This window comes from Lepidochelys kempii, chromosome 8, assembly GCF_965140265.1.
Source record: "Lepidochelys kempii isolate rLepKem1 chromosome 8, rLepKem1.hap2, whole genome shotgun sequence".
Classification (NCBI taxonomy): domain Eukaryota; kingdom Metazoa; phylum Chordata; order Testudines; family Cheloniidae; genus Lepidochelys; species Lepidochelys kempii.
Genome location: NC_133263.1, coordinates 1,833,296 through 1,904,037, shown reverse-complemented (window position 1 = coordinate 1,904,037; position 70,742 = coordinate 1,833,296). Strand labels below are relative to the sequence as shown.

Genomic DNA, 70,742 nt, shown 5'->3' with positions numbered 1-70,742 from the left:
TGGGGAAGGGCCATTAGAGAAAACAATAGGCCTTAGAAGAAGCTTATTTCCCACCAGACAGCCTCCCAGTAATGGCTGCTGTGACACTAGAGGGACATGTGACCAGGTCACCTGGCGCTGGACTCCATCTTGCGATATCAGTATTTTTCCACTGACTGGGCATGAGAGCCAAGCTTTGAAACAAAGGGTTCCCGCCCAGGGGTGCCAACGGTGGGTGGGGGGCAGAGGGGCAGGAGTGTCGTTCCCCCACTCCCCCGAGTTTCACACAGGAGGTGTGCGAGCTCCCAGATGGACCTCTTAACTACAGCCCAGCCTTAGTGCGAAATGTAAATGCTGCAGGGGAGGGGTGGCCCTGGGACAGGGAGTCCGGATTTTGTTTACAAACAGAGGCAGGGTGATTAAGATAAGAAAGGGCTGGTGATTAAATTAAGGATCTGGAAGTTTAGCCTTTAAAAGAGAAATCCCTCTGTGGAGGGAGGCGGGGTTGTTTTAGAGAGAACACAGAGGAATCAGAAGAAGAACAGCCAAGCCCTCTGAGCCAAGGTTACGCTCAGAAAAGGGGGAGATTTGGGGGCAAGGTGAAAAGAAGGGGCCAAAACCAAGGGAAGAGATAGCAGCGTATAGAGACGTTCCCACTCTACCTGTGGTACTTGCATGGTCCCATCACCGTAATATCTGAGCTCCTCACAAGGTCTAACTTATTTCTCCTCCCAGCCCCTTGGTGCAGTACAGCAGGGCTGAGATCTCCATTGTACAGGTGGGGCACTGAGGCACAGACTAAAGGCCAGATTTTCAATGTATTTGCCACCTAGTGGGATTTTCAGAAGTGCCTAGAAGGTTCGGTGTTTGTAAACCCCACTACATACCTAGCTGCATTTTTGGGTGCCTGAAAACCTTTGAAATTCTGTCCCTAAGGCACCGGCCTGAGGTCAGACAGCAAGTCCATGGGGAGGGAGCAGAATCCAGGTCTCTCAGGGCTACCTCCCTATCTAGCAGACCAGCCACTCTCTCTGCTGCATGCTTCAAAAAAAAGAGGATAGATGGGAGGAAAAGCAAAGCAGCCAGTTCTCTGAGACTCCAGCAAACGGTGACAGGAGGTCGGGATGGAGGTCATGGTTGACAGCATGAAAAGCAGCACAGAGATCAGGAAGGCTGGAGGATGAGACTCAGATGAGAGGCGATCACTTAACTCCCAAGCGGTGGCAGGTTCTGCCCCATGCTGGGTTGTAGAGCAATGGCTGCTGGGCAATTTTACATTTTAACTGAAAACCATTGTGTTTGGTCGTTTTTTGTTCTGAGTTTGAGAAAAGGAAGGAATGAGAAAGTGTCAAATAAGTATCCCATGTGTTTGTGTCTCAAATTTGTAGGGTTTCAGCTGTATCCAGGCCAATTCCAGAACAAAGAACAGAAACTGCATCCACAGAGTCCATAAAGTTGGCTATTATTGTCATGATTTGTATTATTCACTGGCTATCATCTGTGTGCTGAGCACTGTTCAGAATATGCCAGAAGATGTAGTCCCTGAGCCAATGTGTATAAAATGTGTAGCCCTGGATAAGATGGCTCAGACATGTAAGTATGAAGTGTAGAGTTATTCAGCACACGTTAATATCGGTGAGTGGAGGCTCTGATGGCAATCGAAGTTTTACTGGATTAAGGACTAGAAGATTTGACCCTCCAACTTTCTTTCAAGAGGAAGAGCTGCCCAGAGCTCCTGTGCCTGTTTATTTTCCTTTCCTGCCTGCAGTGGCCCTGAGATACCTCAGAAGTCTCAGCTTTTTCTCAACTTTAAAATATAGAATTTTCTTGGTGTTTGGTTTTAAATATTCTCCTGTGAGAGCTGCAACTCCAGTCGCTGTCATGTTGTGCTTAAGAGCCTTCCGGAAAGTCACGAGCCTTTCAACAGAAGGGAAAGCCGTGTTACCAACTCTCATGATTTTGTCATGAGTCTCATGATAATTATGTTCCTTAAAGCCCCAGCTCCTGGAGTCAAGTGATCTGTGATGATTTCAACCTTCATTCTTAAAGAGAAATGAAGTTTCTAGCCCTCCTGGCTGTGGAGAAAGCATCAAAATGTGACCCCAGGGCACCCAAAAGGCTCAAACAGCAGAAGGCAAATAGAAAGATCCCCAAATCTATTATTTTTACATAATCTCATGATTTTTGGTGAGCCTGACTCACTGATTTTTGAACATTTGGGGTTGGCGACCCTGTGAAAGTCACCTTCATGCCTGTTTAAGGCCAGTTTCTAATCTGTTATTTGTAGTGGGGTAACACCCCTAGAGCCCCAGGCAGGTGCAGTTTAAACTCACTGGGCCTTGTTGCCCTAGTAGGATGTTTCCAACATTAAATGATCTAGTCCAAGCTTGAGGAACTGCAAAAAAGTGATAGAAAGTTCTCTAGATTTTTCTACAGTTGTTTCAGTTGCTGTATTCCAGAGTTAGTAACAAAGAATATACATTACAATTTGAAGCCAAACCAGTGTCCCTTAAGTGACTTGACATAAGATGTGAGAACATGTTAGTATTAGAGCTGAGTGGGTCTAATATTTATTTAATCTTCTTTTTTTATATAGGAATTAGATACAGTGCCCTATCAGCTAATTTATAATTTATCTGCAAAAAAAACCTGGAGTTTTCAGGTGCCTAAGTAGCCCCTGGAATCACGGTTAAAGTTGTCCCCCTCTCGCCCCTCCCCCCAAATCTGAAATGGCGCCCCTGTTCCCGCCATATGCAAAAGCTGTATAAGGTAGGGGAGTGATATCATCTAGGTTCTGCACTGACTGCCCACCCAAGGATACTCCTGGAAACACCTGAGGAACAAAGTCTTAACTGGGGGAAGTGCTGGACCCAGGCTAAAGGGATTTTTAGCCTGTAAATGGAACACCTGGGATTCTAAGCTGTAAGCAAGTGCAGCTTTCCACTTAAGAATCTGCAGCCCGCTTGTATCATCACTTAGGGTGAGGATCTGCTATTCATATCCTATCTGTTTAGAATATTAAGCTTAGTTTGCATTTTTATTTATTTGCTAGGTAATCTGCTTGATCTGTTTGCTATCCCTTATAATCACTTAAAATCTATGTTTTGTAGTTAATAAACTTGTTTTTGCTTTGTCTAAAACCAGTGTGTGGGAGCCATAACTCAGGGCAGAAAGCGGTTGTGTATTCCTCTCCACATTGAGGGAGGGAGTGAATTTTATGAGCTTATGCTGTACAGTTCCCTGTGCCACACTAGACAGTGTAATTTTGTGTTTACACTCCAGAGGGGGTGCATGCTTGAGTAGCTGGGAAGTTCCCTAGCTGGAGCCTTCCCATGCAGGGCTGATCACAGCATCTGCATGTAACTACAGCTGGGTGTATCCCTGTCTGTATGGGTGCTGGTGAACATGCAGGCTGGAGCCTGGAGAGAGCTTGTCACAGCAATACAGTGTAAAGGGAGCCCAGGCTGGTGGGTCAGGGGGCTCAGTGGTACCCCAGTTCCAGGTGGCATCCCGGGGGGAACCCGTCACACCCATCTCAGCCCACTCCCTCCTTTTGAATAACAATTGTTATTATTTATATTACCATAGCACCTAAGGCAAGATGGTTACAGACAGGCAGAGGAATACAAGGAAACAAGACAATATTTGGTCAGCGTCATCGACTGTGCTCTCATCACACCTAGCAGCCTGAGTATTGCCAAGTTTTTTATGGGCATCATGGCAAAGGAGAGTTTTGAGGAGGGGTTTGAAGGCGGACAACTGTTTACACTGTGGAACCCATGTAATTATATAAAGCTATTTTACCTGTGCTCAGTATTTAGTGCTTCATGAAAACTGAAAGGTGATCATCTTAAATCCATTTCTGCAACCCTTATTCACAGGGATAATTCCAGAAGGCTAGCAACACTGGTCTTGTTCACATTTCAAGAGGACTAGAGCAAATATTAGCTTGGAAGCAAACTAAATAACGCAATCAGACATCAAAGCCTTAGCACCTTAGACTGGTGACACACTGTAAACCTCCCAAGCTCTTGGGAAAGACAGAATATCCAAGGTTACCTGGACTGGAGAGGTGGGTGTGATGCTGGCAGACCAGGTGCCAGCTCATGCCAATTTCCCATGTCTCAAATGAAGACTGACAAATACACAGAGGGAATCAGTCTGGCTCACCTATGTGTTAGTGTTGTTAAAATAGGTATTAGGATTGTAAGAATGTGTTTAATGTTTACACTTTACTGAATGCCTCTGAGTTTCCTTAATCTCATTTTTAACAGCTGTGCCCCATATTGTAAGGTAACATTTCAGCATTTGTGTTGTGAGCCTCTGCGACTGTGTAAATCACCGACAGGAGAAAGACAGCTGGTCTTCAATAGAAGATGTTAAGTCCTGACCAACAGGAAAGGTCCATCAACACCAGATGGACTACTGTGGGACGATAAAGAGGACAAAAGACATTTGTTGTTTTGCCCTTCCCCCTGTGAAGAGGAGTCGTGCAAGTGGATTCCTCCCAACAGCTGAATTTGCAGCTCAGAGTACCTGGCGGGAAGAGACTAAAAACCCCTAACAAAAAGGAACTGTGACTTTATGCTGCTTGAACGATGGAGGGCAAGGTTTACTAGGCATAAGCAAGAGATCCCCAGCTGTTAAACCTGGGTTAGCCCTAAAAGACATATAGAGTTTGTTTATTACAGAAGTTCATGTTACCTTTTGAAATTTAAGATTGTGACTCATTTGTGTATCTATGTTCACCTGCTTTAACCCTGTAAATAACTCTCTTGTTCCTTGTCTTATTTAATACATCTTTATATAGTTTATTATAAGGTTGGCTACAAGCATCCTTGGTGTGAGTTCTGTGGTTTGACTGACCTGGGGTAAGTGACTGATCCTTTGGGGCTAGGCTTAACCTGAATATCGCTGTCATTCTTGGTGTAAGGGACCATCTATCACAAAGACAGGCTCAGCCAGACAGCAAGACCGATCGGAGCACCCCAGGGGACAGGCCGTGACTCCATGTGAAGGCTGTAGTAGTGCCTGAGGGGTTTACACTTGATACTCAGGAGGAAAATCTAAGCGTAGAACTCACAACCAATTTGGAATCTGTGCCCTAGTTCCTAACAGTCTGCCCTAAGGTTGGTCCTCATGCTCATGAGTCTGCAGGGAGCCTGAGCGTGGGAAGAAGGCGGTTGTGACGTGCAGATCACTTGAGATGTATCAGGCAAAGGAGGTTGCACATTTCAGAAACACTGAATTACCAGAATTACATAAAATGGAGGATCAACTCAGGCACTGAATTGCACAGAGGTGCACAGAGCCCTAGAGAAATGGAACCATTTCTTGATTACTATGATGCGTAATATTTAGGAATGAACCCGCCCCATAAGCTGCAGTACCCCACCTCTTTAGCAGCCCAAGTCACCGAGGGCACATCACCCGGGTGTTCTGCTCGCTGCACAGGCTCCGCACCGTAGGGAGTCCAGCTCAAGGCTTGTTCCAGTTTTCAAAGGCTTTTGTGGGAATGGTGGGAGCTGCCTGTGAAAAACTTTCCCCTCCAAGATCCCGATCTCCATCAGCTCCATTCCAGTGGGACAATGAAACTACTGCCGAGCAATGGGGGAGAGTCGTCAGAGCAGGAGGCAGAACTTTTAGAGGAGCTGAGCATAGACTGTGTAACTCCCTGCCACAAGAAAGAAGAATGATGATTATTTTGATAGCACATTACAGAGTGGACAGACAGACAAGCACGTGCCCTAGTGAGCTTACAGTCACCTTCGGGACATGATGGATTAGATGGGGTAACACACTTTAGGGAGGGAAAGGTGAGGAAGGCTATGAGGGTTACAGCAGTAAGCTTGGTTACTCAGTTTAGTCATGTAAACATGTTAATAATTCAGTTAAAACATATGATTCCTTTCCTAGGAGCATCGCCGAGGCTGTATGGTCAGATTTGGAATGTTAGTGGTGAAAGCCAATTTTACATCACCCAGCGACATGGTCCTGAATGAGCACCACACTAGCTTCCTGTGAACAAACTTGGCTAGAAGACCTAGAAACAGAGAAGCCAAAAACAGAACCTGCTGGGGACTGTTCATATCTATGACTTTGACCTTCCTGATAGCATACGCACAGGTTACAGAACCGACGCACGCAGATTACTGAAAGCCCTGTGCGCTTTCCCGCTCAGTGTTTGCTTTGGAAAAGTCCTTTCTCTTAATGTCTTGACTATTGTTTTCCAACTATATTCAGTTCCATTGAACTCTGTGCAAGGACCTTCAGGTCCATGAACATTCATATTGCTATCTAGGGCAAACAAATCAATGGAAGCCAGAGCTTTGATTGTTTGGGGTGAAATGCAAAGATGAAGAGGGGCTTTAGCTTCCATAGGCTGGTGGATACTGGGCCGTCTCTTTTGTTTTACAGACGGCCATGCAGAACCAGGGGCCCCAACTCCTGCTGCCACGTGAGCGTAAAAAGCTCAGCTTTCATTTTTTTTAAAGTAAGTTTCTAGCCTTGCTGGTTGCAGAGAAAAACTTGAAAATGTGAACCCCAAAGGCTCCAGGCCCAGCCATCTCCTGATTTCTAAGCCACTCACGTGATATTTTGGGGCCTTGCTGGTTGCAGAGAAAAACTTGAAAATGTGAACCCCAAAGGGTCCAGGCCCAGCCATCTCCTGATTTCTAAGCCACTCACGTGATATTTTGGGGCCTGACTCATGTGTTTTGAACCTTTTAGTTTTACAACAGTGGGGAGGACAGAAGGATCCGGCAAGGTGCAGGTGTTAACACCCCCAGTGCTAGGAAACACACAATTACATCTTTAACAATCAGAAACAAGCCAACATCTGAATGCCGCTTTCCGTCATGCGAAACCCTTTCAGTGTTCGCCCTAGCACTGGGCGAACCACTCCTGGTGAACAAGTTATGAGATGAATTTCACCCTTCGCCCCCGTACACTCTTGGATCTTAACAAATTGGTTTGTTATTTGCAATTATTTCAATTTCAAGGGAATTTTTCAAGTCAACCGATGTTGGCCCCCAGGCCTGGTGGGTTACGCTCCAGCAGGAAGTTTAGATTTGCCCCACGTTGGGCAGGACACTGCACTTCCTGCTGACTCTCACAGTCTATTTAACCCTTGGAGACAAGAACCACTTGCAGAGACTGAGAATGCAGCCAAGCCAGATACAGCAGCCTCAGGTCTGTGCTAAATTATTATCTTCTTGCAAGTTCTCTAAATAAGTTCCCCTCTAACCTGCCTTGATCTTTCCTGAGCTATCACAGGCCTGCTCCTCACCTGGGAGTGCTGTTCCCTGGCCGGGCAAGAGGCTGTTTGCAAGGAAAACGCCCCTCTCTGCTCACAACACTACAAAGAGCTGCACAAAACAAACCAGGAATCTTCCAGAGGCGACCTACGTCTCCAAGTATGGCGGGTGTCTGCTGAGCTGCTGGTGTCATCTGCTCTCTCACAGACACTTGGAGGAAGGTGGGCTCCCAGCAATCCACCTCTACCCAGAAGACACCTTGCCTGCTTCTTGCTTTGGGTCTGATCATTGGACCCTTCTAAACAAATAACGTGAATCTCTGGTTCTGAACATAACCCTTCCGGCCGCACCCTGCCCGTCTTTCTTCGAACGGCATGGAAGTGACGCTTGGGGAACTCCACACAGCATGCGAGTTCCATTCCAGAACCCATTATTCGGGTTGTGTATTTTGATTTACATTTATTTACTTTGTCTGTGTGAGGATGGGAGGTGAAGAGGCTCTTTGAATATTTTCTAGCTTCTTAGCGGGAGGCTGAGCTGCTCTCTGTGGCACTAGATGCATTATGAGGCCGGCACTCAAAGGCTTAGAGGAGAGACATGTCTGACTCAGCAGCCCCGAGTCAAATATACAGAAGCTTCGATCCCAGTCTGCATCTCAGCTTTGCAAGTGGCCCCGTCTTCAGAATGGGCTGCACCAGAAACCTGCCAACCTTCCCATCAGGATTCGGACCCAAACTGCCGCTCAGAAGTGGAAGCCTGTGGCCCCAGAGGCTGCACTGGAGACTTCAGCCCGTCCTCCTCTGGGGCAAAGGCTGGAGAACTGCCATTGGGTCGCCCTGGTCACCGAACAATTATTTCTAAAACTCTATTCTCCCATTTCAAGCCCCCTTCTCCAAGCATGTCTTGCATTGGCCCAGGGCCACGTCTCCAGTGCTGGGTTGGGTGGGCCTTTCTTTCCATGGGTTGGTAATTCCCAGAATGCCAGGGGGCAGGGCAGAGGGGACCTAGCAGCAGTGGCAAACAGTTGCTTAAAGTTTTGTTTTCATTGCATCCCTGTACTGCCCCTCCAACCAGGCCTGTTCCCAGCCCAGAACACCCTGGGGAGAGGGAAATCTGCTCCCTGTGCTCTCATCAGTCGGATCCAGCAAATGCGACTCTGCAGCTGGACTCTCGACAATCTCCCAAAGCCTCATTAATCCCCAGTTTCCCCTTCTCAAACGCAAACAGGAAATAGCAGTAACAAAGGGCCTGGGATGGGGGGAGGGGAGAACACCAGCTGCAGCCCAGTTACCTCCGTTCCCGAGCTCTTCGTGGTGTTTGCCATCGCCAGCCCTGCGCTGGCTGAGCAGGCCCGCCGGGTGTATCCTGCCTCGCGGAAAGCTCCAGCCTCGCTGTAGCCCAAGGAAGGGGAATGACAGTACAGCGCGAGCTCATTAAATTAGCAATCTCCTTGTTGGTTCTGCACCTCTCAGCGGACCTCTCTGCTGGGCATGGGGGTCTCTCTCATGGGGGGTCTCTCTCCCCCCCCCTCATGGGGGGTCCTGGACTGGAAGACCCCAGTTCTGAGCCGGGCCTCTCAAAGGGCTGGTGGGACAGCTGGCTTTATGCCAGCTTTGCACTTCCAGGATTCTGGGCCTGCCAGGGTCAATCTGGCTCCTGGTATTGACTCTCCCCCACAGGTTCCTCTTACTTGTGGCTGGGTCACCACGGGCCATACAGCAGCCCAGAATTAGTTACCACCTGGCCGGGATTTGACCAGCCTGGCTGGGTTTTTTATGCATTTGCCAGTTGCCAGAAAAATAATTTAATCTGCCGTTTTTGTTTTTTTTTTTGTCATGGGTCTAAATATTTGCGTTCTGATCCCAATACACTGGGCTAGCGATTGGTAAAAGTTTCTGTGTCCAGCTAAAGATGCAGCAGCGTTCCCGCTTCAGCAGGGTTAGTGATAACCAATCGAACCTGTCGACAGCGCAGCAGCTGGCTGCCCGCCAACAGGTACGTTCACCGCACCGCGTGAGTCACACAAGAGTGAGGAGACGCACACAAGAACATAACAGCAGCCAGGCTGGGTCAGGCCAAAGGTCCGTCCAGCCCAATGTCCTGTCTGCCGACAGTGGCCAACACCAGGTGCCCCAGAGAGAATGAACCTAACAGGTAATGATCGAGTGATCTCTCTCCTGCCATCCATCTCCACCCTCTGACATACAGAGGCTAGGGACACCATTCCTTACCCATCCTGGCTAATAGCCATTAATGGACTTAACCTCCGTGAATTTATGCAGTTCCCTTTTAAACCCTGTTATAGTCGTAGCCTTCACAACCTCCTCAGGCAAGAAGTTATAGACCTCTATCATATCCCCTTTTAGTTTCCTCTTTTCCAAGCTGCAAAGTCCTAGCCTCTTTAATCTCTCCTCATATGGGACCCATTCCAAACCCCTAATCATTTTAGTTGCCCTTTTCTGAACCTTTTCTAATGCCAGTATATCTATTTTGAGATGAGGGGACCACATTTGTATGTGCGATGGTACCAGTCTGATCTATCTGTGTTCTCTCTTTAGACACTCTATGTGACTGTTGGGGAGTTGCCTTGTGGTTGGGGTTGCAATGGGCTTTCTTGGAGTGGGGGTGCCGGTTCTTTTGCGTTTCAAAGGTGGTAATAACCCTGCCCAGAACAGCAGGGGTGCAGTGCACTCTGGCCCCAACCTCTGCCTCCCTGGCTATTCCCCTTCTGCCCCAGGGACCATCACACCACGGATGGGGCGGGGGGAGAGTGCAGGGCTGTTCTGCCAGCCCCGCCATCAAGGGGATTTGTGGGTGGGGAGATCTGGCTGGTTTTCAGTGACAGGAGCAGCCCAGAGGGCTGGAAGGCAGCCCACAGTAGGGACCAGACTGTTGATGAAATATCCTAAAATGTGAAGAAACCTTCCACGCATGCTCACCCACTTCCTGTGGCTGATTCTCACACCATGCAATACTTCCCTCTGGAGGAAGGCAGACAGGACAGGACCTGCTCTGCCTCCAGGGTCAGGTCCACGTCTTCTGCCTCCAGGCTGGGACTCCGGCGTGGAGTGTGCTGGCACACGCCTTCCTCCACCGCCTCCGAGGCAACTGGCAGCTCTTTTACCTCCATCCCAGGGGTCTTCCGCGAGACCTCTCCGAGCTGCCAGTCTTCCACCAGGACCTTCTCCAGACCCGGAAGCTGGGCTCAGCAACCAGCTCCATAGCAGCCACCAGGGGGGAGGACCTCCTCCTGGAGCCCCTGCTACACTACCCCAGCTCCATGTGCAGGTGGTGGAGTCCCACTCCGTGTGCCGGAGGTTGGTCCTGGCATGTAACACCAGGATTGGAGACCTCCTGGACTGGGTGGATCCCCTGGTGCTCCGCCAGTGCATGGGGCTCTCCACCCCTTGTGTCCCTGGTACATAGCCCAGGAGGTAAGGGCAGCCTTACTGCCCACCTCTTGGGCCTTCCTCAAGCAGATCCTGTAGGACCTCACCCTCGGGCCCCTTCCCTGTGAGCCCCTTCCCCCCACCAGCCACCCCCTCCGCACTACCCAAGCCAGCTGTGCATCCTGCAGCTGATCCATCTCTGAACCGTGGCAAGGAAACAGCTGTACGCGCTCGTTCTCCATATTCATCACTTCCTCACCCTCGTGTCCCGCCCTGACACCAAGTGGCGGGTGAGGAGCACCAGTGAGCCAGTTTGTATTAGTTGCCAGCTCCTTCCAGCACCTATACCAGGAATAGGAAGCGACAGGGAGATGCCGTGTGACTGTGGGGACCTATTTCCAATCCTCCCTTTGGTTGCCTCTCTGGGCAGAGTTCCTCTGGGCCATGTCCACTGGCTCCCTGGACACCTTCCAGGAGCAGTGAGCACTGTCCAGGGTTCTCTGCTCGGTGTCCCCCTCTGGCTCCCTTCTTATGACCCTGTGATCGTCACTCCCATCCCTGTTTTATCATTTGTTTCCCCCTAAACTCTTCTGATGCCCGAGTCTAGTGACTCCTCCCCTTCAGCTGGCGGGGGAGGGGGGCTTTAGCCATGAGCAGGCTTGTACCCATCCCTGGCAATCAATGTTCCCTCTAATTTTTGACAGGCCGCGTGCACAAAAAATGTCTTCTGTGCAAATTGTTGTGTGCGCGGTGTTTCGCTGTGTGCCCAGGGTTTAGGATCACGGGCACAGCTTAGAGGGAAGAGTGCTGGCAATCCAATGGGTGCAGAGCAATACTCCCCAGTGATTGCTACCGTAAGGCAAGGAAGGGTTTGGGCCATACGCAGTCAGCACTGTCATAGCACCAGCCTACATGACCACAGCAAGGATTGGAACGGGGGGCGGGGGCAGGTGTCAAAGAGATTTCCCTCTTTGGGGTATCATATGCTTCCTGTGAAGCAGTGGGCTTGGGCTGCTGTCCGAGGGCTACGTAAGGTGGGCTGTTGGGCTGTTCCATCATGGCATTGCTTGAGCAGAGCTTACTGCATTTGCATGGCTCCAAACCCTCCATGCCTTCACCGGCACCTGCTGATAATTATTGTCATCAAACATTCAGGCTCCTTCAAAATCTATTGAGCAAAGGGTAAGTCGCCGCTGTGGCTGGGACCAGACCCTGGTCATGTGGGGGACTGAACCGAGAAGAAACCTTTGTCATTTAGGAGCAGAACTGAGAAGTAACCCAGTGTGTGGAAAGCATATGCAGAGACCTTGCAGATTCAGGCGAGTAACTGTTGTGTCCTGGGTGACAGAGGCAATCTAACTGGCCAGCCAATAGCAACAGGGGATGCCAAACATGCCCTAAAGCACTTGGCAAACTCCGAACATCTTTCGCCAGCTCAGGGCAATGTCTAGTACCCCTGCAGGGGAATGGTTGCAGTAATTACTAGCTGTGACATTAACCCTTCTACAACCGGCTCTAACTACCAACATCTGCTTGCAGGAGAGGCCGCCCTGAAGGCACCAACCTGCACACTAGCGTTGCTGATTAGATATACATGAAAATCTGTTACTGAGCCACAGGAAACAGATCAACTTTCTCATGAGGGGCAGCCAACAGAAGCCACATCTAGCAATGAAACGCTGCGGCCCGCAGAATGCATTCATCTGATTTTTAGCAGCACTGAGCATCCCCAGCTCCCACCAGAGATAACCAGACCTGGGCCTGCTCAGCACCCTTGATTATTGTGACTCTCCCCATGGGTGTAGCTGCAGCCCCTATAAAAGAGAGCACAGAGGGGGGGCCCTCTGCCCAGCAGAAGGTCCCAGCAAACTCACTACAGGGCACAGACTTTTAGAGTTGCTCTTTGCTTGTAGGTGGGGTGACTTTTAATTTGGCCTGGGATTTTGCAGGCAAATGCATCTGTACTAATTGCAGCTCGGTTTAAAGGGCTTTCAGGGGAGAGGAAGAGAAAGAAAAGTCGGGTGGACAGGAAGAGGATCAGAGAGAGGCAGCTCTGCTAACCCAACCCAGGAAGGAAATCACATGTTCACACACACACCAGTACGCTTGCAGCTCGCAACAATATTTCTAGAAGCCTTGTTTCATTTTCAGGTCCCCACAGTGCTGTGCAGCCTTTTCGCTCCTTTGTGGTCTAACCATTTGGGTTCACAGCCCACGCAGTGACTTCCCATCCCATGAACTGAGCCAACTCTAGTTTGGGGGGAGGCTACACCCCTCGGCCTCCCTCATGTAACCCTTCTGCCCGTCAGAGTTGGCAGCAACAAGGGCGGGGTTCAGTATCTAGGGGTTTCATTCCAATAACACAATGCAAAACCGGCTCGAGCCCCCACCCAGTGACCTGGGACAAATATATACCACCCCCGCTGGGCACCTCCAATTGGCAATACTTCCCCTCTCCCAAGCACAGAGTCTGAACGTAGCAAAAAGCCTTTTAATAACAGAGAGAAACAATGTGGCATTATGTTGGGGAAACACCACCACCAAGATTCATAACACAACCCATAAGCAAAAAAAACCCACCCCAAGCAAATTGGGGCATGCCCTTTCCCTTTGGTTCTTGAGTCCAGCAACCCAAAGTCCCAAAAGTCCAACCACCCAAAAGTCTCTGTCCCTGGTCAGGGCAGCCCCAGAGTTCAAAAGTGTATCTGCAGAGTTTAACCTCCCAACCTGGGCAGAGATGAGAAGGGGGTTATGGGGCACCTTATGTGGTCCAAAGCTGATTACCCCACTTCTCCATGGGGTTCTGCTCTGCCAGCCGCCCCCATGAGCTGCTCCAGGCATCTGACAAACAGCTCCGTTCCACCAGCCGCTCTGCTCTGCCAGCCGTCGCGCAAACTGCTCCACAATAGATCTTCAGGCTCCCCCACTACTGAACACAACGCTCAGTGATTTCAGCTCTTAGTAAGTTTAGCTTTTTTGTGATTTCAGCTTGTAGTTGGGGAGCCTCAGTGCTGGCGCACCATTAACCCAAAGTGAATTTGGCTCAGCAGCCTGTCACTAGACTCCTAATGGAATCAAAATTAGCTCTGATATTCCACAATGGAGACAAGAGGAAGTGCAATTAGCATACAAAGCCCTCACCAGTGGGCCCAATCCACCAACCATTAATATCTGTCTCCAGCCTCTCTCTATTCACTAGGAGTTGGAACCCATGACCCTTGCCTAGCGAGTGCTGTTTAGTTGATGGTGAGTCCCTCCATCATAACAAAAGGCCAAGTACAGTTCCACTGTCCTTGATTCACAAAATCAGGATAATAACAGTTTATTCCTGCCCCAATAATAGAGAAACTGGGGCTCCTACAGAAGCCAAAGTGACCATCTAGGCAGGGTGGGTGTGCCTATGCAAATGAGATCAGCCCCTGAAGTTCTTTTCCGCAACCCACCATGACTCACCACCAGATGTCAGGGTAGAGCTCATCTTGACTCTGCTTACACTCACAAACAGGCTGTGCAAGCCAGGGGGGCAGATACAGCAGCTGTGACGGGGAAAATCAAGCCCCACCCTCCAGTTCAGACTCACTCCCTTTCCTTGGGGCACAAAACAGATTTCAAAACAGGAGCGAGGTAACCGGGACACTTGCTAACAAGCCCCAGAGTCCTTTCTGGCTTCCAGCAGGCTGGGAGAGGACGCAAACCAGGGGACGGCTATGTGCCATGGTCCTGCAAGTGCCAACAAGCAACATAGCAAAACCCTCCCGCCCAGTTCTGCTGCGCTGTGACTCGGTACCCGACTCGGGGCTGAAATAGAATTCAAGGCCTATGCACGGGCCCTCAGCCCAGCTCCCAGGTGACCCCCGCCCTGTGGGGTCACAGGGGAGAGCCCATCCCGTTAAGGAAGCACTTCCGGAGCACACGCTGTCAGGAATCCTGCCTCCGCAGACAGCGGAAGAACCAGCCATCGCTCCTTTCCGTGCACTGAGGCTGTTCATTGGTCAGGGAGGTTCTGATTACAGGCTAAAGCACTGACTTAGAAACCAGTAGGATTCCATGCCCCCAGATGGCATTCCGTGAATGAGAGCCGGTCTAGAAACAGGTAGCGACAGCAAGAAGCTGGTTGCTTAAGCCTGCGTGGCATGCAGAAGTCAGACTGAACAAATGAACAGACCAGTCCTGGCATACGGTGTCGTACAATCTTCAGGGTAGCTCTCGGGGTGAGGTCAAGAAGGGTAAGAATACTTGGGTACACTGCATCCATGTGGCATCCTTTTGAAAGCTTTTGAAGGATTGGGGTTTAGAGCTTAGACTGGGGGACTGAAACCAGAACTCCTGGGTTCTAGTCTTACTTCCGTTACTGACTTGGTGTGTGTGACCTTGGGCAAGTCATGTCAGTGCTCTCTGCCTCAGTTTCCCCACCTGCACAATGGGAGATAACGATACTTGATGCAAGGGTGTTGTGAAGCTTAATTCATGTCTATCAGGAGATCCTGAGCTCGCCAGCTCTGTGCAAATGCTGCAATATTGCCTGAGTGTTCTGCAGCCATTCACTCTTACTGACTTCTGAGACATGCTTAGTTTTACAGTCTCCATTGGGTTTTTCCAGCTGCCAGCTCAGCTCAGGGCCTGAAAAACCCAGTGGTTCTTCTCTCTGTTTCTTATCTCACCACCAACACTCAAATCCTGGACTCAGAGCTTGATTGGTGACTCATGTATCAGCCAATCCATTCCGCAGCTGCGGTTCTGGCTCTGCAGGGCTAAGGTCAGTAACCACATCTCTGAGCCTAGTTCTGCAGACCTTACTCCTACTGAGCAGAGCTTACTCAGGCTAAGAACTTCACACATTGTTGGCTACTCTGTGTGTTATCTTCCGAATGACAACAAAACTTACCTTAGTAGCAGTATAATTCTTCCTCCTGAAGGGATCCTACAGCACTTGGATTGAAAAAACTGTGTTCAATAATCACTTCACCCACCTCTGAAATGCAGCCACCTCTGGGGATGAGCATGGCAGCTGTGTTTAAAGTTAAAATGCAACAAAAAGAAGTTAATTGCATCGTGACTGTTGCTTTCAGTGGTGATCTCTGGGAACTCTGGAAGTTGGGAGAGCCCTGCCCACTGAGTCCAATGGGGCCATGAGTTGGTCTCCAGATCTCTGGGTCTTTTGCAAAGCTTCTGAGCCTCCCAGTCAGCTCCTTCTCTTCCATCCTAGGCTGAGGGAAGTGGACAATGATTATGTCACAGATCAGCGGAACAGGCTTTTCTGCCACTTTATGTCAGTGAATGGCCTGAAAGTCTCCAGAGCACCAGAACTGGGAAGGCTGGGAGGTAAACCGACAGCTGAGCAGCGCATCAGATTGGCCAAGTCTATAAGAACAGCCACACCGGAATAGACCAGTACTCTGGGGTCTTGTTTACAGGAGCCAGTTCCATGCTCTGAGGGAAGATATAATGGCGAAGAGCTACACTCCACCAATTCCTTCTGCTCCCAGGGGCTGGTGACCAACTTCTGCCATGAAGCAGGAGGGTTTGATAACCTTTGTCATTTCCTAGTGTGCATTAACTGCAGCTGTTCGTGTTCAAAGGACCAAATTCTGATCGCAGTCATGCCGGCATCACAGACTTAAAATGTCAGATCTCCCGCAGAGCTCTAAATAACACCATGCAGACTGGTAGCAGTGGGAAGGAATGTCTTTTATAACAAATCTGTTACTTATAGTTTGGCTCCTACCACTATTTAACCTTATAAATATCTCTTTGCAGAAAGGAGAGACTCTTTTAGCTGCTTATAGCTGAGGGCTTGTATGGGTTAGAGCAGGGGTCGGCAACCCACGGCAAAGGTGGCATGCGAGCCAATTTTTACTGGACGCTGCTGCCGGCCGGGGTCCCGGCCGCTGGCCCCGCTCAGCCCGCTGCCGGCCTGGGTGAATGAAAACCTGGGCTGAGCAGGGCCAGCGGCCGGGACTCCGGCTCGCAGGAGCCAGTGGACGGAACTCCAGACTGGCAGGAGCCGGCGGACAGAACCCCGGGCCGGCAGCGGGCTGAGCGGGGCCAGCAGCCGGGACCAAGGCTGGCAGGAGCGGGTGTAGTGTATTACATTTCTCCCGGTAGGAATGTGCTACTTGCGAACTTACCATCAGGACTGGCAGCCGTGTAAGTAGCACATTCCTATGGGGAGCAATTTAATACACTGCACCTGACACCGCTCAGCCCGCTGACAGTCTGGAGTTCTCAAAATATGTTCTCTCCCCCCCTAACAAAAATTACACTACAATTAGCTGAAAAACTTAAAAACTTTGTATATTACAGTAATCATTACAAAAATGTATAATGTTAATAAATACATAAGTACAACGACTTTGTTTCATCGAACCTATGGGCCTGTGCTTAATTTGGGTTTTCAAGGATTTACCGTCTAAAAAATCTTGCATGCCTCGCACCCCCAGAAAGGGCATCCCCCAGGGGGTGCGTGCACCCCAGGTTAAGAACCACTGCACTAAACTGAGAAGATCTGCATTTTAATTTAATTTTAAATGAAGCTTCTTAAACATTTTTAAAACCTTGTTTACTTTACATATGACAATAGTTTAGTTACATAATATACTTATAGAGAAAGACCTTCTAAAAACGTTAACTGGCACACAAAACCCTAAATTAGAGTGAATAAATGAATGCTCGGCACGCCACTTCTGAGAGGTTGCCAACCCCTGGGTTAGAGCTATTTGAAAAACACAATCTCCACCCCACAGGAAATTCTGATATTTCAATGTTTGTTTTCATTTGGAGTTGAGACAAGAAAGTTGGACTATCAAAAACTTTCACGAAGGAAAAGTTTCAAAAAATTTCAAGCCAGAAATTTTAAACTGAAAAATGTCGACGTTTTCGATTGCAACGGAACATGTTGACGTTTTGAGTCAGAATGTTCATTCCAAATGACCCATTTCTAGGTTGTCTGCAAGCAAACATCTTTCAAAATGAATTTGTTGGTTTCCATTTTCCTGATGGAAAATCAGAAAATTTCATCAAAAATGACATTTTCCCATGGAAACCTTCAATTTGAGCTGTTTCCAAGTACTAAATTTCAACCAGCTCTAATAAGACCCTGATTGGACATGCATTTTAATCCCACTGAGCCTGGCAGCATTTGTGGCTTGTGTGATATGATGCAGAATCTCCTATCACCTGACTTCTGCGTTCACAATAGCCCCCTGATCAAATTAAAGCCAGAAGCTGTCTGGCCCCAGGTGTTCATTTGCTCTCCAATCACTGAAACGTCTTCCAGAGCAGGCTTTTTCAGTGAAATCACTCTTGTGTTTTTAATAGCCTCATAGCCTGTGACTCAAAGCCTTGAAGTTGTAAACGGCAGGAGATATGATCTATTCCAGGCTACAGGGGACCTTCACGGTATGACTTGCACATGCGGCGTCTCTAATGAGGTTCCCGGTTGCTGTCACGGCATGTGAGCTACACTAACCCAACCCAGAAAGGGCGCCGTGGAATATAAAAAGAGTGTGACTGACTGTGTGTGGGGAGGGAGTTTTGTATGCTTGTGTGGATACACGGGTGGGGCTGTGCGTGTGAGACTTCAGTCACCCCTCAATGGCCCTTCTCAAACAGCCTTTTAGTCTTTCTGTTTCGTCTGCAAGACGTGTTAAAAATCGTGCAAATGGTCGACACGGAAGCTTTTGAAAGAAGTTAAAGGAGGTCTAAAGTGCAGGCCCAGTTAGTCGCTTCCCGGGTCACCAGGACCTTGTGGTAGTTATACGAGGTTACCCATAGTTTACACCGAAGAATAGTGGGGCCAGATGCTCAGCTGGTGTCAATCGATGCAGATCCGTTGGTTTCATTTACACCGGGGAGGACTTGGCCCATAGTCTGCTATTTATATCTGAAGGAGGAAGTGTCCCACACTATTGGGACCCACCCTAGAATCACATACAGCTCCCAGTTTGGCTGGTGCAATCCCAGACTTCGAACACCAGCCCTGGAGAGCCCGCTACGGACGCTGGAGAAGCTAGCATGATGCAGGTGCTGTTCTGCATAAGCCTCTCCCCACCACACCGGAAAACCAGCAAGACCTGACCTTTAGGGCGATGACAAAGTCCCTTTCTTCTGCTCCTGGGGGCGGGGGGGAAGAACTAGCTCTGTTTAAATGCAATCCCTCAAGGTGTATACCGGGTACATTTATTGCGTGTGCCTGCAGAACATATACAAGCATGTGGGCTGAATGTGATGCTGAAAGACCCTGAAGGGCCTGATAACCCCACAGATACAAGGAGGGTCAGTTAAGAATGAGAAGCCTTTACATGCCACTGCTTCTCCTAGGTGCTGGTATCGCCGAAGGCCCCTGCTGTTTTCAGAGCCCTGCAGTGTCACAGAAGGAATGAACGAGGGATTTTCAGACAGCAGACTGGACTTCTACAGAGAGTGCTTCTGCCGACATGCACGGGCTGAAATAGTGGAAAAGCAGCATCACTTGCCCCATAATCTCAGCCGTGCAGAACACAATGCCATCCACAGCCTCAGAAACAACTCTGACATCATAATCAAAAAGGCTGACAAAGAAGGTGCTGTTGTCATCATGAATAGGTCGGAATATGAACAAGAGGCTGCTCGGCAGCTCTCCAACACCACTTTCTACAAGCCATTACCCTCTGATCCCACTGAGAGTTACCAAAAGCAACTACAGCATTTGCTCAAGAAACTTCCTGAAAAAGCACAAGATCAAATCCGCACAGACACACCCCTGGAGCCCTGACCTGGGATATTCTATCTACTACCCAAGATCCATAAACCTGGAAATCCTGGGCGCCCCATCACCTCAGACATTGGCACCCTGACAGCAGGATTGTCTGGCTATGTAGACTCCCTCCTCAGGCCCTACGCTACCAGCACTCCCAGTGACCTTCGAGACACCACTGACTTCCTGAGGAAACTACAATCCATTGGTGATCTTCCTGACAACACCATCCTGGCCACTATGGATGTAGAAGCCCTCTACACCAACATTCCACACAAAGATGGACTACAAGCCGTCACGAACACTATCCCCGATAATGTCACGGCTAACCTGGTGGCTGAACTTTGTGACTTTGTCCTTACCCATAACTATTTTACATTTGGGGACAATGTATACCTTCAGATCAGCGGCACTGCTATGGGTACCCGCATGGCCCCACAGGATGCCAACATTTTTACTGCTGACTTAGAACAACGCTTCCTCAGCTCTTGTCCCCTAACGCCCCTACTCTACTTGCGCTACATTGATGACATCTTCATCATCTGGACCCATGGAAAAGAATTGAGGAATTCCACCATGATTTCAACAATTTCCATCCCACCATCAACCTCAGCCTGGTCCAGTCCACACAAGAGATCCACTTCCTGGACACTACAGTGCTAATAAACGATGGTCACATAAACACCACCCTATACCGGAAACCTACTGACCGCTATTCCTACCTACATGCCTCCAGCTTTCACCCTGACAACACCACACGATCCATCGTCTACAGCCAAGCTCTGTGATACAACCGCATTTGCTCCAACCTCTCAGACAGAGACAAACACCTACAAGATCTCTATCAAGCATTCTTACAACTACAGTACCCACCTGCGGAAGTGAAGAAACAGATTGATAGAGCCAGAAGAGTAACCAGAAGTCACCTACTACAGGACAGGCCCAACAAAGAAAATAACAGAACGCCACTAGCCGTCACCTTCAGCCCCCAACTAAAACCTCTCCAGCGCATCATCAAGGATCTACAGCCTATCCTGAAGGATGACCCAACACTCTCACAAATCTTGGGAGACAGGCCAGTCCTTGCCTGCAGACAGCCCCCCAACCTGAAGCGAATACTCACCAGTAACCACATACCACACAACAGAACCACTAACCCAGGAACCTATCCTTGCAACAAAGCCCGTTGCCAACTGTGCCCACATATCTATTCAGGGGACACCATCACAGGGCCTAATAACATCAGCCACACTATCAGAGGCTCGTTCACCTGCAGATCCACCAATGTGATATATGCCATCATGTGCCAGCAATGCCCCTCTGCCATGTACATTGGTCAAACTGGACAGTCTCTACGTAAAAGAATAAATGGACACAAATCAGATGTCAAGAATTATAACATTCATAAACCAGTCGGAGAACACTTCAATCTCTTTGGTCACTCGATTTCTGATCTCAAAGTGACTATCCTTCAACAAAAAATCTTCGAAAACAGACTCCAACGAGAGACTGCTGAATTGGAATTAATTTGCAAATTGGATACAATTAACTTAGGCTTGAATAGAGACTGGGAATGGTTGAGTCATTATCAAAAGTAACCTATGTCCCCTTCTTTATTATTTCCTCCCCTCCCCCCCACTGTTCCTCAGACGTTCTTGTTAAACCCTGGATTTGTGCTGGAAATGGCTCACCTTGATTATCATACATATTGTAAGGAGAATGATCACTTTAGATAAGCTATTACCAGCAGGAGAGTAGGGTGGGGGGAGCAAAAACCTTTTGTAGTGATAAACACCCATTTTTTCATGGTTTGTGTGTATAAAAACATCTTCTGTATTTTCCACAGTATGCATCCAATGAAGTGAGCTGTAGCTCACAAAAGCTTATGCTCAAATAAATTGGTTAGTCTCTAAGGTGCCACAAGTCCTCCTTTTCTTTTTGCGAATACAGACTAACACGGCTGCTACTCTGAAACCAGTCCTGACACTGACTGCCTTGGCTTTGGAGACTGGTCAGACTCAGGGCAGCAACAGCTGCTAGCAGTCCTGATGCACGATGGAAGGTGCTCAGATACTGCAGTGATGGGTGTGGTATAAGAACCGGGATAGAATAGAACCGTGTATAGAACAGAATTGCTGCTTAAAGGCGAGACAGGTGTTGGGAGGTTCTTTGTTAAGTTCTCCTCTTATGTTCAGTATTTACCCTCTGGACTGCAACAGCTCCTGTCTTTCAAATAGTGCATGCAATATTCATAGCTTAAATAAACAAAACATCCTGTAGTCACTGCCAGACCAGAGACGACAGTTTATCGAGTCTAATACCCTGCCTCCAGCAGCAGCCAGTCCCAGGTGCCTTGGAGGAAAGACACAACCCCCTGTAATGTACCTAACGGTGAGGCACTGTATTAGGAGGGAGAATTTCTTGCTGACCCCAGATAGTGATCAGTTTATGCCTTGAAGTGTGAAGATTAATGGTCCTTGCCATTGTTCAGCCAGGACACTGTGATTACAGAAGTTGTTCTTCCGCACAGAACTTCCGAACCCTGTCACTGGTCTTCTTAAGCTAAGGAAGTTTTGGATTCATCTTTGTGTCTTCAAAGCCAGCCAGCCTGCTTTTACTCCCATGCCTGGGAGGCAGGCAGAACGCATCCCAGCTCCCCGCTGCCCATCACTCCGGTGACGTCCTGCATCAGAGAGCGACAATTCAGCGGCCCTCTGAAAAGCCCTCTCCTTCCCTCTTTTCTTGGCAGATACTGTTTGCTGATCCAGCGTCCTCCCAGCTCTGCTATATCGAAAGCAATATTTGAATGCCCTTAAAAAGTGCCAGATTGCTCATGGGGCAGCACAAGGCCTAGGGAGCACTTAAAGCCCATCTTCCATGAAGATGTCTCCTCCAGGGCACGTGTGGTCCATAGACCTTTTGCTGGCCCTCTGTGCCAGGCTAAATGTGGCCTTCCGTGCACAGAACAAGTACAGCTGGAGTGGCAGTGTGAGCACCCCCATATTCTCCTGCCTCTGGGTCTGAGCCCTCACCCCACTGACTCTGAATAGTTCAGTCTCCGAGTTCCCTTCAGTGCTAAACCAGCTGACAAGCCAACCAGCTGTGCTGCAGGATGTGGACTGCGGCCAGTAGTTAGTTTCACACTGGTCACTACACTGCTGTAACCCTGTGCCAGTTCTGAACCAGCACGGTGGGAAGCGAAGGATCTTTACCAAGCTCCCGGTCCCCCGAGCCTTCTGCTTCCCCAGCCTGCACGGCAGAGCTATTCTACCGCACTGATCTCCTCCCACTCACCAGCCTCAATGTTAATAAGATCTTACCACATGATGGCAAATGGGAATTTTGCAGTTAAGCCCCTGAGAAAACCTCACTCAGATCTGGGTCGGAAGTGTGAAGCATTAAACCAGCTTGACCTCTGAACACTCCCTCTTTGTCCAGAATAACCAGCCCTTCTTCTCTGTCCTTCCCTGAGCACTCCGGACTTCTACCTAATCTCTTGTTTATACGTGATAGTGGGGTGGCACTACGGGCTGTGTCCTGCTCTGAACTCACTGGGCACGTGGCCAGAGACAGGAGCACAGAGTCAGGCCCCCTGTCTGCGTGGGTATTCCGGTCACAGAGGCTGTGTAGACACTTGTGTATTGCTTGAAATGCCCCGCGGCGGCTCTCGAGCCCATACCAGAAGCCGCTGGGAGCGCTAGGATAGACCGTGCACCAGGGTGACGAGCCTCACCCTGCACACAGCTGGTCTCCGTGAGATGGTGGTTAGCACGTCTGCATGACAGCTCCCATGGTCACTACACCCCCTGGAAACAATGCTTGCCACCCCACACCCCCCCCACGACGGATGGCGCCTCATCCCAGAGGATGCCTCCAGGGACCTGTGTCTAATGGGACTGAAAAAAGCATATTATCCAGAATCTTGTAATGGTCACTTTGGGCCGTTTTCCACATGCTGAGCAATTATAGCTCCGAGCCTGACCTGCGTAATACTCTGGGGGAAGGAAAAGGCAGATGCCGCTCTGGGGCAGGGCTCAGTGTTGAGTAGCTAAGCTCTGCAGCTAACAGAGGAGGTAACAAAGCTAGCACCCGAGGGCACATAAGGCCACGCCGGTCCCAGAGCAGGTCAGGAGATCTGCTTCCCACCCCAGATCCAGCCAAAAGCAAACCCTTCTTCCCTACATGTGCATTGTAATGTTGAATAATTCAGCAAGTTGAAACTGATCTGTGGTTTTCCTGTGCTCATTCCCATTTATAGCCAAGTCACCACGCCGATTTTACACGTTTTCACTTCTCAGCTCTCCCCGAGCCCCTGCACCATAAATAAGGGGATGATGGTCTGCAACTGAATAGACTCCATCTTGCTCTGTCTTTCTGTTCCCCACTGTCTGTGTAGACCAAAGGGGGGCAAACTATGGCCCGTGGGACCGCCCTGCCCAGCCCCTGAGCTCCCCGCCAGGGAGGCTACCCCCAGCCCCTTCTCTGCTGTCCCCCCTCCCCCGCCGCCACGCCGCCACGTGGGCAGTGGGGCCGCAAGCTCCTGCCACTCTGAGCAGCATGGTAAGGGGGCATGCGGCAGTGGGGGAGTTAGGTAGGCGGGTCCCAGGGGACAGGGAGCAGGGGGCGGTTAGCGGCGGGAGGTCCCGGGGGGCAGTCAGGGGAGAGGGAGCAGGGGAGGTTGGATGGGGCAGAGGTTCTGGGGTGGGGCGGTCAGGGGTTGGGGAACAGGGGATGTTGGATAGGGTGTGGGAGTCCTGGGGGGCCTGTTGGGAGGCAGGGGGTAGTCAGGGGACAGGGAGCAAGGGGGGATCTCGGGGGGGCGGTTTGGGGCAGGGGACAAGGAGCAGGGGGGTTTGGATGGGTCAGGGGTTCTGAGGGGGACGGGAAGTGGGTGGGGCAGATAGGGGGCGGGGGCCAGGCTGTTTGGGGGGCACAGCCTTCCTTGCCTGGCCCTCCATACAGTTTCGCACCCCAAAGTGGCTCTCGGGCCAAAAGGTTTGCTCACCCCTGGTTTAGACTGTCAACTCGTTCAGGCAGGGAAAGTCTTTGTACAGTGCCCAGCCCGATCCGCTTCTGATCTTGGCTGGGGTTGCTTGGTGCTCTCCTAAAACTACTAGCAATAATCATTCTACAGCGGTGGTGCCTTGCAGGAGCAGAGTTCAGAGGCTGGATTTAAAACAAAAAAACCCTAACCACTTCCTGCTTTTGCCTAAATGGGAACCCTGGAGCTGCTGCTGACTCAACTAAATTGATCATGTCTCAAGGGCTTGCTGCAAATAGTCAGGTCCCCACAGCCCCTCAGGACTATTCCTCGGAACTCCGCACTTCTCAAGGGCAGGCTCTCAGTCTCATTGCAACCAAACTGTCCACACCATTCTTGCTGGCACTCACGCTCCAGTCAGCAGACTACAATCTCCTCCCAGTTAGCAGGAATGGATCGCTTCTCAGCTGGCAGGAACTTTTCCTGGACTTCTCAGACTTCTTGAGAAGTGTGTCCTTGCCAATTTCACATCATGGGGAGAGCGGAGTTCACTTTGCTTTTCCAAGGGCACTGGCTTTCTTCATCCCCCACATACTGATGAGCCTCCTGCCTGAGAAGTGAGGGACAGAGTGCATGGAGAGGGTGCAGGGAAGAGAAGACCGCAGGGACTAGAGACGGTTCGCATCCAGCTTTGAGGCCAGTCCAGTGCATAGGTGGGGGACCGTACTGACTATTAGTGCTTGGATCAGGCTTCGTGACGGCAATGAGCTAATTCATCCTCACTCAGCACCACGGGGTCATAGGTCCCTTTTAGTGTCCCCTGGTGCCCAAGGGGAAAGAGCCTTCCCATGCCTCCCTGCACAGGGGGTGGGCACAGGGAGGCCGGGAAGCCCACACACTGCACATGGGTACCAGTGCCAACATGCCTGTCAACAGCGAACATATGATCTTGCAAAACATTTCCATCTTACTGAGTCAGCCTTTTCCAATGAAAAATCATTTCATCAGAAAACTCTAGGCAGGAAGTCCCAAAAATCCCCCAATGGCAAGTGAACGGAAGATTTCAACTGAGCAGCCCTTGCCCGGCCAGTGTAGGGAAGGGGGACCAGCGATGGACCTGCAGCAGGGGAGAAGAGAACTGGTGGCAAAAGGCATCACACTGCTCTCCAAACCACCATCAGACTCACTTCTCAGTCTGAAAATGGCTCTTCTTTCTAATTAAAGCTTGATCACATTTCCACTGTAACGAATAGCAGCACGCTCGCTGGCTGCGGAGAGAGCAGGGTCCAAGCCAGCCATGAGCACATCACTGGGGAATCAGGCAACAGCTGCAAATTCCAGAGCTGAACTTTTCTAAAAGCTTTGAAGATTTTGGATATGGGACTGGGTTTCAGGCCTTTTTCTAATCCAGGGGTGGCCATCGTGAGCTTGAGAAGGAGCCAGAATTTACCAATGTACATGGCCAAAGAGCCCCAGTAATAGGTCAGCAGCCCCCCATCAGCAACCCGCTCCGCTCCCAGAGCCTCCCACCCCTCCCAACCCCACCGATCAGCGCCTCCCCCTCTCTCCCGAGCAGCTGTTTCATGGCGTGCAGGAGGCTCTGGGGAGAAGCGAGGGCACGGCAGGCTCAGGGGAGGGCATGGGAAGGAGGGGTGGAGTGGGGGCAGAGCCAGGGGTTGAGCAGGGAGCACCCCCCCAGCACACTGGAAAGTTGGCGCCTGTAACTCCAGCCCCGGAGTCGGTGCCTCGACAAGGAGCCGCCCAGTAACTTGTGAAGAGCCGCGTGTGGCTCCGGAGCCCCAGGCTGGCCACCCCTGATCTAATCATTGAACTGTTTGGAGGAAAGATGCCCTCAGACTGACCTCAGGTTTCCATTTCCAGCACTATCCTGGACCAGTCAGAGGGACTCCAAGAACCACAAGTCCAGCATGCATTTCATGATCCTTTCCCGCCCTATCCCAGCAAATTTTGGGGGTAAAAATAGACCAAATCCAGCCTTGGGAAGGGCTGGTGCTGTTTATTTCTGCTTTGTCACGACAAACTTAGGACACGACATGACTTTAAAACAAAACCTGTCTGCTACTGAGCATGGAATAGAAGCCAAGACACTGTCATTAATCTACTGGCTGAGACATGGCACTGAACAGCGCTTCATACCCACAGATCCTACCAGAAAGGAAGTACCAGGGAACAAGATAAAAATATACACTCCAGTCCAAATCTGCACCTCGCATAGCCCGAGAGGAACACTGCTACCTCTATAGGCTTCCACACCCCGGCCAGGCTATTAGCAATGGGCCAGCTTCTGCCAGCTACTGTCCCCCCTGGCGAAAGGGGGAAGAATCATCCCAGCCCGATTAGAACAGGGTACGCCCCACTCTAATTCCTGAACACCTGCCTGGTTTTGTATTTGAAAGGCCCTCCTTGGAGGATGGGTGGCCGGCAAGGACCTTGGTTTCATCATCTGCAGAAAAGAGCAACCCCATCATCTTGCCTTGGGGATCGTCAGCTACTGAATAACCAGTGGCACTGCCTGTAGGAGGTGCTTGTCTTGGAAGGTGTCCCATCCACACATGGCCCAAGCCGAACCCTGTTTAGGTTGTGAAGACTGAGAAGAAAAAGAAATGCAGACAAAAAATCATGAAACTACCTATAAAGATCACTATTAAACCCTAAGAACATAAGAACAGCCAGACTGGGTCAGACCAAGGGTCCATCTAGCCCAGTAGCCTGTCCGCCGACAGTGGCCAGTTCCAGGTGCTTCAGAGGGAATGTACAGAACAGGGAATCATCAAGTGATCCATCCCCTGTTGCCCATTTCCAGCTTCTGACAAACAGAGACTAGGGACACCATCCCCGCCCATCCTGGCTAATAGCCATTGATGGACCTATCCTCCCTGAATTTATCTAGCTTTTTTTTTAACGCTGTTATAGTTTTGGCCTTCACAACATCCTCTGGCAAGGAGTTCCACAGGTTGACTGTGCATTGTGTGAAGAAATACTTCCTGTTTGTCTTAAACCTGCAGCCTCTTAATTTCATTTGGTGACCCCTAGTTTTTGTGTTATGAGAAGGTATAAATAACAACACTTCCTTATTTACTTTCTCCACCCCATCCATCATAATTATATAGACCTCTGTCATATCCCCCCTTAGTTGTCTCTTTTCCAAGCTGAAAAGTCCCAGTCTTATTAATCTCTCCTCATATGGAAGCCGATCCATACCCCTAATCATTTTTTGTTGCCCTTTTCTGAACCTTTTCCAATTCCAATAGATCTTTTTTGAGATGGGACGACCACATCTGCAAACAGTATTCAAGATGTGAGTGTACTATGGATTTAAATAGAGGCAACATGATATTTTCTCTCCTATTATATCTCCCTTTCTTAATGATTCCCAGCATTCTGTTTGCCGTTTTGACTGCCGCTGCACACTGAGTGGATGTTTACAGAGAACTATCCACAATGACTCCAAGATCTCTTTCCTGAGTGATAATCCTGCTCTGCTTTACCCTCCTTTATTTCTGTGTGGTGTTTTCAGCTTGCAAGCTGACTGGGGTCTTGCCCCAGAGCCAGTCAGATGCTGCAAACATGCCTTGTTTGACCATGTTCCTACTGTTAAATTGACCGAGGTCTAGGAGGCCGACCCTGGTTGGGACCTCAGCTGTTGGAATCTAGGTGAAAGTCCAGCAGATGTTACAATAACCCAGGACAATAGAAAGGCATGACCAGGAGACAGAGGCTGGAGTCACATAAACAGGAAAAGGCTCCAGGGCTCCTGATCTGATCTGATCTGACCCTGTCCCTGACCCTGACCCTCACCCGAGGGCTGTGTGGAGGTTGTGTCTTGTCAACAAGAGGGGATTAGAGCAGGAAAATGAAGGATCACAAATGGCCTGGCAGAAACGGGGCCTTGTGGGCAGGAGGGTGAGGTGCTGGCCTATTCCACACTTTTGGGACACCTTCAGAAAGAGACTCTGGGGAGCAAAAATGTGGCCAACTGAAGGAGTCCGTGGGGAAAGGCCAACAGGCCTCCGCTTTGGTCAGGAGACTTTGCCCTTCACTGGTGAGCCTCAAGGATCATCCGAGAGAGCCAAAGCTCTCCACACCAGTGGTTGCCATGCTTGCCAGCCCAGTGAGGACCCCAGGTTGAAAACCATGAGACTGTCCTCTGTCTTCCCTTCCCTCCTATGTTCCCTTCTATTGTCGTTCCCCGCCCCCCGCACCTCAATCTTCCTCCTGTATCCTTTCTCTTGCAGCTTTTGACCTGATCCTGAGACCAGCTGCATCTCCTGGCACCAGCAGGGCCGGCCCACCCCATTCTGCTCAGCCTGGGAAGGACCGGTGAGAGACAGGGACCTGTTGAGGCCAGCCAGATGATGTCCCAGACTGGGGAAGCAAGCCAGGGTCCACAGCAACAGCTGTTGTGTCTGACCTGCCAGCCCACAGCATCCGTCTCTGACTGACCAGCCACTTTGAGTCTTCGCCTTTGTCACAGTTCAGGGCAACTGCCCCTGTATTTCCCATCAGTGGTCTAGCTCTCAGGCTGCCAGCTCCTGGGTGGAGACGTAAGTCCCTCTCTCTTCATCACAGCTTCAACTCAGAACAGGCATGCTCATAACCTGGTTAGTCCACCCTCGATACAGTTCAGGACTCTTTGATCTGGAGTTTCCAGGAGTGGGTCATTTGCATTCCCCAGGTACTTCCTAGGAAATCCACTTTACAGGTAGAGATCCTTTGATGTTCCTAAGACCTTCCAAAAATTGCGTTAGTCAGTCTCCTAGAGCAGGTACATACAGACAATTCCACAAGAACACCATTGCATTTTAAATACAATGGACCCCAAAGATGCTAAACTTAATTCAGTAAAGTTTCATTTAATTCAATGAAGTTCTTTCAGGATATTGCACCTCCTCCCCCATCCCCAAACCCTTTTGTGTCTGTCTGTTAGGTGGATGAGGTGAGATCTTTTATTGGACCAACTTTTGTTGGTGAAAGAGAGAAGCTTCCAAGCCACACAGAGCTCTTCTGCAGATCTGGGAAAGGTACTTGGACTGTCACCACTAGACAGAGGTGGAACAGATAAGGAGTTATCACATGTTGCAAGAGACCAAGGTGAAGTGGCCTGTTAACATCTCTACGGTCACAGGACAAAGGGGGCCTAGTGGGTTACAGATCATTGTGATGAGCCCTAAATCCAGGGTCTTTATTAAATCCATTATTTTTGTTCTAGCAGAGTTTCTAATTTAAGCTCCCAGGGTTGTCTTTTGAAGGTGTTGTGCAGGTTTCCTTTGAGGACGAGGACTGAGTGGTCAGATATGAAGTGATCACTTTGTGAGAAGTATTCACCCCCAGGTGATGGGGTGTGTTTGTCTTTTACCATTTTTCTGAGTGAATTCATTCAAGAGTGTAGTGATGGTCTCATTTCACCCAAAAAGCAGGCGTGACCGTAAATCTTACAGCTGAGCTGAGTTAAAATCCAACGGCACAAACTAACCCTTTCTTCCCCACCCTGAAAAACTGATGAAATAAGGAACTCTAACCAACAGCCTTTCTCTGAAAAGGACTTTGATCGGTTTTGATGAAGTGTGTATTGTCTAACCCTTGGGTTCCAGTTCCAAAACGCTTTATGCCTTGTTTGGGATTCTTTTCCTTTGATGTATCCTAATCAATACATTTCCAAGCTTCGGCATGAGTTTTCTCATGTGTTTGCCATGGGACGAAGCAGGCCAAGGTCTCTGTACTTGAAACCCCGAACCTCGTTTAACTGTTCAGTGGTTGTACAGTGACAGGATCAACACCTCTGGCTCTCTCACCCCCTCATTCCACTGCACCCTTCCTAGTCACTGTTTGAGAAGACTGGTGGGATTGGGGCACTTTGTCTGCGCGGCTGAGGGGAATAGCTGTCCTTCATGCAAGGGCCCCTCCTCCCATGCAGACAAGGCTCTTCATGCTCACAGAAAAGCACTGATGTTTCATTGCTTGAAGGAGTGTTTGAAATGCACCTCCTCATCCCCCAGCCTTGTTCATCTTGGCTTCACGTGTAGCTCTCGCTCTTCTCCTCAAATTCCTGGGAGATTTTCTAGCAAAAGCCCCCGCTCTGCATCAGTGCAAAGCTGGGCCCGTAGCATGCGGTAATCAGCTAAACCAATGGTTTTATGACCATACAGCAGGTCCCATTTCTAACTGACAACCACTGTAGGCTCCAGCCGTACTGTCATTTTGTTCACTTGGGGCATGATACCTTTGAATCACTCAGACTCCCTGCAGCGAGCAAACGATACCATCACTGGACATATTCCACACTTGATTACACTTCTCGTGCATTTCTAAGGCCAGCTTAGAGGACTGTAAGCAGCCAAGTGCTGAAGGGAAGGATAGCTTGAGTATTGCGGAGAGGAAGCTTTAGGAAGGGACAAATGGGCTTGAGAGGCCTTGGGAATTTTAGAGGCCAAATAGCTCAATTTCCCCTGTCAGCCGGTTTTACCTACACTCTGCAGAGGGTATTTTTTCAAAGTGAACCAAGTTGGATTGTTTCCAGCTGAGCCTCCTCAGCACTGGGCTCCTCGTCCTCTGACCCCAGTCTCCAAACAGAGCAAGACTTCCTTCTGGTGTGTTCGCCTCGTGTGCACCAGCAGGCTAAGGCCCCGGGGGCCCTTTCCCCTTTTTGGATCTCTCTGATAGACGCATTAGAGCAGGGCAGGAAATTCTTTCCCCAGCCTGTGAGCATCTGAGATTTCTAACTGGTTTCCCCTCCTGAACTGGGGCAAAACCTCTCACATTGTCGCAACCTGATAATCTGGAAAAAACAAACAAATATGCGGAGCCACGTCAATCGAAAAGTACCGGTTTGCTGGTTTCTGAACATTTTGAACTTGACTTTTTTTTCCCACTGTAACTAAACTGTAACTGACATTTCGAGACAAAGTTCTTTTGAAGCAGACAACAAAAGGTTTCACGTCCAAAATGTCAAAATGGGGCATTTAGACCATTTAAAAACTTCTTTTAATTTTTTTTTTTTTTTGAAGTAGGCGATTTGTCAAAAGTGACTGGCAGTTTTGGTTTTGACAAGTCAACATTCTTCAGTGGGGAAAAGCAGGGTCGTTAGAACCTTCCTGACCTGTTCTAGTATCTGTGGGCACCCAGGACTAGTGCTTGGTGCTGCTAGCTCACCCGTCAGTCACGCAGGGTCTGTCTACACTGCAGTTAAATACCCACAGCTGGCCTGGGCCAGCTGACTCAGGCTCATGGAGCTCGGGCTAAGGAGCTGTCTCATGGCGGTGTAGATGTGGGCTGCAGCAAAGTGGGAGGGTCTCAGAGCTCAGGCCGCAGGCATAGCCCAAACGTCTACACCGCAATCAATCAGCCTGGGAAGCCCAAGTTAGCTGGCACGGGCCAGCCACAGTCTTCAGCTGCAGTGTAGAAAGGCCCTGAATGACCCAGTGCTGGAGTGCAGCTGGACTGGAAGGTGGTGCTGATTAAAGATCTCCTTCCCAAGCCATGGTGCTTGTTGCCCCTGGAATCCCTAATGACCGAACCCATTTTATTAGGTGATCGTCTCTCCCATTGCGGAGATGTGGCAAGACCAATCTGCAGAGGGATTATCACTACTCAACGGGTAGTGATCAATGGCTCCATGTCTAGTTGGCAGCCAGTATCAAGTGGAGTGCCCCAAGGGTCGGTCCTGGGGCCGGTTTTATTCAATATCTTCATAAATGATCTGGAGGATGGTGTGGATTGCACTCTCAGCAAATTTGCGGATGATACTAAACTGGGAGGAGTGGTAGATACGCTGGAGGGGAGGGATAGGATACAGAAGGACCTAGACCAATTGGAAGATTGGGCCAAAAGGAATCTGATGAGGTTCAATAAGGATAAGTGCAGGGTCCTGCACTTAGGACGGAAGAACCCAATGCACAGCTACAGACTAGGGACCGAATGGCTAGGCAGCAGTTCTGCGGAAAAGGACCTAGGGGTGACAGTGGACGAGAAGCTGGATATGAGTCAGCAGTGTGCCCTTGTTGCCAAGAAGGCCAATGGCATTTTGGGATGTATAAGTAGGGGCATAGCGAGCAGATCGAGGGACGTGATCGTTCCCCTCTATTCGACATTGGTGAGGCCTCATCTGGAGTACTGTGTCCAGTTTTGGGCCCCACACTTCAAGAAGGATGTGGATAAATTGGAGAGAGTCCAGCGAAGGGCAACAAAAATGATTAGGGGACTGGAACACATGACTTATGAGGAGAGGCTGAGGGAGCTGGGATTGTTTAGCCTGCAGAAGAGAAGAATGAGGGGGGATTTGATAGCTGCTTTCAACTACCTGAAAGGGGGTTCCAAAGAGGATGGCTCTAGACTGTTCTCAATGGTAGCAGATGACAGAACGAGGAGTAATGGTCTCAAGTTGCAGTGGGGGAGGTTTAGATTGGATATTAGAAAAAACTTTTTCACTAAGAGGGTGGTGAAACACTGGAATGCGTTACCTAGGGAGGTGGTAGAATCTCCTTCCTTAGAGGTTTTTAAGGTCAGGCTTGACAAAGCCCTGGCTGGGATTATTTAACTGGGAATTGGTCCTGCTTTGAGCAGGGGGTTGGACTAGATGACCTTCTGGGGTCCCTTCCAACCCTGATATTCTATGATTCTATGATTCTAGGGAGGAGCGACGGCAGGGCACCGGGAGCTGTTCAGGCTACAAACTGCAGACCAGGTGCTTGTCTCCGAGGCCGCTACAGGAATACCTTGTGCTGCTCTGAGGCCGAGCCATGTGGGGACCTCCTGGTAAAGGCCGAAGCTGTTGCCTAGGGCTATCGGGAGAGGCATTTGGTCTTGAAGGGAGAATGTGCGTGATACGAAACCGCCACATGGTGTCCAATTCTCTCTGACTGATACAAGTATCAGACTTTAAAGGGGATCCGATGCTGCCCTGGAGCTATATTGCTCCCCAGAACTACACACTACAATCACTTTACTCACCACTGAAGTGCAGCCACTTCTGGATGCAACCCAGCAATTGTTTTATCGGTACACAATAACGGTACAGCATAGGAAGAGAAGATTAGCCTGTTGGTTATTCTGCCAACACTGATCTCCATTTTATTACTCCGCTCTCTTGGCAGACTGTACTCCTCTCACAGTTAATGTAATGTTGTCCATTTATTTAAGAAAACGCTAGAAACATCTCAGATCTGTGCACACAACTCAAAGCGTGTGGGCTTCCTACAATAGTTTACCTAGGGAACTTTACCGCTCTCACCCTTATCTTTCTCACACCAAGTCCCTCACTTCCAACTCTCACATACACTCCTGTTCCTATCTCTTGTTGGCCTTGATCTGATTTATATTCAGTGGGAATTCTCGCATACTCACCGTGAGCATGGGCTACAGAATCCGGCCTTACATTGCAAGCTCCCAGGGCAGGGACTTGCCTGTTTAATTGTCTGTCATGCACTGTGCACACTTGGAACTAATAACTACTTGCATGTGGGGAGAAAATAATTGTCTCGATCAAAATTTGCACATGACACTGTCAGACGGTGAGTTACCACAGCCTGTGAGGACATTGGTTTCATATCGTCACTGAAAGACCGCACCTCCAGCGGCACAGTGACCCGTAACACTGCACTCAGCAGGCATCGCCAAAATCATTCCCACCCACCAGCTGGGCTCTCATTAGCAGGCTCCCAGCCAAATCCTCCTTAGCTTTGGGATCGCAGGCCTACACAGTGTAGCACCAGGCCAACAGGGTCATTCAGCCGGGCGATGGGGAAATAAATTGTTATACCGTTAACAGCATTGCCTAGATTATCTCAAGCATATTTATCAGGAATCTTCTGAGAATTTTGCAAAGCTGTCTCTCATTACTCGAATTGTTCTTGAACGGTCCCTTCTGACGCCGAGCTGTTGGGCTTTGCAGAAAGCATTCTCTCAAAAGAGAGCACACTTCTCTTTTTGTCAAACCAGCAAACATTGCCTCTAAATTAAGATCATCTGTTTCAAGCCTCCTAATTTTGATCAGTTGCATTTTCTCCAGATTAAGAGCTATGCAAGGAATAGGTGAGTAGCTGCTCCAAATTAAAAGCCACTTCTTGCTTAGCAAATTCTCTATCTGCAATAATTAATTGATCAGGGAGAATTCACAGCCCAAGGGTTTTGGACTGGTTCCAGATACTGGAAGATAGGGAGCAGAAAATATTTTGCAATTTATCACTTCGCCCGGTCAACCCTGAAGCCTGAGGCACCCCTTTGTACAAGGCCACTCTGAGAATTCTACCTGCTTATAGTGAATTCCAGCCCTGGGTTTCTTTTGCAAGCACAATTGTAATTGAATGGATACAAGATACACAATGAACATAAGATGAAACATATATGTTGCACATAGGGAAGTTATCCATAGGTGCTCAAATAAATGCAGCTAGTCACATCATTTAAGGGAAGTTTTTAAATCAGCAGGTGCAGATAACTTGCCTACAAGAGTTATAAAAGATCTGGCTCAGGAGCTCATTGGACCATTAATGCTGGTTTTCAATAAGACTTGGAACACTGGGGAAGTTCCAGAAGACTGAAAGAAAGCTAATGTTGTGCCATATTTAAAAAGGGTAAACGGGACGACCCAGGTAATTATAGGCCTGTCAGTCTGACGTTGATTCTGAGCAAGATAATGGAGCAGCTGATACATGAACCAGTTAATTAAAAATTAAAGGATGGTAATGTAATTTTAACGCCAATCAACATAGGTTTAGGGAAAATAGATCCTCTCAAATGAACGTGAGATATATATATATATTTGAGAGTACAAGTTTAGCTGGAAAAGGTAATATAGTGTTAATGTAATACATTTAGATTTCTGTAAAGCGTTTGACATGGTACCACACAAAATTTTGATTTAAAAATGAGAATGATATAAAATTAACGTATGTTGTATACAGGGTAGTTGTGGCCATGTCGGTCCCAGGATTTTAGAGAGACAAGGTGGATGAGATAATATCTTGTATTGGACCAACTTTTGTCAATGAGAGAGACACGCTTTTGAGCCACACACAGCTGACCTGAAGAAGAGCTCTGTGTGGTTTGAAGGCTTGTCTCTCCCACCAACAGAAGTTGGTCCAATAAAAGATATTCCCTCACCCTCCTTGTCTGTAAAAAATTAACATGACACATATTAAATGAATTTAAAACTGGCTGATGATTCTCTGCTTATAGTTACATTTTGAGACGTATCATCATGCGGCTGTGTTTCTACTGGGGTCCCACAGGGATTGGTTCTTGGCCCTATGCTATTTAACTTGGCTGGAGGAAAACATAAAATCATCACTACTAAAGTTTGCAGATGAAACAAAAATTGGAAGAATGGTAAATAATGTAGAGGACAGGTCACTGGATCACTTGGTAAACTGGGTGCAAGCAAACAATATGTGTCTTAATATGTGGCTAAATGTATTCATCAGGGAGCAAAGAATGTTGGCCTTATATACAGGATGGCGGACACCCTCTTGGGAAGCAATGACAGAAAAAGAGTTTGGGGTCATGGTGGAGAACCAGCTGAACACGAGCTCCCAGTGTGACTGTGGCCAAAAGGGCAACTGCCATCCTGAGATGCATAAAAACAGGGGATCTAAATAGAAGTGGAGAGGTTATTTTACCTCTACATTTGGCACTGGTGCAACGGCTGCTGGAATCCCGGGTCCACTTCTAGTACCCACAATTCAAGAAGGATGTTGGTAAACCGGAGCGGGTTCAGAGAAGAGCCAGGAGACAGATTACAGGATTAGAAAACCTGCCTTATAGCAATTGACTCAAAGAGCTCCATCTATTTAGCTTAACAAAGAGAAGGTTAAGGGGTGAATTGATTCCAGTCTATAAGTACCTACATTGGGAACAGGTTTATGTATTGGGCTCTTCAATCTAGCAGAGAAAGACTGATCCAATGGCTAGAAGTTGAAGCTAGACAAATTCAGACTGGAAATTAGGTGTAGATTTTTAACAGGGAGGGTAAATAATCACCTGAACAATTTATCAAGGGTTGTGGTGGATTCTCTGTCACTGATCATTTTTAAATCAAGGGTTTTCCTAAAAGCTCTGCTCTAGGAATTACGGTGGGGCAGGTCTCTGGCCTGTTACGCATGAGGTCAGACTAGATGATCACCGCGGTCCCTTCTGGCCTTGGAATCCATGAATCTATGTAGTGGTACGGTTAGGATACTGATCCAAAGCCCAGCGAACTCAGTGGACAGACTCCCATTGACTTCGCTGGGGTTTATTCCCAGACCTCAGTGCACTAACTGGATAGCCCCGACCTGTCAGTTTGGTGGATCCTACCCTTCTCCCTTGTGGACATTTGCCCACGTCACAGAAACTCCTCACAGTCTGACAATGCCACAGCCAACAGCAGCTCAGCTCTGACTGGGCTCAGCAGAGCCTTTCCTTAATTCTCCCCCCGAACTCAACTGCCCTTCCAGCCCCCTCCAAGCCACGCCTGTCACTCGCGTGCCAAGCAGAACAGAATCCGCATGCTGCACAGCACAGGCCCTGGCGGGGAGCAGGGGTTATTCAGTTAACCAGCCCGTGTGATGCCTGCTTCTTGATTGAACAGTCTGGCCTTTCTTGCTGGCTCCCACGCCTAGCGGGGATGCGCCCTGCCTGCACCTTTGTAGCTGAGCTGCTGGCTAGCACTTTGTTAATCCTTTTTAGTGCTCAGCCCAGATGCTGTGGCTGGCTGGGGCTTTGCTAATGGCTTTAAAAGGAAGCAAACTCCATGAACCCAGTAAGGATAGGTAACTTTCTGTCCAGCAGCCTGAGTGTCTGATCCTTGGCGGGGTGGGGGTGGATCTGGGGCTTGGGGTGATCATAGCAGCCTCTGGTTTATGAGGAGCAATGTGGAAGATCTTCTATAACTGGGGAAAGAGGGGTTGGGGCTGATCTTTGAGCTGGCCAGAATCAGGCCTCCTCGGGTAGCAGACCTCAGCCCAGACAGCGTGAGGTTCTCCTCTAGCTGGCACTGGTCTAAAGCAGGGGTGATACACTATTGGATATGAGAGAGATCAGACTCAGGACTCCACCGGGTTGTACGGCTTATTAGAAACTCGTGAGCCATGACCCTGCCCCACGCCCAGCCAGCCGCTGCCCTGCCCTGCAGAGCCTGTCCCAGGAAGGCGGCTGGAGACGAGATTCCAGTGTCCGGTTCACCTGCTTGGTAGTGAAAAGCAGCACCAGAGCCCAGCTCCAACCACCCCTTGTAGCTAGTGAGCTGGGAACCCTGCAGCCTGTTCCCGCCCAAGAGAGCAGCCATCCGCACAAAATTGCCCAGGAACATATCCCACCCCCACATAGGCTTGTAATCCCCTCCCCCGGGCTCTAGGGTGATGCTGGGCTCGAGTGGGGCCGTGGGGCTCCTGTTTCAAGGAACAGAGCGTACTGATGAGTAAGGGAAGGAAACAGGCATCCTCAATTCATTGGTCTCATAAAGCCAGCCTGTGCCAGGCCATGAAGAGAGGCTCTCAGGAAGGTTCCCATGTCTACCTGGATACGACGGGATTTGAATGGGCTCCAGGTGAAGATACTGGCCAGGCCTTGTGTTAGCAGCAGTCGATAATATGATACAAACTCACCAGCTGCCTACTGAAGGTACAGCCCAAGCACCCTGTGTACTGTTCTTGTGGCCACATTCACCTGGTTGGCTAGCCCGGCTTGGCTGGCCAGAGTGAGCTGGTTTGGAATGAAATTCTAGATCAGTTCCAGGCTAGCCAATGACTTGCAAGCATTGATTTGCCCCACCCAGGCCAGCCCAGCCTGTTAGGACCTTCTGACCCCCGATTAAACATGGCTCCTAAACACAGTAAAAACTCCAGAGCAGACAGGACCTCAGAACTTGTAGAAAGGACCTCTCACCTGAGAAGGGACATCTAATTCCTCTAGAGACTGGCCAGTCAGACTCAGGGAAAGCTATAACAGACAACCAAGGGGCCAGGGATTGAAAAGATTGGACTACTTGGAGTAGGGAGGAAATGAACAGATACCTGAGGGACTGACAGTAATGAATGGATGCTCCTCTGAAGCCCTTCTCCTAGCACAAGAACAACCAGAAAAACAGCACACTTAAAACCGATGGAAGGAAATACTTTGCACAACACAAAGGTAGCCTGTGGAACTCCTTGTCACAAGATCATGGCAGCTGAAAACCCCATTGAGGCTAACGCTGTGGTTTACAGCTAATCCTGCTGGGAACAAATCGGGTCAACATAGCTTAAAAGGAGGGTCCTCAGCTGAAAACCAGCCATCATTAGGTCTCCCGGCATTGCAAACAGCTGTGGAGTTGAAGCAGGGCTAGGGAAGATCGAGCCTTATGGTCCTTCATCTCTGCAGGCCATTGTCACAGCCACATTATTTCACAACTCCAAGGGCATCAGGAGCCGTTACGGGACTGGGCGGGACTCGTGCCAGCAGTGACTGCCTGGCCCCCAAAGAAAAGGCAGCTTCTCAGGACTACGTGTCAGGAGGGTTCCTGGACAGGGCATTGCTCTGCCTACAACCCACACAGTGTGTCGAGCATTTTGCACTGGCCAGGGAACACTCTTCCACTGGCAAATGCTCCATGGCATTGCTGAATTCGAAATGGTTTGCAGGAGTGGATCGATTTCATCGAAATCCGATGACAGACTTTCAAAGCATTTTGATGGAGCGTTTCGACCTTAGCAAAAGAAGCGTCTCCGTCTGGCCCGTGGCTGCTGGCCTGACCCCTCGGCCAGGAGAGAGGGGCACTGCGCCCAGCATCCAGTTCAGGCCCCTTTCTCAGTGCTTCAGCTTTATTTCTTCCCAATAGAGCTCGTACAGCACATCAGTCCTCCCTTCCCTCTGCACAGGGTCTTCTGCAAGGGCCTATCGGTTTCCACTCTACAGGCCACTTCTCTGTGAGTCCCCCTGTTCCAGGGCCTCCTACAGGAGCCAGCCTGCTTCCTGTACCTCCCCCTTTTACCCACAGGCTTCCTGCCACAGTCTCTCCATTCCTGGCAGCACTTCCCCCAACAGGGCCACATGCTGGCGTTTCCAGTCCCCTGCTCCTTACCTGATCAGTCCCTGCTGGGACTCGGGAGGTAGCTGATCTGTCACAGGCGAGGCTGGGCCCAGCCTCCCTTAAATTTCTAAATGAAATTTTGTGGGAAATGTCAAATGTTTGATGGCCTGTTCCAATCTGGGATGAAAGGACATTTTGCAATGTCGACATCTCCCGCGGAACAGAGATTCTGCCCTTCGATTGGAATCCACAGCTCATGCCCAGCCCAAGGTCCCACTGTCTGCCTCACCAGCTCCCTGCAGGCAAAATCCTTCTAGTGGGTGTGACAGAGACGGGTCCCAAGGGCCTTAAACCTGGCCTAGAACTGGCCATTTGAGCTTTGGCCTGCTAAACCCAGGGTTGTGAGTTCAATCCTTGAGGGGGCCATTTAGGGACATGGGGCAAAAGTTGGGGATTGGTCCTGCTTTGAGCAGGGGGTTGGACTAGATGACCTCCTGAGGTCCCTTCCAACCCTGATCTTCTATGATAAGCATGGGTTAGAGCAGCCCTGAGGCTTCTCTAACATGCTGGGGGCCAGGCAGGCACCTGCCTACTCAGTGACGAGGAGGAGCACAAAGCCTAAAGCCACACACCCCTCTGGTTCCTGAGCTGAGCAAAGGAACAGAGGAGCTGAGAACTGGGTGTCCCACGGGGTCTTTTGCTTTGCAGCTCAGACTTGGTGATGCAATCTGTACAAAGGAATCTGGTCAGTATATTCATGTTTCCTATCTACCGCAGGCCAGGCAGTAGCATGCCTTAACCCCCCGGGGCTGCCTACAATGTGTTAAACCCCAGCATGGGGGGCTTTGCAGGTGACGCTTTTGCATGGGGATTAATAGTCTATTTCTCCAGGAAACCCCAGTCAAGCTGCCAGGCCTGGTGAAAAGGCAGGGGAAGGATCAGGCAAAGGGGCTGCATTTGAGGATTACACACTAATCACCTTAACACTCTGCTGGCACATCGCACGCACCCTTTCCCCCTGGCACTGCCCGCTCTAATGCCCCCTTCCACCAGGGGTTCAACCCCACAGCCCCGACCTCTCCCGCTTGCACTCCAGGAGGAATTGCTTCAGCTCTCAGCAGTAGTAGGCCATTATCCTTCAGCTGGCCCAGAGGTGAGACCTGGCCCGGAGCCGCAGCTCCGCGCGGTAGGCGAGCGCCAGGAGTCTCCGGGAGCTCTGTGCTTCGGGCCGGGCAGACCCAGACCCACCTTGGACCGAGAGGGAGCCCGCTGCCTGCCCGGCGCTTGGAGATCCGCCGGCGAGGGCGCTGCTGTCACTGCTGGATGCTCAGCGGCTCGGCCCCTCTCCCCCATCACGTGGGCGGGGAAGGCGCCCTGCTCCCGGCGGAGCGCGGCTCGCTGCGCTTAGTTCAAACCTGCCGCGGAGCCGCGAGCCCGGCGAGCTCCGCGCCCCGCTCCCACCCGCCCCACGCCGGCTGCGGGGCCGGCCAGCAGCGCCCCGGGTCCGCGGGCAGCCAGGTAGGGTCTCCGCGGGGCGGGGCGCGCTGCAGCGGGGGCTGGGCTCGGTCCCGTTCGCCCCCCGAGCCCATCCCCGGGGTATCGGGGCCGCAGCGGGTCGGGGCCGGGCAAAGCCCTGGGCTCGGCCCGGGGCGGGGGGAGAGGACGGAGCCCGCCGCCGGGGACCCTGCACTTCCTTCTGGCCCCCCCCTCCGCCCGGAGAATCAGCCCCCCGGCTCCGCAGCCACCCCCCAACGTCTGGCCCAGCAGAGCCTGGTGCTCTGCACCCCTGGGTACCGCTTCCTGCGACACCCCAGAGGCGGGTCCCGCAGCCTGGACACCCCCCCCCCGCCTTGTGCCCCTGCCCCGGCAAGCGCCCCAAAGGTGCTTCCCAGAGCTGCACAGGAAGGGGAGCTTGCCATGGGGGTGTTAGGGTGGCATCAGCCCCGACTCTAGTTTACGGCTGGGCTGAGATTTGCCCATGGAGAAGATTAACCCCCCCCCCCCCCCCGCTATGCCCCACCTTTGAGCTGTGTCTCCCCCTGGCCACAGCAGCATTGTCCACGACAAACCGATTCTGCCCTGGGCAGAGGAGCCCTCTGAACATTCGGCTCGAACAGACACTTGGCCGGGGTTTCATCCCATGTCTTTGGGGTCCTCTGGCCCCCCGCCAGCTGGGACCCTCCTCCCCTAGAGCATTGTGCCAAGGCCAGGGTGCCCACAACAGCCCTCTGGTGAAACAAACGACGGGCCCAGGCATCCTGCTGACCTCCCCCGGGCACTGCCAGGGGTCCCTGGAGGAGGGGAGCTGCTCCAAGCCAGCAGCCACTTCTGTTCCCCCTGACGTACTCACAGGAACGGGGCAGAGTTTTGTTTCTGCTTTTCTTTGTGTTGTGATTGTCTGAGCACCTCGCCCTGCTCTAGCCCTGGCTCCCTGCAGTGCCTCTGGGGGCCGGGGGGGTGGCCCTGCCTATGGGGCACAGAGCTTGCCGAGGAGGGGCTTGAGCAGGTGGGGGAGAGAGAGACTTGGGAGGGGGTGTATTGCCGCTGTGCAGGTGCTTGGCAGGGGGGAGATTCCAGCGTGTCCCAGATCATCCCCCACCCCAGCTCCCTCCTCATCCTCTCTTGCCCCACTCCATTTTCCCTAGCTCACCATGCAGGAACTGCCCAGAGAGCACCGGTGGGGTGAGTGGCCATGCAGAAGGGACGTGGAGGGGAGCTGGGTTGTGGCAGGGCCATGAGCTGCACAGTGCCCATGGGGGGGTGCAGGAAAGTTGCGCTGAGCAGCGATGGGGAGACGTGGGCCAGCAGTGGAAGGGAGGGGAGCTGTCCCCTGACAAAGCCCCTCTGGCGGATTTCTGCCAAAAGGCCGCAGGTTGGGGCAGTTGAGAATGTGTGCAGCAGGGCTCAGCGTGGAGGTGACCCTGTGACATTGACCACCAGCTGGAGACAGTGGTTTCCACCCCAGCTGCATGAGATTTTGTTTTTGTTGACATCCTCTTTCAGATCTCTTGGTGGTGGTAAATTCAAGTCTTGTTCAGATGTGAGAAGGACAAAGGGTTTGGTCGGGAAGCTGGAAACAGTGCTGTCAAAGGGTTCCTGTTAGACACACGGAAAGTCACTGCTCTGGGGTCAGTTCAATCTTTCAGGCCAGAAGGGACTGTTGTGATTACCCGCTCTGAGCTCCTGCAGAGCACGGGCCAGGGGACCTCACCCCCGGATTCCTGCCACCAGCCCAATCGTTTCTGGCTGAGCTAGAGCTGGTCTATTAGAAAGAGAGTTACAGAGCTCCAGGGAGGGAGTATCCGCCAGGCCCCTGGGTTATGCCCCCGGTTAATGACCCTTGCTTAAAAATGTGCAACTGACTAAGTGCAACACCAAAGACCGACCCCGCAGGTCTCTGCCCCAGGGACGGACCATCCTCCCAGGACAGGGCTATGCATTGTGCTTGAAGTCTGATTCCCCTGTCCAGTTCACCATCCCTGATCCGGCAACAGCTAACCACTAGCCTGGCAGAGCCCAGTCAGGGAGAGAACCTCTGAGTGAGCTGGAGAACTTGCCAAGGCCCTGCTGCTCTGAAAAGGGTTCCCTAAGGGAGCCTGCTGCACTCGGAAACCAAGGCTCCCCCTCTACCTCCAAACCACGCAAATGTGAGGGGCTGTTGTCTCCTTACTAACAGGCAGTGGAGTGTTTTGGTTGCTGGCTCCCAGTACCAAAAGAAAGGGGAAGGGTCAATGGGAAATCAAGACCCTGAGACTGACAGTCCCCAGGAACAATGGGGAGAGGCCAATGCTCCAGGTTAGCCTGATTAGGGTGACCAGATGTCCTGATTTTATAGGGACAGTCCCGATATTTGGGCCTTTTTTTGTATGGGCTCCTATTACCTGCTACCCCCTGTCCTGATTTTTCACACTTGCTATCTGGTCACCCTAAGCCTGATAGACAGGGCGGGCAGGCTAATGAGGGAGTCAGGAGGCCAGGAGGTCCTGTCCTCCCTGTGAGCTGGAATTGTCTGGATCAGTCAGGGTGGGGCCAAGCTAAGGAGAGAGCAGGGGCCCAAGCTGAGCCGGGGAGCAGAGCTTGGGCAGATCCAAAGGGGCCAGAAAAGCAGCCCAGGAAGCAGGTCAGGGCTGGGAGCAGCGTTACATTAGCAGCCCACAGAGCAGACCCTGTCCTGGGAGCAGAGCTGTAGCAACCAGATCCGGAGGGGCCAGAAAAGCAGCCCACGAAGCAGGTCTGTGCTGGGAGCGGAGTCACAGAAGCAGCCCACAGAGCAGACCTGTCCTGGGAGCAGAGCTGTAGCAACCAGAGCCAGAGGGGCCAGAGAAGCAGCCCAGGGGGCTGGAGGCAGAGCAGCAGCAGCAGCCGTGCTGGGGCTGGAGCCATCCAGAGCTGGGTGTGGTGAGCAGCTGGGGAGAGCGAGGGGGGACCCTGGGCAGCAGGCCCAGCGCAGGGAGACGCCCCAGCCAAGAGGCTCTGCAGGCCACACTTGGGGGGGATCGTAACCCCGACGGGACAGGGGCGACACTGGGAAGAAGGGTCTTGCCAGCTAGAGCCTGAGGGCATGTGGCCACCGCCAGAGCAAGTGTCCGACCCGCAGCCTCCCTGCAGCACGGCCAGGGCCTGGGCAGGGGCCTGGGACGTGGGAGGGACAGTCTGAACTGCCCTGACATCCCAGAGATGCTGGCTGTGACGTCCCCAGGCCACAGAGCGGGGTGACGGGTTTTCCTTTAACCTTCCCCATTTTTCCCTTATTTTTTTACGTGGATTGCTGTTTAATAAACTGTGTTTGCTTAGAGCTGTAGGTAATGATCAGCGGGTCAGGGAAGCATCCAGTGCAGAGAGAGCACCCAGAGTGGGGACACCCTATACCCTGCTCTAAGTGACCATGACAAGGTGGGGGGTCGAGCTCCCCAGGAATCCGGGGCCCAGCCTTGTTGGGGGTTACGAGGACTCTTGCCCACAGGAGAGTGGGAGGGGAGCCCTCGAGGTCAGGCAGGGCTCTGGGTAAAGGAAGGGGGAGCGAGGACTCAGATCGTAGTGTAGAAGCCAGGAAAGTTCCCCACAATAGTGGGACTGTCCCCTGCTTACACAAATAATACCTGACTTAGTGGCTTAAGTGCATGTGTTGTGAGCAATTCACATTTGGCAGCCTCAGCTGCATTCTTTTCTCCTTGACCCCCTTCCCCCATAAAGCCACCCTGTGTGCGCAGGGCCGGGAGTGTTCAGTGACTTGTCCTGGATCAAAGGGAGAGTCATGGGGAACAGCTACAGGGTGATCACACAGCAGGGAGGGGAAGAGGCTGCCTTTCCTGTGCTGGCTTTCCTCCCTGGGGTTCACAGCTCCAAGCAGCTGCATCCTGCAAACTCCCATGTCCCTGGAGGACGGCTCAAGCTGCCTGCTCTTTGCTGGGCCCTTTGAATTGAGGAGGTGATGGCCCGGTGCTTGCAGTCCAGCTTCCCAGGTTCAAGCCAGGAGATGCGTAGGTTCTGTAGGGATGCAGAGGAGGGTTGAAATGAAAATATCCTTGGCCCAAACTCTGCCCAGGCCCCACCGCTTTCCTGGGACACCCGCTGAATTCCAGAATCTCCCTTTTCTTCTTTGGCTCTGTGTTTTCCAGTGTCGATGGGATGGGAAACAGCTGTGACCCCGCCCAGAGCAGAGACTCTCCCCATCATTCTGACAGGGAGCCCATTCTCAGGAAATTGCCCTGCGGAAGAGATTCGGGTACCCGCTGCAGGCCTGTGCTCATGCCGCAGGGTGGATGGAGCCTTCCCTTCCTCTTGCGCCTCTGTGCCAGGGCTGGGTGCAATCCAAGGCTTGGCAGTGCACAAGAACCAGTGAGTGCAGTGCCTTTCCCCTGCGCTCCTGCATGTGTTGTTGCCTACCGGGGGCCCCCAGCAGCTGTGCCTGGGCCAGGTGCTTTCTACCCCATCCCTACTGCGAACATCGAGAGCCCTGAACTTTTGCATGCTTAGCTGGCATCCTGGCCCTTTGAGGCTCTCATGTAGCAGAGAGGGACACTGGCTTCCCCTAGGTTAAAGAGACCCAACTCCTTCCTGGTTGCATTGTGAAATGTGTTCTGCTCCCACTCTGATGCAGGAATGTAATTAACAAAGCAAGGAGACTCGCCTTCTTGTTTGTAATCCTGAACTAATTAGCAAAGCACCAGAGATGAACCTGTTAAAAGATGTTAACAGCCAGGTCAGCAGCCCATAGGTCCATGGAGCTGCAGCTTTAGGGCGGGTGGAGTTGAAATGTTGGTCTGGGAAGGAGGAGGTTACCCCATGCCAGCCTAATCTAGCCTCCCCAAGCCTAGGCTGGATTCCCCACATTGCTGAACTAATTACAGGCCTCTTGGATATTCAGAGTCTAACTGTTCCTTGTCAATTGTCTTCATGGCACTGATGTAATGATGGCTTCTGCACAGGTCATCCTCGGGGTTTGAACTCAGTCCCTTCAGCACCACCCTCTCCTGCTTGAGCTGAAGGAGTAAATCTGTTAGCTGCTAGCAGTAGTAGGGTATTATCCTCTAGTGGATAACGGGGTGTGACACGTACATGCTGTTTCAGTGTGGTACACTGAATTTGACTTATCCTGCCACTGCCAGTTGGTTGTTGGTAGCAGGGAAAACGAGCTTTTCCCTTGGAAAAACCTTTCGGTAGGAGCAAGCCACCCTCCTCCTCCCACCAGTCAGCAGGTAGATTGTTATTAAGAGTGCTTTGCTTCCTGCCTTAAACTTACTGCCTGCTGTTGCTATGCGCTGTTAAAAAACTGCAGCGTTCCAACCTAGAGAAGGCTGCTTTTCAGTGGCAGGTGAAGTGTTCACCGTGTATAGCTGTGTAGCGACATCCATAAAACTCTTTGGAATGGCAGGTTCTGCAGCAGCTGTGACGATGAACGTTGGTCGCTCACCAGTACAGCTGCTGAAACGTGATCAGAGATGCTCTTCCCCCACCCCAAGGGCTGAGGGTGTTGCTGCCACGCCCCTGGTGTGTCTCTGGGATGAAAGGGCTAATCTTCGCACCCAGGTTCACTCGATGCACTGAGCTCCCACTCTTGTGCCATGCAGGCCCATTCATCACCTTCTCGTACGTCTACAGAATCTTCCCTTCCACGTCTTCCCCACAGCCAGATCGTTTCCCTGGGGAAAACGGGGACGTGGCCCACGCCGAGCTGGGCCACAGGTGCAGCACGCTTGCCCTATGTGCGCCCTAGCCCAGAGCTCGTTGCTTCGGCCTCCATTTTTCCATCATGCAGCACCAGGAAATCTGTGAATTATTTACTCATCTTATCTCTCAACTCCGCCCTGTGCTTGGCTCTGGTATTTTTGACCTACTGCCAGTGCTATAAAGCATCTCTTTATGAATTTTACATTTTAATTGGATCTGTTTTGTTTTTTCCTGGCAGAGAGATTGAATTGGAGCATGAAAATTTACCTCAATCATCTCCCTGATCTAGCACGTTTAAACACCTGGAGTTACTGCTCTTGCTTCATCTCTGCAGTAACTTTCCAAGGCTTCTCCAGTAACTGGGGTTCTGGGGCCAGGTCTTTGTGCTCTCTGCATGTGCATGGATTGCAGAGAGCCTCTTCCCATTTACACTCGGTAACTCTGTCCGCTTCAGTGGAGTTACCCAGGCCTGGGTCTCTCATTCTGTCCGCAGGTGGAAGTCTGTCCAGGCCCCTGGTCGTTTCCACGTGGAACATACCCATCTGGGGAGAGAAGGAAGGAGGACGTATTGTCCTCTTCAAACCCAGTCCGTCTGAAAAGACTTGAGGAAAGGGGGTCACTGCGCAATGTGTGAGATCACACGTTCACTTTTTCTTAAGTCAGCGGATCTCGAAAAGGAGTGCACATACCCCTGGGGGTATGCAGAGGTCTTCCGGGGATACATCAACTTATCTAGAGATTTGTCTACTTTTACAACAGGCTGCATAAAAAGCAGTAGCGAAGTCAGTACAGACTAATATCTCATACAGACAATGACCTGTTCGTACTGCTCTGTGTACGATACACTGACATGTAAGCACAATATTTCTATTCCAGTAGATTTATTTTATTTTTATACAGTAAAACGAGAAAGTCAGCAATTTGTCAGTAATAGTGTGGCTGTGACACTTTTGTATTTTTATGTCTGATTTTGTAAGCAGGTGGTTCTTAGGTGAGGTGAAATTTGGGGATACGCAAGACAAATCAGTCTCCTGAAAGGGGTACCGTAGTCTGGAAAGGTTGAGAGCCACTCTCTTAAATATTCAGTGATACAAACCATTTCCTGGGAGGGAGGGAAATAGGTGAATCCTAGGGTTGGAAACTGGGAAGTCCTGAGTTCTAATCCTGATTCTGACTTCCTCTGTGGCTTTGGACAAATGGGAGCTGCTTCCTGCCTCGGTGCCTCAGTTTCCCCTTCTGGAGGGAGATAAATAATGCTGCTTGGCTGCCACTCAGGGGATTGCAAGGGTCCATTAGCTCAAGTTTCAAAGTGCTTTGGAGACAAATCCCATGATGATCAGCTGCCAAACACTCTCTTGTGTTGTAGGGGTTTATTAGTGTTATCTTTACCCTATCTATTTCTGCTCTCCAAGTGAAGGACACTTCATTGTTTAGAGATTGTCAAGCCAGCCAGACACAGACCCTTCTACTGGCTTCTCCCAGGGGACAGTTCAGTAAGAGAAGGTTGTTTTCTGTTTCACTACACCAGAGCGCAAGGAAAACATTGCTTCCTTTTCATGGTAATGGTATTTCTGAGCTCAGACAGGACTCTTGTGGGGACTTATTTATAAAATAGCCACACGCCAGCAGAAATGATCTTTCATCCAAGTGTAATTCTTGTTTCATTTTTAATCATAATAGAGTTTCATAGAATCACAGAATATCAGGGTTGGAAGGGACCCCAGGAGGTCATCTAGTCCCACCCCCTGCTCAAAGCAGGACCAATCCCCAACTAAATCATCCCAGCCAGGGCTTTGTCAAGCCTGACCTTAAAAATTCCTAAGGAAGGAGATTCCACCACCTCCCTAGGTAACCCATTCCAGTGCTTCACCACCCTCCTAGTGAAAAAGTTTTTTCCTAATATCCAACCTAAATCTCCCCCACTGCAACTTGAGACCATTACTCCTTGTTCTGTCATCTGCTACCACTGAGAACAGTCTAGATCCATCCTCTTTGGAACCCCCTTTCAGGTAGTTGAAAGCAGCTATCAAATCCCCCCTCATTCTTCTCTTCCGTAGACTAAACATCCCCAGTTCCCTCAGCCTCTCCTCATAAGTCATGTGCTCCAGAGCCCTAATCATTTTTGTTGCCCTCCGCTGGACTCTCTCCAATTTATCCACATCCTTCTTGTAGTGTGGGGCCCAAAACTGGACACAGTACTCCAGATGAGGCCTCACCAATGTCGAATAGAGGGGAATGATCACGTCCCTCGATCTGCTTGCTATGCCCCTACTTATACATCCCAAAATGCCATTGGCCTTCTTGGCAACAAGGGCACACTGTTGACTCATATCCAGCTTCTCGTCCACTGTCACCCCTAGGTCCTTTTCCGCAGAACTGCTGCCTAGCCATTCGGTCCCTAGTCTGTAGCGGTGTATGGGATTCTTCCGTCCTAAGTGCAGGACTCTGCACTTGTCCTTCTTGAACCTCGTCAGATTTCTTTTGGCCCAATCCTCTAATTTGTCTAAGTCCCTCTGTATCCTGTCCCTACCCTCCAGCTTATCTACCTCTCCTCCCAGTTTAATGTCATCTGCAAACTTGCTGAGGGTGCAATCCACACCATCCTCCAGATCATTAATGAGGATATTGAACAAACCCAGCCCGAGGACCGACCCTTGGGGCACTCCACTTCACACCGGCTGCCAACTAGACATGGAGCCATTGATCACTACCCGTTGAGCCCGACAATCTAGCCAGCTTTCTATCTACCTTATAGTCCATTCATCCAGCGCATACTTCTTTAACTTGCTGGGAAGAATACTGTGGGAGACAGTGCCAAAAGCTTTGCTAAAGTCAAGGAATAACACGTCCACTGCTTTCCCCTCATCCACAGAGCCAGGTACCTCATCATAGAAGGCAATTAGATTAGTCAGGCATAACTTACCCTTGGTGAATCCAGGCTGACTGTTCCTGATCACTTTCCTCTCCTCTAAGGGCTTCAGAATTGATTCCTTGAGGACCTGCTCCATGATTTTTCCAGGGACTGAGGTGAGGCTGACTGGCCTGTAGTTCCCCGGATCCTCCTCCTTCCCTTTTTTAAAGATGGGCAGTACATTAGCCTTTTTCCAGTCGTCCGGGACTTCCCCCGATCGCCATGAGTTTTCAAAGATAATGGCCAATGGCTCTGCAATCACATCCTCCAACTCCTTTAGCACTCTCGGATGCCGCGCATCCGGCCCCATGGACCTGTGCTCGTCCAGCTTTTCTAAATCGTCCCGAACCACTTCTTTCTCCACAGAGGGCTGGTTACCTCCTCCCCATGCTGTGCTGCCCAGTGCAGTAGTCTGGGAATAGTCAGAAACTGTTTGGAAAAGACTTTACCCATTTCACTGGCAGGACTTCACTAGACCACATCACAAAACCACATGACTCTTATTAAAAGAAGTTACAGTCGTCTCTAACTATGTGCCGTTATTGCGGCATTAACGGGATTGTAAGCTGGGGGGCTTGGTTCTGCTCTTGTCGTCACGGGTGATACACCGGTGTAACTTCATTGATTCCAACAGCATGATTCCTGATTCACACCTGTGCAACTCAGAGGCAGAATCCAGCCTGCCGTGCCTTGTGCTGTGTCACCACACCATGCGGTCATGTCCGGGGGGAGTTTACTGCAGGCGGGTAGCCTTTGCTCAAGAGAGCTCATGATCCAGCTCGTGGGAGCTGCAAGCGAAGACTGGAGTGCACTGGGAGAGGCGGGGTGGCCACCTCTTGCAACACTTGGTGTTTCTCTTCAAGCCCCAGCTGCTGACGTTGTGGGCTGATGGGAGAATTTCCCCTTTCGTTTTTAACTAAGGCCGTTTCTTGCCCTAGTGTTCTTGGACAAAAGCTTGAAAATGTGACCCCTCAAGGCAGGAGGCAAACAACAAGGCCCCCCAGATTTAGCATTTTTAAGCCAGCCTCATGATTTCTGTGGCTTCGTTTCGGGTTGCTGAACACTAGTAGTTTTCCGAGCCTCCCGGACCTGGTGCATGGCTCCGCCCAGCGGTGTCAGCTTTTCCATGCAATATCTTCACACGCACACCTGCAAATAAGCACTTGGCTGCCCCCACTGCAGGTAACAAAACCCTCATATGCAGACTATCCATGCAGCCAGGAGCCACCTTAGCACTGCATGAGTCCATTCGCCCAGGGTGAGTCTCAGGGGAATAGTTACTTGATAGGGTTGATTAGGTTCACAGGAAATCCAATTTGTTTTTTAAGTTCACACTTATTATTCTTACTGACTGAGCCCTGCAGGGGAAGGGAAGAATGATTTGCTTGTTACAAAGAGAAGCTGATTGTTCCTGGTATGCATGGTGTGCTGGCAAGGCACAAGGAAAGAATGGAAGCGCCTCTCCCAAAGGACTTTATTGTTCTCCTCTGGACAGACTAGTTGAGGGGCACATGTAGGGCAGCAGGTGTGTGTGTGTGTTGGAGGAGGGTGCCCGGGCATCTGTCAGAGTCGCTGTTGAAAGGCTTTGCAGAAGAGCCTTCTTGGAAGCAGTGCTGGAGAGGGAGACCACTCCAAGCACAAATAGGCTACAGTTTCCTTCTCTAACGTGCCTGTCTCCTACCCAGAACTTCCCAGAAATATGCCATGCAGATCCAAGGGAATTGTTTTCAGTTAAAGAGAGGTGCTGGGTCAGGCGCTCCTAGGCGCCAGCTCAGGGCTTGGGAAGTGCAGGGAAGTTACTGGGTGGTGATGGTTCAAAGAACCAGCCAGGGACAACATCCTGGCTACTTAAAGATGAACTTTCTTGCTCAGAGCAAAACAAGAGCAAAGACCAGCCTTCCCTTAACACAAAGGTCCGTTCTGCTGCCGGCCTGGAAACCTGCCATTTAGTGCTGTGTAGGGCGGAGAGCAAGATCTGGGGTCTGGATTCCAGCCACCAGGCCTGAGTCTCCCCTGTCTTTCGCTGATTTGATACCAGTGCAGCTCCGTTGACTTCGGATCACGGCAGCTAACAGCAGCATAAGTGAGCACTGGCTCCGGTCCCCCCACTTCCCAAGCTGCCGGCAGCGGGAGGCGGGAGGTGTGGGTTTGGTTTCTGGTCCGTCTGTCCCTCCCTTCTCAAGGGGATTGATCTGAGTCCCCGAGAGGGACAGGTGAGCAGAGCAATGCCATGGAGTTGGCTGCAGGGGCCTCGCTTGGCACAGCCATTGATGTTCCTGGGGTGGCTGGAACCCCCAAGCAGCCATTGCTGCTTTCTGCAGCAGACCCTCTGCCATGTCCCCATTGCACTGACCGCAGGCCTGATCTTGCCCTTTCCTTCCAGAGTCTGAGCGATGAGTAGTGGCTGCAGCTCAGGGCCAGAGGCATGGACCAGCCGGAAGGAATGATGTAGAAGAATCTCCCTCCCTACCTTCTCCAGCCTGACCATGTGGACGGAACCAGGCATGGTTGAGACCCTACGTGACTCAGCGCCTCTTAATTTCTCAGAGAGGAGGAGGAGAAGAGCGAGGAAGAGGGAGAGATTGAGACTCAAAGGCAGCTGCCAGAGAGGCGCCTGGCAGCTGATGTACTGATCCCCAGCTGGTACCGATACATGGGCATGATCTATGGGCATTATTTCTGCATAGAGCCCACGTCCTCGCCTAGCTCTGGGTGCAGAGTCCCTGACTGGTTCCTGGCACCTTTACGGAGACAAAGAGCAAACAAGTGAACACAAATCTCTATGCCCAGAGCGTGGGTGCCCGACTGCGAGGCTGGTTTGAGAAGGGCTCTGGGGACATTCGTTGTGGGCTCCAGTAGGACCCTTTATCCAAACAGCTGCAGAGCGCAGACAGAACTGGGACATCATGGTAGCCCAGATGGGAGAGGACTGATTGCCCACGCCTCCTTGCCATGGATCCATGTCAGAATGGCACAGCTGCTCTGAAAGGCTTGGGCTGCAAACCACAGACAGTGCTAATTGGGATCGTGCTCACTGTACTCATTGTGGTCATCGTCTGCGGCAATGTGGTCGTCTGCCTGGCTGTCTCCTTCAACCGCAAGCTCCGCAGCCTGACAAACTGCTTCATTGTCTCCTTGGCCGTTACCGACCTGCTGCTGGGCCTCCTGGTGCTCCCCTTCTCCGCCATCTACGAGCTCACGTGCGAGTGGCACTTCGGCCCCACCTTGTGCAACATCTACATCAGCCTGGACGTCATGCTGTGCACGGCCTCCATCCTCAACCTCTTCATGATCAGCATAGACCGCTACTACGCCATCACAGCCCCGCTCCGCTACACCCAGCTGGTCACCCCTCTGCGGGTGGCCGTGGCCATGTTCGTCACATGGGTGGTCTCACTGATGGTCTCCTTCCTGCCCATCCACCTGGGCTGGAACACCAACGGCACTGGTGTGCAGAACACAGGCTTGAACAACAGCACGGAGTGCAAGCTGGCGGTCAACGCCGTGTACGGGCTGGTGGACGCCTTGCTCACCTTCTACCTTCCCTTGGTCATTATGTGCATCATGTACTACCGGATATTCCGAATCGCCAGGGAGCAAGCCAAGAGGATCAACCAGGCCACCTGCTGCAAGGCCGTCAGCCCTGCGCTGCTCACTGTGAAAGAGCACAAGGCCACCGTGACGCTAGCAGCCGTGCTGGGGGCATTCATCATCTCCTGGTTCCCTTATTTCACGGTGTTCACTTACCGAGGAATGGAGGGGGACAAGGTGGATGAGACGTCCCAGTCCATAGTTTTATGGCTGGGCTATGCCAACTCAGCCCTGAACCCCATCTTGTACGCTGCTCTGAACAGGGACTTCCGGACAGCCTACCAGCGCCTGTTCCACTGTCGAAGGGTGGGGCCCCTCTCCAGGAGCACTCCCCTCACCTCCACACATCTGCCCCACTCCAGGGGGAGAGCCCGCAAGCAAGCACTGAGCGTGCAGGAAGATAAGCCTCTGAGGATGCTGGTGAGGAACGGGAAGGAGAACTCACTCGCTCAAGAAGCCATGGAAAGGTAATGCTGCTTCCTCATGTTGGTTTGGTGGGGAGGTCCGGGATGGGGCAGGGGAGAGCAGGGACAGGAACATCACATGGCTTCAGCTTTATGTCCAAACTAGTTCTGGGCTTAGACTTGATTCTGCAATGCCCAAAGCACAGGGTACATACCCAGTAGGCTTGGATGCACAGTATGGCACAGGTAACAGCAGGGAGAGAACTCACTTCCCCTTGCTCTGCTAGCACGTGAGCGACAAGAGAATAGTCCCTTTGTAGTGTGCAGTATAGGGCCATGGACACGCAGCTAGGCAGTTCTGATTCCACCCACCAGAGGACAGTGGTAATAGCCAATTTGTTACAAGAGCAAATGTGAAATGACCCCTTCAGTCCCTCTGCCCCTTCCCGCAAGCATGTGAAGTTGGATAATAGGCTGGAGAAGATGGGGAGGATGGGGGCTAATAGGAACTAGCCAGGATTAGCTCAAGAGCCGTGTTTAGCTCCAGGGGGGGTGGACAGCTGGCTGCATGTTCCCTTGCAGCCCTTTTGTTTGTTGCCTCTGGTACATTTCAGCTCTCTTCATGCTCTACATCTTAAAGCAGGAGTGGCAGCAGCATCTACCGCTGTGGTTAGAGCATGAACACTGGTGCCTCAAGCAGCGCAGCGGGACAGAGGGAGAGTGTATCTCCAGGGCAGAGACATCCTGCAGCACCTCCTTCAATTCTGGGACAAGGATTTGGAAGAGAATTGGGCTTTTCCACAGAACGGGGAGCCCAGAGCATGGCCATCCGAGTCCCTACCTGTAGGGCAAGGACGAAGCTGGCATGTTCACAGCAGATGTATAAAGAAGTTAGAGCAAACATAGAATAGTCTCGCGGGGAGGTTGCAATGTGACCCTGTGCTTGAGAACCCCAAAACAGAGAGTGAGGAAACAGGCTGCTCCCTAAAACAGAGAAGCACAACTCCCCCCACCTTGCTTTACGCTGGGTCTTTCCACCCTCGCTGTCTGCTGCTGGAATTGGGCCACCCAGCTCCCGTGCCTTTCTCAGAGCCCCCTGCCTGCAAGCAGGGCCAGGAGATCCCTCAGCCTTACTTTGATACCACGTTCCAATGTACCCCAGCAGCTGATGCTAATAATGCAAGAGGCAACCATATAGGGTGACCAGACAGCAAGTGTGAAAAATGGGGACGGGGGTGGGGGGTAATAGGCACCTATATAAGACAAAGCCCCAAATATCAGAACTGTCCCTATAAAATCGGGACACCGGGTCACCCTAAAACCATAGCACCTGCCAGCTAAGGTGCTCACCAGTAAAAATACCATTTGCACATTACAGTGCCGTCTGCTGGAGGCTCTCGATGTACTTTACTGACACTCTGAATGAGCCTCGCAGGGAGGGGGTGAGTTCTCCTCTGCACGTTCAGGTCTGGCTACCCTTCAAATGCTACAGCCGCTGCCATGCGTCAGCGTAGACAGGAGCTACGCCAAAAGATGGGGGTGTCACGGGCTCTTGTTTCCGATAAGCTGCTTTAACCACAAGCCCGCAGTGCTCCACGTGCAGGTTTCTATTGCTGGTGAGTTCAATCCACAAGCGAGTTCTGCTTATGTTTCCAAGAAGAGTCCAGTACAAGCTAAACTTAAGGCGGGGTGCGTTGGCTTTTCTTTTGGTTAATATGCAAATGTTCATGCAAATTAGGCCATTTCTCAGCATCTCTGACTCGGAGCCCCATCCCGTACACTGACCGCCATCACTTCCACATTGATCCGGACGAGCAGTGGAAGGGGGGGCCTGAGGCAGCGGTGCCTGGAAAGTCCTAAGGTTGCTGCAACCAGGAGAGGCTAGGGCAGGTTACCTTGTGAGGCTTCACCAATGTGCTGGGCAGAGCCACAGTTGTGAGCTCTGAACCAGGCCCTGCCAGCTCCTCTGTTCCCCAGAGCCCAGGGAGGGGAGTCTAAGGGATGGAGGGAGCGCTGATCTTCCCACTCCTGTGAAAGAGAAAAAGGAAAGAATGCAGCTTGTTTTCCTTCCTCGCTGCGAGTGATTCCTGCTCCTTGCAGGCCTTTCATCTGACCCCTGAGCTGCAGCCCGATAAGCGGCTCAGAAACGTTCCACCCAGCAGATAGCGCGTACGCTCCCCGCCGCCTTTCCTGGGAGCGCCAACAAAGGGCCGATTCTTGGCTTTATCCTGGCTGGCGCTGGTGGTGGAGAAGCAAGGAGCAGGTTTCCTAGCCCATGGCTGGAGAGTATCACTCCGGGGCCGCGCCCTGCCCCAGCCTCTGCCAGGAGTGATGCTGCTCACCCCTGTCCCAGAGTGCTCCATACATGTCCTCAAGCACCCGCTGAAGGTACAAAAGGCTGGACCCAGCATGGTAGCCTTGCAAAGAGACCCTGGAGGAGCAGCTGGCCCAAGCACCAGTGCCTCATTGCTGAGACCCCAGGGCCCACTGCACCTGCTGTGATTGTAGGACATCCCCTTCCCACCACCAGGCTCAGCCCAGTGCGTCCGTGCTCTCCTCTGGTCCCAACTGATGCAGGCTCTTGCCTACAGCAAGCTCAACCTTGAGACGTCTGGAGTGGGGATCTGCACCGGGTCTCCACTGCTATGTAGTCAAAGTTCTGCAGCCTGACCTGCTTTACAGGGCTGGTTCTGGTGAGTGCCGGTTCTGAAAGGCCTTCTTCCGCCAAGCAGAACTGGGAGAGGAAACTCTGCTTCCAGGCAAGGAGCACGCTGTTTATTTGTAATAGCTTCGTGATTTTAATTCGCTTGTTAATTGTAACTTTGATCGGTGCTTTTCCCTGGTACGATTTGGGCAGAGCCCTCTGCAGTGCTGAGAGCAGGAGAGGGAAGGCAGGGCAGAGAGTCACAGACCTCGCAGCCAGGGGGAAGGGAGGTCCTCTTCCACCTGCAGTTGGTTATTGGGAAGTCACCTCCAAGGAGGAGCTGGAGGAGAAAGGTCAAGGCTCGCTCCTTTCCATGGCCTTTTGAAAGCTGTGGGAGCAGCCAACTCCCATTTCCCCTACTCCTGCCTGTCTCCTTTGCAGATACCGGATCCCAGCCACCCTCTGTCTGGCCTAGTGGCCTTGCTCTGGGCCGTGGAGGCAGGCAGGTCTGGGTCTCTCTGCATTCATGGCTCTCCATTGTGCACTAAGGTAATTATTGATAGCGAGGGTGAAAGGGGAGGAGCTATTCAGCATCTCTCAACCCTTCATTCCAGGAGATCAAGTAGATCTCATCACAGAGGGAAATAGGATTTGAAGCTTTTCCATTGTTGAATTCTCTTGGAGCAGGATGGGGAGGAGTTTTCACTCCTGCTCAGGTAGCCGGGAGGCCTGGATGCCAGGAAGCTGTCTGGGCTGGATGGCTACAGACAGATCTGAAAGGGGATCAGGATTGGAAAATTCTGGCTACATTTTCTTTTGAAAATGAAGGTACCTGTTTAACACACATGCTTACGTGTGTTTACACACAGAGAGAGCGAGAGCACTGATTTCAATTACACATACATTCCCCTAGCCAGCATTTGGCCTGAGCGTGATGGGAACTAGCCCCAGTTGTAGGCAGAAGCGCAACAAAGGGATTGCTAAAAGAAAAGGAGCTGAGATGCCAGAAATCCCAATTTTCCAGCCAAAAGAGGAGGGCAGGGATAAAGATACCCAAGTACCCTTGGGAAAGCAAAGTGAACTCTGCTCTCCCTATGGTGTGAGATTGGCAAGGACTCACTTCTCAGGAAATTTTACTGGGCTAAGAAAAGCTCCTGCCAGCTGGGAGGAGATTGGTTCCTGCTAACTGGAGCTGCCAGAGAGGCAGGGAATGGATAGTGCTGGTTTATTTGCACGGGGAGATGCTGCTCTTGAAACATGTGGAGGGTGTAGGACTAGCCTGGCTGGCTCTGAGACCTGACCTCGATCCCTGGTAAATTTCAGTGAGGCAGCAGCAGACCCAGGTTTCCTGCATCAGGATGCAAAGGCTGGGTGTGAGCTCGGCTGCAGCCGGGTCGTGGTACTGTAGAGTTATTAATTATTATTTTGTGTCTGACCAGAGCATCGTGAGAGGCCCCAGTGAGATCACAGCTCCAAGGTGCCAGGTTCTGGGAAGACATGGAGTGAGAGACAGGCCCTGCCCTGAAGAGTTTAACAAAGTATCATTATCCCCATTGTATAGATGGGGAAGTGAGGCACAGTGAGATTTGGTGATTCACCAGGAGAGTCTTTGGCAGAGGCAGGGACTAAGCCTAGGGCCCCTGAGTCCCGGTCCAGCCCCCTGACAGACTCTCCCCTGAAGTAACATATTCTGGCCTGGTCTTCTCGAGTCTCTCTCCGGGTTATCCCCACAAGAGAGAAGAAAAGTGTCACCATGAAAGCACCAGCTTGAAACTGACAGAGCAGCACTACGGCCATCCGCCATCCCAGGGAGAGCCCAGAGCCTGTTTGAAATGCACCATCGACCTCAAACAAGCTGCTGCCGGGCGAGTGAAGTGGTGCGATCGATGTGAAACCACAAGAGGAGGAGCTGAGCCCAGACTCAACCTGCAGCTCGCTGCACGGGAGAGCACTAGTCACGCTGGGTTTTCTCTTTTTCCCCCATCCCAGGAGGGGTTCCCTTGAGCCCCACTCACCCATCCAGGGGCCTTCTCCACCTCCCCCTTACTGACAAAGAGGCTGCCTGGCTCTCTGGCGGTGGGAGGAATGGACGGGGGGGGCTGGTTCTCCCCTCGTTTCTCCCCACCCGTAGCAGGAGCAGCGGGCCCCATCCGTGGCAGTACCTCCGTGTGGAAGGGGGTGAGCTCAGGAGCAGGGCTGGAGCCTCCAGAGCCCCAGCTCAGCACCCTACTGAGTGCTGCCGAGCCCTGCCAGCCTGGTCCCTGCACTGCAGGCCCCACTGGGTCTCGCCGGGGGGTGCTCTAAGCTCGGGCGCAGCCCTGTGCTCCAGTCCAAATCTCCCATCCCCCACCTGCCCCAATGACACCGCGGGCTGGGCCAGTACTGGGGCACTTGTTTTGGTACATGCTAAGGCTGCAGGGCAGACAGGCTAGGGGCAGCCCATGAGGGGCCCTGACAGGGACCCCCCCCCAGCTCCACGGGTGGTAGAAAAGCCAGGTGTCGGGGCGGGGAGAGCTGTTTGCAGAGCTAGGGCCAATGGGCTGGGATTTCTTGGCACATTCTGTCGCAATGGGGCGTGGCCCCCTCCCTCAATATGGTCCCATCTCTACCAGGCATGGGGGGCGAACTGAGGATCAAAAGAAAACCCAGCAGTAGACCGGCAAATGGCACCAAGTGCCAGTAACAGTGAGCACGGGAGCCCCAAGGAGCCGAGGTCTCCTAGGAGGACGCTGCAGAGAGGGCCAGTTATTAGCTGTGTTGGTGCCCCCTTCGAAGGGGATGTGGGTCTTTCCGTCCTAGAGCTGGGAGCCTGCTTCTTCCCAAGGGAGGGAATTCCATGGTGACAGACACCCGTGCCCCACTGCACCGGAGGGAGATGCTCCAGCAGAGCGTGAACGCTGCAAACGTCTCCCCGTCTCGGGGGGCTGCACTGCAGCGCCTGGCCTGGGAGAGGGGTGCAGAGCAGGGACCAGCACCCCTGCAGGCACCCTCCCCACACCTTCTGTATTGCACGGATGTTCAAAAGCCGGGTGGCAATGTCTTGGTCTAGAAAGCACGGCCTGCACTGGAAACTGCACACTAAAGCCCCAGCAGCTGCAGCCCCAGGGTCATTCTGAATGGTCACCAATGGTCGAAACCAGTAGTCCCCAAACGTCTTCGGCCGTGCCCCCCCCTTACCCCTAATGGAATCTGTCCGCACCCCCTGGGACCTGTGGTCAGGAGTGTGGTTGGGGGCCAGGGCTGCAGCTGGGAGTGGGGCCACAGTCAGAGCCAGGAGCTAAGGTCGGGGGCTGGAGGCAGGACAGGAGCCAGGCCAGAGCTGAGGACTGGCCTTGGCCCCACCACACCCCACTAGGAGGGCGCACCCCCACAGTTTGGAGACCACTGGTCTAAACAGATGCAACTCTGCTGACTTCAGTGGCATAGATAAATTCAAGAACTAGATAAATTCCTGGAGGATAGGTCCATCAGTGGCTATTAGCCAGGATGGGCAGGGATGGTGTCCCTAGCCTCTGTTTGCCAGAAGCTGGGAATGGGCGACAGGGGACGGATCACTGGATGGTTCCCTGTTCTGTTCATTCCCTCTGGGCCCCTGGCACTGGCCACTGTCGGCAGACGGGACACTGGCCTAGATGGACCCTTGGTCTGACCCCGTCTGGCCGTTCTTAGCTTGGGTGCAGCAGAGAGCAGAGTGCAGTGTTAGCAAAGGGGCCACTTTCCATGACCTTGTAGCCGCAGCTGGTCTGTTCTAACTGGGACAGGGCTGAGGAGCTAATCATCCTATTTATCTGAACACGGAAATACAGATACCAGGATTGGTCCAAAGCTGAATTCAAAACTAGATGGTTTCATTTTGCCCTGCCCGTAGTGCACTCCCCCTGCAGTCTGCTGGATTCTTTGTCACAGCTGAGCATTAGCAGGAGAGACCAACATCTGTGATACTCTGTTAAACTCAGAACCTCCCAAAATAAGAGAGACCCCTTTTCCCAAGGGGTCAGCCCCCCACAACTCCCAGTCTGGCACCTAAAGAAAAGGAGCTCAGCTGATTGGAGCTGCTGGGGCTGAATTATTTGGACACTCTGCTGTGTTTAGTGCAGGGCCCGGGATCGGCTCTCTGGAAAATCAGTCTCAAGTGGGCGTGCTGGGTACTGCTGGAAACGTGGCCCATTGGCCTACGGTAGGGCAGAGATCGAGAATGGATCAGCAAATGCTGCACGTGTTCTCCGACAATGATGCCATTCAATGGGATGCCACCACTGGCAACAGAGAGTTCAAATCTGGCCGCTCCATCTGCAAACAGAGAGAGAAGGGGGAAGGCGACACAAATCACTCGAGCCCTGGAGAGATTTCCAGGAGACGAGAGGGGAAGGATTGGGATGGCTAGAGAGGAGCTGACTAAAAGGCGACATGACTCAGATATGGAAGATGATGAGTGGGACAGAGGAGGGACCTCCTCCTCACCTCTCACTAAACACCGAGGAAAGGAAAGGGAGCTCATTTAAAACTGGGCAGAGGAAATGCTCTTCCGTTTGCACAGCTCATCATTCACTTGGAACTCCCTGCCACTAGAATCTAGCAAGGCGAAAGCTTAACTGCTTCGGACAAGGCCTGGACATTTCTATCGCTCGCAGGACATCCACAGTGATATGCGCGAGGTTAAAAATGTATAAAAGGTTTAAATGTCAACCAGGAATGGAGAGAGGCCAGGTAGCAAACAGCCCAGCCACACTAGCGAATGGCAGCCTCCCACACCCACCAACACGCAGTCAGACCCCTGCCCCCTCCCTGCAGCAGGCCAGGCCAGCGTGCTCGGTGGCACTCGGGGGATGTGGTGACCTGTGAGACGTGGGAGAGAAATGCTCCTTCACTGGGGAAATAACCACATTACCGGCCACAAATGGGGCTGGTTTGAGTTGCCCAGCAGTCACTGTCATCCTGGTTCCTCTCCAGCCTGCTCCACTCTCTCCCGGCGCCAGGTGATGCAAACCAGAGCGCCGGGGGCCCTTCTGGCTCTGGTGCCGCAGAGACACGGGCGAGTAAGAGGCAGCAGCCCGGAGCCTCGGCGGAACACCGAGTGTTGCCGAGTGACTGAGTGATTTTTTTTATTTTTTGTCTTTAATTGAATCCTCTCCAGCGCTGGAGTTTTTCCCTGAGTCTTGGCCAGCCCGCTGCTGTAGGCTCCGCTCTGGGACACGCACTCAGCCTTTGATTCCTGGCTGCCCTCCTCCAACAGCCAACGAGGACAAACATTAGAAGGTCACAGTTAGATTTGCCACAGGGGGAAGCCTAAAGGCAGAGGTGGGGGCCACTGGGTGAGTACCTGGACAGCGATGCGCAGTGGGTGAGCTTGGAAAGGGCTAACACGTGCTCTCCCGTGTGCTTTCGGTTACGTTTTCTCCCTTCCCCCAACTGGCCCACACCCCCCACTGCTCTGCGTGCCAGGGGCTAGTCTAGCCGGGCTAGAAAGCAGGAGGGGAGCTAAGCTGTGTTGAGTCTGGGGCTGGCGGGCTCTGCCTCTGCATATGAAAGGGGAGAAGAGCACAGGCCCCTTCCTCCCGGAGATCTATTCCTGGCTCGTCTCTGTGGACGGGTTAGTGTAGATCAGCACCCGGTGGAACTGGTTGACAGGCCAGATGAATCAGTTTCACGTACTTCCATCTCCTGGTAACAGGCCTAGAGTGGATCTCTTTGCCAACGACACCAGGGCACAGCTGCCCCTCTCAGCCACTGACAAACCTGCAACTCCCGCCTGCACTGGAAGAGTCTTCAGCCATTTCCAGCAGGCTGATTACTTTCCACTGACTATCCAATGGGCCTGCACCAGGCTATTCTGCCTCATTTCCAGGGCTAACCCCGGTTGGATAATGGGACCTGATGCTGTCAACCCCAGAAGTGGCTGCATTAAGAAATCACACTGCGGAACACTTGGGATGATTGCCTTTCTCCAAGCCCATTCCAGCCACATAAAGATACCAGAAGCTCTGGCACAATGGTTTTAGGAACCACGCCAGCACAGCGGGCTGGCTGCATTTTGCCGTCATTAGCCCTTCTCCCGTGCTCCCCGGCTGTGGGGTGAGGGTTTACAGCTGGCCCCTGTGGTTCTGTGCGTGCTGATGCCTGTAAACGCCGCGGAAAGCGGGGCTGGGTCACACATGGAAAACAAGACATTTGCAGCAGGAGACTTTCTTTACCCTCCATTGGAAAAGCTGGGCAGGGCTCCGGCAGCTAAGGTCACAGTCACCTCTGCCAGCTGTCCCACACGGCCGCCTGCTGATAATGCGGCCTCTGCTTTATTGACTGTGTCGCGGGGCAAACAACGGGGTCACCTGTCTGCTGAGAGCTAGATCTGGTGGTTCTGCTGGCTCCACACCAGGCCCCTGTAACCTTGGGCATGGTCACACTGTGCCAGGGGACCGGGCTTTGATTCCCAAGGGACGGTGCAGCTGGCCTGGTGACGGGCTCCCTCCCTGTGCTAGCAAGCCAAGCAGGCTGGGCAAGTGCAGTGCCCGAGGCTCTTAGGGCTTTGCCACAAGGACCACTGGTCCGCAGGGCACCTGGGGAATCACGGAACGGCTGCTGGATGTGCGGGGGCAGCTAGCTGAGTGTAGCTTTAGCGTGTCAAGGCCACACGCGCCCAGAGGCCCACGCACAGCAGGGACAGGCTAGCGCTGAAAATTGCTGCAAATCGCCAACCCCACGCTCTGGCTAGGAGGCCGGCTGGGCAGTTCCTGAGGCCTCTGCTCAGCCCCTCCAGCCGATTCCCACCTCCGCCAGGAGCGGGGCACTCTGCTGACTGTTTGAAAGCTAGCGCCTGCTCCCTCGAGGGGGAGGACAGCACTGAGTGCTCGGGGAACAACAGGCTCGAGGGAGTCACCCGAGCACACCTGGAGTCCAGCAATCAGCTTGAAGCTCCATAATTGCAGGAGACATCTCTGGCAGGAAGCCGATTCCAGCTCTGCAGCTTCCGCCCTTGGGCTTTGCTGGATCTTAACCCAAAATAAATTTCCAGCAATTTTCCGTCCATCTTTTGCTGCTGGCTTCCTCCTCCCTAGCCTTCTGTTCTCTCTCTCCCTTCCCAGGGGAGCCTGTCACCCAGAGCCTGGCAGACGCACGGCAGAGAACATGGGCACTAGCTGCAGGAGACATACCCCAAAGTGCCCAGCCTGGGAGAAGGAGACTGTTGATTATGGCCTGAGTGGGTAGAACAAATCCACTCCATCTCTCCCCCCAGACTATGCTATAGTGCCAAGCACAGGCTGAAAAGGGGGAGGATGGTATTTGGCATCTCTCTAAGGCCTTTTGTGGGAGGATAGCGCTGAAAGTGTCATTAATTATCACCATTTTACAGAGGGGAAACTGAGGCATGGAGCGGTTCAGTGATTTTTCTCAAGGCCACACACTGAATCAGTGACAGAGCTAGGATGAGGTTACAGATGTCTCGAGTTCCCATCTCTGGTTCTTACCACTAGGCGACACTCCCCCTGTTGAGTTGCTCAGTGCAATGTAACAGAACGGGACATGGCACGCAGCTGGGAAATGCCAAGGCAAAGCAGGCCAATGGTCCGACCGACCGTGTAGACTCCTCTCCCTGACAAAGCCCCAGGCCAAATGCTGCCAGGGAGGTGTCAAGCCCATTTGCACAATCCTAGGCTGCAGGGCGTAATATGCTCAGCCCTGACACATGAGGCTGGGTCTCCCTGAGCAGTCCCCTCCCACCCTGTTAGTGCACATGCCAGAGTCATTCAGATCTGCTCTTCGAAACCCTCTAGACTCAATTCCTAATAGGTCTCTCCCTGCAGTACATGGAAAGCAGCTGAGCCACTGGAAGGTGGCTGTTTTGTACTTCCCCGCTCCGTGTAGCAAGTGCCTGGTCTGACTTCTGGGGGTGAGGCCAAGCTACCAGCCCTCCCTCCGTAGACCTGGAACCGACATGAACTCATCACGCTGAAAGGAAGGAGATCTTAGACCTGAGCGGGAGCAGATCTGAGCTCCTCACTTGGCCAAGGATTTCCTCTCCGAGCGGAGCGGGCGACGAAGGGAAGTGCCACATGTACTCACACCAATCTGAAACCTGCCTTGGGCGGAGCCCAGTCTGGAGCTCGACAGCAGGAGCCCCCCCGTGAGTCGCAGCTGGCACCAGCTTGCGTATTTGATTTCGGCCAGCTATTCGCAGGGGCTTGTTTGGAAACCTCCGTCACCCAGCCAGGGAACAGGAACAGCGCCCTGTGACGTTCCGCTCTTAGCCAGCCCAGGGCAAACGTTGGCGTTCAAATCCGGAATCTGCGCCAGGATCCGTAGAGCTGGAAAGTCCCGGCTCACTTAGAACGACAGAGGCCCAGGGGACAGAAAAAGAAGCAAAGTTCAGTGAATCCGTAATTCCTGGCACAGTGGCCAGATGATGGTGCCGGGTCACTCCCACACCTTCCCAGGGGGGTCAAAATGCAATGGTAACACTCGGCACACGCATCACTCTTCCCGCCCTGAACTGTGCTCCTGATGGTGTCCCCAGCCTGGGCCCCCCTCCGCTGCTGCAAGGCAGGAGCGTGGGAATGGCCAGGGAGGTCAGCGAGTCTCATAAGGGGGTACAGCCATTCCTCTGGCCCCAGCACCCAAAGCACCGACTCCGAAAGCTGGGATTTCCCTACACACACACCCCAAACTCCCCCATTTCCCCCCACCGTGGTCAACTAGATACAGTGTTGCCAATTGAATCCTTTTCCAACCCCCGACCCCACAAATTTGAACACCCCTAGAGGCAGCCGGAGAGGGGACACCCCGGAGGGACCATTTTCAGGGGCCTGGGGATGGTAACTTGCTGTTGTTCGTGTGTGATGCTGAGGGTCCTGCCTGGTTCTTTATGTCCATGCATCCCTGGTCCCCGCTGCTGTCCCATGGCTTCGGATGGGTGAGTGAAGCTGCCAGGAGCTCTAATACATGCTGTGCTCAGAACTTGCCCTTGGCTTTTCCTGCACTCGCTGCCCTTTCCCCAAGGTTTCCTGCAACCTCCCCTTCAATTTGAACCGAGGAAAGGGGCTCTGGGAATGGGGGCAGACAGGGGAGCTAGGAGGTAAAACTAAACACCGGCCGTAGCATGTGTCAGGCTGCTCTAGTGAGATCCACCCTTGTTCCCTCCCCAGGAGTCCCACCCCATCCTGTGGCTCGACCTCCTCCACCATCCTGTCCTGCTGGAGAGGCCTCTGGCTGGCCAAGTTCCTTCCCAAGAGGGACATGTGGATCCCGGGGTGTGAGGAGCCGGCGACAGAGCTGCAGAAGAGGGTGAAGCCCCCAGCGTCCCCGAGGGTCGTTTACTGTCTTTTCTCCTGAGCCAGGATGGATGGACCAGCGGAGTGCTGAATGCCATCAATACCGGACAAACCCTGCTCAGGACCCAGAGACGCAGCCGAGCACCACATCCAGCATCTCGCTCTCCACAGGCGGATCACTGGGGGCTGTTTGCAAACCCAGCGACATGGATCTGTAACACAATCCACCATTCTGTGTGGGTGTGCTCCTGTGTGGGCATGGCTGTGTGTGTGCAGAGGGGTATGTCTGTACGCACCCCGTGTGGGCACAGCTGTGTGTGTGTGCACACGTGCACGGCTCTGTGCTCACGCACAAACCCGCCTGTGCACTAGGGTGCAGGCAGAAGGAAGGGCTCACGCCCGCCTCCTCCCCACGCAGGCTGGATCCATCTGATCCCTGGTTCTTGTTCCCACCCCAAATGTGGGGCAGAGTGGCAGGAGAGGAGGGGAAGAGAGACCCTACCCCCGTTGCATGTGCCCCAGCAAAGCGGGCTCTGGGGGCCAGCACGGGCTCTCCCTGCCCGCATCAGCGCACTGTCCTTGTCTCCTGATGTCTGCGTTAATTCCCCTTGTCTAATTCGAATGTCCCTTTCTCCCAAGCACCCTGAACAGCTGCACGTGTCCCAGGTCTCCCCACGGCCTAACCCCCTGGTGTCCTGGCTTCACACACCCAGCCAAGCGAGGAGTGTGGGTCGGAGGAGAACACAGAGGCAGGACGAGAGCCCCAGGAAGTGGATCCCAGAGCAGAAGGCCTGGAGCTGGGGGGCAGAGAGATGAAAGGGTCAGCGGGGGCGAGGGGCGTGACTCCATTGCACGGTACTGGGACATCAGCTCTGCTCGTGGGTTTTGCTGTGTCCACAGCAGCCCAGCCGGGTATCTCTGAAGTGCTGGCCCAGACGGGGCTGAGTCCCAGGGGGATTGGGGTGGGGGGGTTTCAAGAGGCAGCCGGCAAAGGGCCAATCTGGACAGTGCCTGAGATGACAGATCTGGGGCAGGGAGCTCGTGGTGGCAACACGTGATTGTTTCTTTGCCTCTGGGTGTCGTTTATCAGCTCTGTCCTCGCCTGGCCTGCCCAGCGTTCAGGTCCTCTCAGGGCCCTTCCCGGGGGACTGAGAACTGGGCCTCCCACTCCAAGGCCTTCTGCTCAGTCCTCGCTCCGGCAAGGGCCCCAGCGCGATGAAGGGGACATACATGCTGCTGCATGCCCAGCTCCCTGCGTCTGCTTTTGGACGGAGTATGCAGGGCTGGTGGTAACTGTGACCTGGGGAGACCCGGCTTCTCCCCCTCCCCTTCTGCACCCCGGCCTGAGTCTAGAACTTGTAGGGGCCTCTTGTCTCCTGGGCTGCGTGAGCCGGGAGGGGTCAGTGCCCCGCACCGGGGGGCAGTGGTGGGATGTTACACCTGACAGTTCACCACACCAGGGCCGCACTAACAAATGCAGCCAGAGGCCCCAGGCGAGGTGTCGGCTCGTGCCCTCCTTGGCTTTGTTCACTCGGCCAGGTCCATCCAGTGTTTAGACCCTGGGCTGTCCGTGGGTACATGCTGTGCTGGAGAAGGCTGCTGTTTGTTGTTTATGGCTCTAATCCCCCCAGGTGCCCCGTGCACAGGGAGACGCTTCCACTGCCAGCTGACCTGGATTGCAAAACCAGGGCAGCTGTGCGGTAATCGAGCTTCCCAGGCCAGGCGTCTGCGGAGCTGCCCTGGCTGTCAGCAGGATACTGTTAAAGGGTATTCCTCCCCCCCTCCCCCTGCCCCAAAAAACCAAACCCATCTCATGCTGGGCCAGGCACCCGGTCTCCCAGCCAGGCCCGGCAACGACAACCTTGCATTTGACTCCCAAACGAGCCACTCTGTGGGGCTGGACGAGCGAAGGCCTGGGGCAGGGCACTGCTGGCCATGCTGGGCATGGAGGGGAAGGGGAACGTCTACACCTGCTTAGAAAGAGGGGAAGGCTTGGGATCAGGGGGCTGGGGGAGTGATTGACAGCTGTCACTCTGATGTGCTTGATCAGGAAAGGTCAATATATATTTTTTTATTAAATTAAAAAATTGGGGGGGGCATTAAATTATTTACATCTGGGGAAACGACCCTCTCCCCAGAACGGCACCCCCTGCCCCTTGCTCTCTGCCTCTCCTTCTCCCCACCCGACCCCCCTCACCCAGCTAGCCGCAGCTAGGTCAGCCTGGGAGCTCGCAAGGGCAGGGACTGTGTTGGATCAATTCAATGAGATGTTGTGAGCTGGACACACGGTGCGGAAGAGTAAGGAGGAGTCAGACGCTTGGGGCTGGGCCAGGGCGGGTACAACCCCCTGGGATGGGGTGTTTGGGGCTGGACCCCCTGTGTCCCCCCCGTGCAGGCGGCGCTATATGACGATGCCGTCTCTGGTTCCCCGGCTCGGGCACCGTTTCCCCTTGTCTCTGTTTGGTGAGATGCTGTTCATCGCTCCTGATAGCCTGAGGCCTGGTGTCCAGGCAGCACCATGTGCAACCTCGGCAGCGAGGCCTCTACCTGGCGCCCTAGGGCCGTGCCAACCCTCCTCCCCGGCTGCGGGGATTTTCCAGCTCAGTCCCAGGGTGAGGTGCATCCTGAAGGGCTCCTGGCGCAAAACCCGGCCCTGCTGAGCCGATGGGTGTTGGCTGAGCAGGGCCCGAGCAACAAGCCAGGCCCGCAACGTGGTCTCAAGGGTAGAACGCCTCCCCCTTTGCTCTCTACCTGTGCGAGCCCCAGGGGGCTGAAAACCCTTGCTTCCCCCGTGTGCTCCTGTGTGCTTGTGTGTGTGGAAGGCATTGTCCTTGGGCCAGCGTTAGTCCCTGCATCCGTCTCAAGGCCGGGCCTGCATGGCAACAAGCCACAGGCCGGAGAGCCAGCGTGAGGGGGAACCCCTGGGGACTACCTCTCCGCTCCATGTTAGGAAGAGAGGCCCCTTTCCAATGAATAAAGCTGATCGCTCCTGTCCTGCAGTGAGTGCTGATGTCGGATCCTTCCCCTGCGGGGCTGAAGGGGGCTCCCGGCTCTCAGGTGAGCCTCAGGCGGGTGGCGGTTGTTAGAAGAGGGGATGGTGCAGCCAAGGCTAAAGCAGAGTTCCCAACTGGCTGTAGCATCAGCCATTCCCACCCTGGGCCTTTGCCGCCTGCTTTCTGGAAATGGTCCCTGTGGGTGCCCGGGAAATGGGCTCTTGCGAGGACCCCAATGGCTGGGAGGAGGCTCCCAGGGCGTGTGTCAGTTATTGGGCTGCTCTCCCCTGCGGAGACGTGTGGGCCCCTGACCCGTCCTGTGGCAGAACAGGGATGTCACCACCCAAGCCAGGCCTGGCGCCCGGGCTCTGGACAGGGTGCGGCACAGTGTGTGGCAGTGAGGATGCGACTGCCTTGTGGGGTCTGGGCATCTCCCTGCAGGAGCACGCACGCTCTTCCTGTGCCCAGCCGCTGGGCGGGGTGAGCAGGACTCTCCCTGCCCCGCAGCTCGGCAGCAACTCCCCATTTCACTCCCAGGGCTCCTGGGGCATGCGAGGGTCGGTCCCAGCTTACCTGCCGCAAGCCAGGCGACTTGTGTCTGCTCCGGCCCCAGCACGCCCCAGGCAGGGCTCATGTCCAGCCGCTCGCTGCCGGAAGGAGAGAAGTCTGCAAAACAGAAAGGGAGAACGTCTGCTAACACGCTGCTACTCTGAAGCCTGTCTCTGACTTGTCAGCTCACAATTAGCACCTTGGGCCTGGGAACAGCGTAGGCCAGAAGGGCCAGAAGCAGCCACTAAGTTTAGGGGTCTCAGTTTGGGGGATTCCCAGCTGGAGACCCCTGGAGGCTGCTTTTCAGGGAGACGGAGCAGCCACAGGTCCAGCTGGTGTCACAGGGCTAGCTCCTTGGCACATTCCAGTGGCACCCAGGGGCTAGAAAGCAACCCCAGCAGGGCACCTGAGGGTTCCCCAGGCAGAGGGGAATCACTGGGTAGCATGAAGCCAGCCCTGAGGCCGTCAGCCCCTGGCAGCGCTGGTACGGGGGAGTGCTGAACTGGCATATGCTTCCCACCCCCGAGTGCCACGCCCAGCCCAGCTCAGCCGGATCTGGGGCTTGCGGGCAGCTGGAGTCAATGGCACAGCTCCCTCACCTAGACTCACCTCCCGTAGTGAGCGACCAAAATCTGCTCCCTTCCCCCACGGCCCCGACATGCCGTCGACGGGGACAAGGTTCTTTTCCTCCTGACGGCCATTTCCAAGCGGAACTGGGGGGAATAACAATGGTGGTGACTCTCCGCTGAGTCAGACTTAGTTGCTCTCGTGTCCTTCCTCCCACTAGCTCCCTGCCAGCCGGCGCCGGCCGCCGATGATGCCTGGCAACGCTGCTGGATGGGACGTCTGGGCTCCTCCGCCTCCTCCTCATACAGAGCCGCCGTTTCTCCCAGTTCAGCGCAGACCTCGAAACATCTTGCAGGGGGCAGAGGGCTGCAAAAGCTGGGGAGGGGGCCAGGGTTTTAAGGGCCGGCCCAGCCAGACTCTAACGGGTAATGCCACATCACACGCCTAAGGAGTCCCGAAGAGAGAAGGAAACTCACTGCAAAGCTCTGTGTCGCTCGACAGGGTCTGGCTCTCCCCGGCCAATAAAAGCCAGAACCTCACCCACCTTGTCCCTGCACAATTCGGGGAGCTGGGGAGCACAGCGGGAAGCAGGAGCACAGTGCGAGAGCGCCACCTGCCTGCTGCCCCGGCACAGCCGATTCAGGCATCAGGCGGCCTCTCTCCTCCTGGCCCCGGGCCCTGGGCCTGGGTTCTGAAAGCTGCCCCAGGCTGCCCAGCTCCCCCCATGAGGATCAAGGGACCCTGAAAACTCCTCCCCCGAGCCACCAGCCTAGCACAGAGTTCAGCTCTAGCCAGGCAGAGTTCAAAGGGCTCCCGCTTCCCAGTGGGAAACTGTTTGCACGTCCTGGGGGGAAAATTGAGATTGCCAACAGAATTCCAGTCCTAAATCAGGACAAAAGAATCCCAAGCTCAGAAATTTCTGTGAACCAATAAGCTGAAAAAAAATCTGTTGGGGTCAAGCTAAAGCTTCTGTCTCAACATTTTTGAAATGTTTCGTTTCAATTTTTTTTTTTTTCGTTTTTTGCTTCAATTTCTAAACCCAAAGTTATCGTGAAACAAAGAAACCCCCAAATTTTTCACTTTAGCCATTTCAAAGCTTCTCCTCCCCCCCACATTTTTCAGAATGACCCTTTTCCACAGACAGTTTTAGTTTCAACAAATTAGCGTTTTTCTGACCAAAAAAAGTTTTATCAACAAATCCCCAAGTAGCTGTCCTGCACGGCTGCTCTGCACCGGGCGTGTCACTTGCACCTGGGCAAAGCCTGGCTAGGACACACCTGTGCTGCTCTGGGAGCATTTTGCACACTGCA

The 70,742-nt window shown here is 52.5% G+C and overlaps 1 protein-coding gene across 2 annotated transcripts; it reads left to right on the top strand.

Annotated features, from left to right (window-relative positions):
- Nucleotides 1-40,768: 40,768 nt before the first annotated feature.
- Nucleotides 40,769-70,469, top strand: HRH2 (histamine receptor H2). Of its 2 annotated transcripts, XR_012160523.1 has the most exons (4): nt 40,769-40,858; nt 51,805-53,479; nt 65,198-66,143; nt 69,653-70,469. XR_012160523.1 is itself a non-coding variant. In XM_073358109.1 (3 exons), exons 2-3 carry the CDS (start codon nt 52,374-52,376, stop codon nt 65,382-65,384), a joined length of 1,293 nt encoding a protein of 430 aa, XP_073214210.1. In that variant the 5' UTR covers nt 40,769-40,858; nt 51,805-52,373; the 3' UTR covers nt 65,385-66,244. The 2 variants fall into 2 exon arrangements, 1 of the variants encoding a protein (XP_073214210.1); XM_073358109.1 differs by lacking the exon at nt 69,653-70,469 and having other exon boundaries at nt 65,198-66,244.
- Nucleotides 70,470-70,742: the final 273 nt, after the last annotated feature.

What these genes read in the sequence shown, in the direction of transcription:
- HRH2 (XM_073358109.1), top strand. Translation starts at nt 52,374, where the DNA reads ATGGATCCATGTCAGAATGGCACAGCTGCTCTGAAAGGCTTGGGCTGC. An exon ending in GCTCAAGAAGCCATGGAAAG is followed by an intron (nt 53,480 to 65,197) that starts GTAATGCTGCTT and finishes TTCCCTCCCCAG; the next exon opens with GAGTCCCACCCCATCCTGTG.